This window comes from Mus caroli, unplaced genomic scaffold (genome assembly GCF_978045245.1).
Source record: "Mus caroli unplaced genomic scaffold, Mus_caroli_1 scaffold_4, whole genome shotgun sequence".
NCBI classification, from domain to species: domain Eukaryota; kingdom Metazoa; phylum Chordata; class Mammalia; order Rodentia; family Muridae; genus Mus; species Mus caroli.
Genome location: NW_028227259.1, coordinates 92,426,934 through 92,499,022, shown reverse-complemented (window position 1 = coordinate 92,499,022; position 72,089 = coordinate 92,426,934). Strand labels below are relative to the sequence as shown.

The 72,089-nt window shown below is 40.2% G+C and overlaps 2 protein-coding genes and 1 non-coding gene across 3 annotated transcripts; 1 reads left to right on the top strand and 2 right to left on the bottom strand.

Annotated features, from left to right (window-relative positions):
• Positions 1-547: 547 nt before the first annotated feature.
• Dck (deoxycytidine kinase) lies at positions 548-17,778 on the bottom strand. The gene is made up of 7 exons (XM_021162592.3): positions 17,414-17,778; positions 12,825-12,940; positions 10,056-10,249; positions 8,659-8,806; positions 5,739-5,854; positions 4,000-4,090; positions 548-1,546 (listed from the first exon to the last, which is right to left on the bottom strand). The coding sequence occupies exons 1-7, from the start codon at positions 17,502-17,504 to the stop codon at positions 1,520-1,522; spliced, it is 783 nt and encodes a 260-aa protein (XP_021018251.1). The 5' UTR covers positions 17,505-17,778; the 3' UTR covers positions 548-1,519.
• A 2,971-nt stretch (positions 17,779-20,749) lies between these two features.
• Positions 20,750-63,645, bottom strand: Mob1b (MOB kinase activator 1B). The gene is made up of 6 exons (XM_021162219.2): positions 63,399-63,645; positions 38,888-39,054; positions 37,175-37,268; positions 32,886-33,019; positions 29,458-29,621; positions 20,750-26,730 (listed from the first exon to the last, which is right to left on the bottom strand). The coding sequence occupies exons 1-6, from the start codon at positions 63,410-63,412 to the stop codon at positions 26,653-26,655; spliced, it is 651 nt and encodes a 216-aa protein (XP_021017878.1). The 5' UTR covers positions 63,413-63,645; the 3' UTR covers positions 20,750-26,652.
• LOC115031175 (small nucleolar RNA SNORA63) lies at positions 47,434-47,562 on the top strand. The gene has a single exon (XR_003836796.1). It is a non-coding gene; the product is annotated as a small nucleolar RNA SNORA63 (small nucleolar RNA).
• Positions 63,646-72,089: the final 8,444 nt, after the last annotated feature.

Below are 72,089 nucleotides of genomic sequence, written 5' to 3'. Positions count from 1 at the left end.
CTCTTGACTACAAAAAGGTTAAGAAATATTCTACAAAGCAAGCCAACTATGAAGCACAGTGTGACCACAGCTCTCTCAGCAGAAATGTGACTTAAATCCCAAGTCAGCAGACTGCCTACTAACTTCAGACAGAACAGGGAGAATGTCTGCCAGGTGGTGGAGGCGGGGCTGAGCGGGGCTGAACAGACTGCGAGGCTAAAACGCCCGCCTAGGCTTCTCAGTGTCTCATCTCAAGAGAGACCACTCATTATCAACACGGGGAAAAATGGAAAACCTTGGCATGTTCTATCCTCATTTTACATGAAAACTAAAAGAAATTTAGTTAGGAAACTAAAAGAAAAAAATGGGAAAATTTGTACTTGCACTTCAAGTGATTTCAAAAAATGTCAGAGTCAAGTGTGATGTTGCACACTTAATCCAAGCAGTGGGAGTGGGGAGGGAGGCAGAAGTGGGTGGATCTCTGTGAGTTCAAGGCCAGGCCAGGCCAGCCTGGCCTACATGGTGAGTTCCAGGACAGCTAGGGGTATGTAGAGAGACCCTGTCTTTAAAAAAAAAAACAAAAAAAAAACCATAAACACGCATTTTAGCTGCAGTAGTCTGAGAAAAGCAGTAGCTATCTTAATGAAGCTTTATACTCATGTAATAAACTTCTTAGCTACCTCTTAAAGATTTCTTCTGGTCCAAAATTTCACGTAAACAAAGAGTTCTTATCCCAGATGAAGAAACAGATTAAAGATTAAAAGACTTATGAAGTAATTATACCATTACCAAACTGGGAAGAGTTTGCCTCCTCCTCTACAAACACACCACAGACACAGTAGTAAACATTACTGTGGTGACGCCAACATGGTCTTATCCTCAACACTAAGTAGAGCAGGAGAGGCACTTGATCAGAACAAAATGTCAAGGGCTGGGGACAGTTCTGCAGAGCTTCCCCAGCTCGAGAGACCCTGGCTTCAATCTCTGACACTACCAAAGGGAGCAGGAAGAGAACAAAGCAGACACTTCAGCATCCCTATTCCAGGGACTCCCACCTCTCAGCCTGTCCTAAGTCTACCAACTCACAGAAGACACACATCCTCTACACGGAATGGTTAAGTGTCCCGTGACAAAACTGGTCAACCTCTGAAGCAAAGACACAATTAAAACATGTTAACCAGGATGACACTCAGGATGACAAGTGAGAAGGCTGGGCTGTTAGAACAGTTTACCCACTCACTGCACTGATGCTAAGAAAATCTACCTCCAGACTCCCTGCTGTGAGAGATTCACACCTGGTGTATTTAAAACTGTGGAAGGAAGACCGGGAGGGACACAAGTTTTACATACGATTAGAAATGTTAAATAAACTATATATATATATATATATATATACATAAAGAAAAGGGCTTTTCCTTAAAACAAAACTGGTTTAAAACTTTATCCTTGTAAAGACTTTTGTATGAATATCAAGCTATGGCAGTACACAAAACTGCAGGAATTATCCAGAAACGTTCTGTTGCCACTGTCTCCTGTGCAATCACAAAGTACTCAGAAATTCTTTGACCTGAAGGAAAAAAAAAAAAAAACAATTCATTCAATTAATTTGATATCTATTATTCATCTTCAATTAAGAGTACAGAAGAGCTAAATATCCCAACTATATAAATACTAAGTATTTCAGTAGTAGGCTGAATAACCTAAAATTGTTAATGTACATTTAAGTTTTAAAAGATTGCTACAATTCTAAAAGACCTGTAACACTAGTTTTATGGTCTATATGTATATGTACATATGTACATTTTAATAAATAATAAATCTATGATACATAGAGCTTTAATATTGATGCTTATGAGATATTAAACACCTTTGCAATTCAAACATTTAAATCTGCAGTATTAAGGCATAATTTATTTTATTTTGTATTTTATGTGAGAATATTTCATTTGCATGTATATGTACTACACACATGCCTGGTGCCAGGAGAACCCAGAAGAGGGTGTCTGATTCCCTGAAACAGGAGTTACAGCCAGCCGTAAGTCAGCACCCAGGTGCTGGGAATCCAAGTCTAAACTACTGAGGTATTTCTCTAGCCCCAAGGCCTAAATGTCTGGAATGTTAGTCCATAGACAAAGCTTACTGCATTCTGAGTAAACCTAGCCAGCAGATAAAGCCTAAATGCAGGACTCTCATTCTCCACTCGAGGCTATAAATTCTCCTTAGAAGGTAAAAGGTGGTGCCTTATAAAAATGCTCCCCTAGAGTCCAGGATTATTAACTTTAAAAAGAATAATATGAAATGATTCCAGGTCTAAGAAAGTAAAGTGTTTACTGAAAGCGAAGCAGTGTGGTGCTGGAGAGATGACTTGGCGTTTTAAGAGAACTTGCTGACTCTGCAGGCGACCCAGGTTTGATCCTCAGTACCCGTATGACAGACAGTTCACAACCACCTGTAACTCCTGTAACTCCAGGGCATCTGACATCTTCTCCTGGCATCCTGGAGCACTGCATACATGTGCTGTACTTATATACTTGCACACACACATTAAAAAGTAAATTAAACACCGGGCAGTGGTGGCGCACACCTTTGATCCCAGCACTCGGGAGGCAGAGGCAGGTGGATTTCTGAGTTCGAGGCCAGCCTGGTCTACACAGAGAGTTCCAAGACAGCCAGGGCTACACAGAGAAACCCTGTCTCAGAAAACCAGAAAAAAAAAAAAAAAGTAAATTAAATTTTAATAGGGACTAGAAGGATTGCTCAGTGGTTAACATCTGCTCTTCCAAAGGTCCTGGGTTCAATTCCCACACCCACATGGCAGCTCACAACCGTCTATAACTATGGTCCCATGAAACCCAATGTCCTCTTCTAATATTCAGACATACAGAAAGGCAATACATTAATTTACAGACGAGAAATAAATAAATCTTTTTGAAAAATTTAAACTAATGAAATTAAGAAAATGGTTTTACAGGTTCGGTTAAATTGATACTTGGTGTTTTCACAACTGCTATTAATTTTACTTTAATAGTACCATATGTTAATTCTACCTTATGTTTTAATATCATAAATAGTAAGTCAGTCACTTGAATTTTCCACATATGTATTATTTTATATGATGGGGAACCAATCATATATATAAAGGATTTTAGATATTGAGGCTGTCAAGTTTTTTGAGATACAGTCAAGATTTCGTTATAGCAAACCACCAGACAGTTCATGAGAGAAACAAGCAGACAAATAGCTACAACAAAAATAGCCTCTAAGTTTCTTTCAAAACTAAATATGTAGTTTTCTTTAAACACAAAATCAATAAATTAATTCATGTGGATAAGGATATTTATTATACAATTCGTATTACCACCTTCAAGTTCATCAGTAAGTCTCTCCTTTATATGTATAAATGACATTGTTCACAGATAATGATCAATTCTCATCTCTCTGAGGATTCAGTTAACCTTTGTTAATACAATGACTCCATAATTAGAATAAGGCAAATTCATCCTTAACATGGGCTCCAACAAAGACTTACAGTAGCACTGCCTAATCTCCAAACGAGATGAGTGAGACTGATAGTCTACAATTTGAAGTACCCTTCCACACTGAGTTCTTTGAAAAAGATAAACTAGTTTTCTAAGCAATTTATATGAAAACATCTACATGTTAGTGAGCTGTGAAGGAAAAATAGAGAAAGGAGAAAAGGATGGGAAAAGGCAGAATGCTACAGTTACTTCCGTCTTCCAGAAAAAAAGCTAAAGCTATTTTAGCTCAGGCCAGAGCCAGGACTCAAACTAAACAACCTAAAATTGAGAGAGAGAGAGAGAGAGAGAGAGAGAGAGAGAGAGAGAGAGAGAGAGAGATATCTTGGGGCTCAAACCCAGGGCCTGCACTCTGCCCACAAGCTACACCCCCAGTCCTCTCAATGTGATTCTATAGAAGCTTTCCTGAAAGGAGCTGTTTTCACAGAGCAATAGGATTGTCCTGGACAAGACAAGACACACACTTGTCTTCTTCTAAGCCCACCTTTTCAACCAGGCTTTCGTGTTTGTCTTTAAAGTCTTCATTAACATCCAGTGTGAGGACGGGCACCTCTTGCAGATAATCAAAGCTGGTTCTGTTTAGAAAGATGAAAAAGATCAGGGAAGCACTAGATCAAGAAAAAAGATGAAAAACTCCTACTATTCGAAACTCAGAATATTGTCAATCGTCTTATACTAACGTCATCCGTAGTGATGCAGCTGGCAGTCTCTTCTTTTTTTTTTTTTTTTTTTTTTTTAATTTATTATATGTAAGTACACTGTAGCTGTCCTCAGACACTCCAGAAGAGGGCACCAGATCTCTTTACGGATGGTTGTGAGCCACCATGTGGTTGCTGGGATTTGAACTCTGGACCTTCGGAAGAGCAGTCGGGTGCTCTTACCCACTGAGCCATCTCACCAGCCCGGCAGTCTCTTCTTTACGTGTAGCTTTACCATTGCACGTACAACAATCTTAGTTACAGAAGAGATAAAACTAGGCATTATGACACATCATTTCTCAAAGCAAAGAACTAAGAAAGAGGTTTTATGTTTCAAGGATGAGGAAGCTACCGGTATAGTTTAGTTGAAGAGCAGTTACCTAGCATGTCCAAAGCAGTGGGCTCCATTCCCAATACTACCAAAAAACAGAAGAAAACTAAACCCAGAAAAGCCATTCAGAGCCTCAGGGGCTATGTATGCAGTCACAGTTACACACTGCCTAGGAGCTGACTCGAGTAGAGTTCATGCCATTAGTCAGGCTGCTGTGTACGTGTTCTCAAGTATGACTGAAAACATGAGCTTACAATATATCCCAGTAGCTATATCCCAGTAGCTCCCCTTGGCCACGCAGGATGCCTTCCCAGATCTCCAGTAAGACTAAAATCATGGGTAACATGCACTTCACATACACTGGTTTGTTTTTTTTTTCTTACATATACATACATATACAAATTCAATGTTCTTTCTACCTTAATTAAAACTGCCTTTTCCTAGCCAGGCGGTGGTCCAGCCTGGTCTACAAAGTAAGTTCCAGGACAGCCAAGGCTTTATGGAGAAACCCTGACTCGAAAAACCAAACCAAACCAAACAAACATACAAAAAGAACCCTGCATTTTCCTTTCCTCGTGTTGAGCATTTTCCCGTTTCTGCTCAAAGCACATTGCAATGTCTCTCTGGCATAAGGTTGCTAGTATCCCTCCCTACTCTAACATTTCATTGCCATTGCTAAAGCAAGGGATGCTTGGCAATAAGCACTGTTGTTGTATTGTGACAGTTACTAATGACTACAGAGCAATGCCTACATACGCCAAGAAAAGTGGGACAGAAGGACCACATAAGGACATGGGCCTCAAGCTCTTGGCCTCCCAGAAAACAGACTACAGACTGGTACAATCAGCAGAGCAAACAATCTTAAAGTTATGAATTCTTTCTGAATTTCACACTTAATACTTTTAGATGAAGACTAATAATGTATTAACTAAAAGTATAATACTTAAAACAGTATATAACATCAGGCTATACCACCTTAAATTATTTCTCAATGTATCAACGTACACAGACATAGTCTTACTTTATCATTTAAAACCTAAGCACCATTAGAAGACAGTTACAAAGTCTTCAAATAGTGCCTTGGGAAAATGAGCAAATCCATCAATAAAAACACCTGTCCACGTTGCTACTCGTGTCTAGACTACACTCTGCTAGAGAATCACAGTGAGCAGCAACCAGCATGAGGGATCTTACTTCAGAGTCCGATGAAGGAGCCAGCTTTCATGTTTATAGTGAAGTTTCTCTAAATACTCAAGAGGAATGCCTTGTTCTTCATTTCTTCCCCGAAGGTATATTCTGTTTAAGCATTTCTAAAAGCAAGACATAAGAAAAAAGCCGAGTAACTAGTTGTGTCTGCTGCCGTTAAAAAATGTTATCTGGTATCTTTTCAATTAGCCAAAAACTGTATTTATTTCTTCTTAAAAAAAAAACTGAAATACTTAATTTTTCCCTATCAGTAGTTATTTTAGCCAGATGATAGTTCTAAAGTAAGCAGAAAAATAACTCAGTAAACACACACAAAATACACTGAACTAATTTAAGTATGATAAAAGAATGTGGGGGAGAGTTAATAGTTCATTAGATATTTACCTTATTTTTGTTTTAGAGAGTAACTTAAAGTATGTCAATCCATCCATCCTAATTGAGTGCTAGGCACGCGTGTTTATGTCTGTGTTTCTCTGTGCTCCATCCCTGTGAGAGTGGCTCATCACTGGGTGAAAGCTCTAAACTGCCATGGCCTAAAAGAACTCAGGGTGCTTTATACCTGTCCTTTATTGTATTACCAAGCAAGGTGGCACCAGCCACTATGGCTTTTCAGCACTTGAAACACGGCTATGTGATGAAATATTTGGTGACCGAGGAACAGAACTTTCAAACTTTACATTATAATTATAATAATCATAAAGTTAAATAGCCACATTAGACCATGGGATTCTAAATCCTTTTTCTCTAACAGTATACAAACAAATGAAATGTCATACACTTGGTGAGAGCTCACAGACACTCAGGTGTAAGATCCTCCATACTGTGCTCTGTAGTACATATAAGGCCCTGGGTTCAATCCCCAGCCATGAAGAAAGGAAGAAAAAAAATGGATCTCTAACAAATAACATTCCTGAGATACAGCTGCACATAAACTAGGCCACAGTCTGCTATGAATCCTTTTTTAATAATCTTTAATTAAAAGATATAAATGAGCCAGGTATGGTGTCACACACCTTTAATCCCAGTAGTCAGGAGGCAGAGACACACAGATCTCTATGACTTGGAGGCTAGCCTGGTCTACATAGTGAGTTCCAGGGCAGCCAGGACTACATAGGGGGAGCTTATCTCAAAAAAAAAAAAAAAAAGATATCATACATGATATCTTTTTTAATAATCTTTTTAATAATCTTTAATTAAAAGATATAAATGAGCCAGGTATGGTGTCACACACCTTTAATCCCAGTAGTCAGGAGGCAGAGACACACAGATCTCTATGACTTGGAGGCTAGCCTGGTCTACATAGTGAGTTCCAGGGCAGCCAGGACTACATAGGGGGAGCTTATCTCAAAAAAAAAAAAAAAAAAAAAAGATATCATACATGAGAGACTGGGAATACAGTTCAATCAGTTAAGTGTTAACCACACAAGCAGGAGGACCTAATGTTAGCACTCCAGAACACAAAACATCTGGGAGAAGGTATTTAAAAGCAGCCACATTCTCAGGGCTGGCTGGCCACCATTCTACTCAACCAGGGAGCTTCCAGTTCAGAGGCTTGTCTCAAAAAACAAGATGCTGAGACACAGAGAAACAGTCTTCTCCAGGGATAAAACCTATGATAGGCTGTCCAAACCCAAGCAGCCAGCCCTAACTACTGTCATAGAGACAACAGTGAAGATTCAACATGCTGTGGTTACAATGTGTGTGGTGTGTGTGTGTGTGTGTGTGTGTGTGTGTGTAACAATAATAAAGAATTTTCAAAGTGAGGACATGGTAGAAGTTAGAAGAGGGAAGTGGGAAAGGATGTACATAAAGAGTACTTAAATACAAAATTCTGACCTTTCTGGATTCATTATGTAATGTACACATAGGGGTTACTTCCAGGAGACCTCCCTCACTGAAAATGACAAGATCTCTAAGTCTCTTGTACTAAGTCACAAGTAACCATAAAATGTTTCTTAAAGTGAACCACAACAGTTGTGATATTCACAAAGCAAGTATTTATTTATTGTTTCTATTGTGTCTTCAGACCTACTGGCCCTAAGAATCCAACAACAGCTGAAACACTTATTCGAAGTCCTTATTTCGTTAAGCCTCTGTTTTACAAGTTGTTTCAGTGAGTTTCTTACTCTAGCTCTGATGGGATATGAGAATCTGAGTAAGTTAGGAATTAAGACAAAAAAATAAAATAGGACTGGTTGAAGAACAAAGAACAAACTTGCCACATCTAGATTTCTAGTTTGTGGAGAAATCTTGTAATGCTTTGAGCTTCCAGGTGAGGAGCTAGAGGGTTAGTTTATTTATTTACTTACTTATTTTACATCCAGCTCACTGCCCCACCCCACCCCACCCCACCCCCGTCATACCTTCCCACAATCCTCCTCTATACCACCCCTTCTAGGAGCAGGTGTACCCCCCACCCCCGCCCCCAGCACTTCAAGCCTCTTCGAGGCCAGGCACTCCCTCTCCCGCTGAGGCCAGACATGGCAGTCCAGCTAGAAGAATATATCCCACATACACAGGCACAGCTTTTGGGATAGCTCCCACTCCAGTTGTTTGGGACCCACATGAAGACCAAGCTACATATCTGCTACATATGTAGGGAAGGCCTAGGTCCATTTTATGTGTATGAGTGTTCGGCTGCATGTACATCTGGTCATCCCATGTATGTAGTAACCACAAGTGCAGAAGAGGTTGTCAAATTCCCTGGAACAGAAGTTGCAGGTAACTGTGAGCCACCATGTGGAATCTGAGAACTTGGGTCCTCTGTAAGAGCAGTCAGTTCTCTTAACCACTGAGATATCTCTCCATGTTAGAAGTTGGTTTTAAACTGTTATTACTACAACCCTCTTGTGATTCCTGATATTACTTAAAAATTTCAACAACACAGGCAAATGTTTATTGGTCTTACCTCCGGAGTAGCTCGAAGATAGATTATTCCATCCAATTCAAGGCTTTGGCCAAACTGGCTGTTCATCCAGTCGTGCCAGTCTTGATATATGGTCCACTCTGTTTCATTCATGCAGTCAGATTCGTACAAATTAGAAGCGAAAATGTACCTGAAAGAGAATCTTTGTCAGCATGTACATCCTTTCAAACACAGACACAGGAAACGGAAGAGAACAGGGGGATAAACGCGCTCCTCAATCCTGTGGCCCTGTGTGCCTTAGAAAGCACCCATGAAATGTCTTCCCAAGTACAAGAAGCGTGTTCTTTGCCAGTAGCTCTCAAAATGCTGGCTAAGGATCCCTGGAGGTCCCCGAGCTCCTTCCAGTTCTGAGATGCTAGCTTGCCTCACACACTACTATACTTCATCAAAACACATATACACATATACATAAATATACAAGCATGGATTGAATGCCCACTGTTATTAAGTCAGACATTAAAGAGCTTCAAAATATAAGGCAACGCTGATCTTCTCCCTATATATTTTTGTTTTAAAACTTTTTTTTAATCAAAGTTATAACTGTTAATAAAAATATTTGTATACTGATTCTCAATCATTTTGTTATTGTGGGTTTTTCAAGACAGAGGTTCTCTGTGTAGCCCTGGACTAACTACTCTCTGGACTATTCCAGGAACTCACTCTGTAGATCAGGCTGGCCTCAAACTAATAGAGATAAAGTGAGCCTCCCAAGTGCTGAGATTAAAGGTGTGCACCACCACCCCAGCTTGATTCTCAATCTTAAATTCTAATAGCAAACATACCAAATGACAAAATTTTTTAGACCATTCAACAATTAAAGGAAAGGGATCCTGAGACCAAAAAACTTTATAAGCCCCGATTCTAAAATAGTTTTGGAGGTGAAAAACTCCTAATGTAAGAAGGTTAATTCCAGCTAGAGAGGTGGCTCAGCACTGATCTAAGTTCAATTTCCAGCAACCACATGGTGGCTCACAACCATCTGTAATGAGATCTGGTGCCCTCTTCTGGAGTGTCTGAAGACAGCTACAGTGTACTCACATACATAAAATAAATAAATCCTAAAAAAAAAAAAAAGGTAATTCTGAAACACTTTTAGACATGTTTTATTTTATCTCCTTTTTCTAGTTAAGAGTCTAGGAGTATCCAGATATAATCATAACAGATGAGGATTTTAAAGGGTTGGAAGGAAATTAGATGACCATCTGACTCTCTAGTCCCTGCCCTAATGTCATTAGCAACTCAACGCTAAAGGTATTTTTAAATGTCATTTTCTATCTAAAACCTCCAGCTCAGCCTCTAATTTGATTACCAGGAAATGAGAAAAAAAAAAAACATCTAGTTACAAACTCCCAAGAGTCAAATATAAGCCATTTGCATACCTGTCACTATACACAGATCTTTCAAAAAATAATACAGGTTTCTCTGCATCTTTGAGCTTGCCATTGAGAGAGGCAAGCTGGGCTCGGATCCGGCTGAGACAGGCATATGATTGGAAGGTGAAAGACCACCGTTCAGGTTTCTCATACATCATTTGAAGAACATTCCCGCCGCTCTTCTGAGACGTTGTCAATTCCTATTTTAAATTTTAAATTAAAATTGAAAATTAAATTTAAATTTTAAATTAAAATTGTCAAAAGAAACAAACACCAATATAATTGCCAATAGTTACTTTATCTGTTTTGTTTTATGTTTTTTGAGACAAGGTCTCACTATGTTGCTCCAGCTGTTCTGGAACTCACAGACAGCCACCTACCCCTGCCTCCATGCTGGGATTAAAGGCATGTACCACTGTGCTCATCTGTTTTAACTTTTTAAGAGGTTCAAAGAGAAATGCGGGGAGGGGGAGTGCTGGAAAGACGGCTCTGTGGTTAAGAGCACTTGCTCTTCTTGCAGAGGACACAGGTCTGGTTCCCTGTATCCATGTAGTGACTAAAAAAATGTAATTAGAAGCCAGGTGGTGGAAGAGCGTGTCTTTAATCCCAGAGGCAGAGGCAGGTGGGTCTTGAGTTCAAGGCCAGCATGCACAGGACAGCCAAGGCTACACAGACCTGTTAAAGAAATTAAAGAAAACTTTAATTCCAATTCCAGAAAATCTAACACCCTCAATTTCACCAGAATTTAAGGAATGAGGAAGGAAATCACATGAGCTTTCTGGCTTACCACGTCTTCTTCTGACACTGGTGGAAGCCTACTGATAACACAGAACACTCCATCCACTAAATGGCAAGGAAAAAAAAAAAAAAAAACCAAACCACTAGAACAAAAGACGCTGAACATGAAAGAGAAAAGCACTGATGACCAAGTCCTTCCAATTCTATAACCTCCAAGAACCAAAATAAAAGCTATTTTTATCGGAGGACTGGCCGCTTAGGTCTCCAAACAATCCATTTCTCACAGCTGACAGTCGTCTAAAAGAGCTGAGACTTAGACACTGGGTAATTCACATTATAACTACAAAAATCAGATCAAGAATGACTTGGAGAAAGGCTCCATGAAAAATAAAACCCATTTCATTTTTGTGGTGCTAGGGCTTAAACCCAAGGCCTTGAGCAGGCTAGGGAGGTGACCTACTATTGGGCTACATCCCTGCCCTTAAAACCCCACTTTTTTTTGGAGTTTAGTAAACTCTGGGGGTATGGAGGGGAGATAATATCCAAAAATACAGAGAAGCCATGACCTACTTAATGCTTCATACAGCCATAAAACCCTGCTTCCCACACTTTCTGAACCCAAGACCACGGCCTTCAACACATACATAAAAATGTAAGAAAATGGGTTCTATATAGGGAAGTCTCTTTAAAATTCAGTATCTGAAATTCAAAGAAATTAGGATACAGTTGTGCTACACCCCCACCAGCCTAAAGTTAACTGTGCTTTGCAAATAAAAGTGTGAGAAATATTTTTAGTTATCAAAAACCTTATATCCAAAAAAGTCACATATATCCCGGTGTGGACTAGTTTTATGTCAACTTTACACAAGCTACAGTCAGTCAGTCATCTGAGAGGAGGGAACCTCAGTTTAGAAAAAAGCCTCCATTAGATCTGGCTGTAGGCAAGCCTAGAGGGCACTTTCTTAATTAGTGGTTGATGGGTGGGGCCATCCCTGGCGTGGGCTCTGCTATCAGCTCCTGTCCTGCCTTGAATTCCTTCTTGTCCTGATTTTCTCAGATGAACCAGGAAGTGAGGAGGAAGTGTAAGCAAAATAAGCCTGTTCCTCCCCAAGCTGCTACTGAGCATGGTGTTTCAAACTAGCAACAGTAACCCTAGTTAAGACACCCCACAAGGCTATGTACAGAGTCTCTTGCTACTGATTTTCCTTCCATCTAGGATTTACATTTTAAATATCCAATAATTCCCAGAAACACTCACATTAATAGCTGTACTTTTTTCAACTTCTGAATGAACTTCCTTTTTCTCTAATTTCAATTTCATTTCTCCAGAAATAAAAACTCCTAGCAATCATTATCACACACCCACACTTCCACTATGACAAAATGGAATTTAACTCGTTTTTATTCACTTATTTGCAATGCCATATTGAAAAGGGTTAGTAAAACGAAAACATGTTCAAAATGAGATTTTGTAGAGAACGATGGTATAGTACAAAGAAATGAGAGATAAATAGGTTTCCACGTGACTGAAAGGATTAATAAAATTCAGTTACTGGAGGCTTTGGGTTTTCTTATTTGTTTTCATCTAAAACGTAAAGATCAAGAACTTGAATTTGTAATTAGAATTTAAAATTATTTCAAGTTTTTAAACTTTTAAAACCTTTTAAACTCATATATAATACATAAATCTTATGATGCACAGCTCACTAAATCTTTGCACATACAACTAGACTTGAAAGTATTACTAGAAAGGTGGGGGAAGGGCTGTCCAAGAGACAATACACTGCTTCTCTAACCTATAGAATTTTAACTTTTTTTTTTTAATGTATAGATGTTTTCCCTGAATGGATGTCTGTACACATATGTGTCCTTGGTGGCCATGGAGACCAGATGAGGGCATCAGAATCCCTAGAACTGGAGTGGTAGCTGGTTAGGAGCTGCTCCAAGGGTCCTATAGAGCAGCCAGTGCTCTTACCCGCTGAGCCAGCTCCAGCCCCAAGGAGTTTTTGCTGTACTCCCCTAAAATGTCTTGCGTACCTCAAATTCATCCTGAGTATTCTGCACATTGCACCACCTGGCCACAGGCTCGGGAACCACTTCCCAATCCTCAGAGACTTGCTTTAGGATATTCACAAACGTTGACTTCCCAGCAGCTGTTGTAGAAGAGAAAGACAAGATTAAGAAAGGTTGTTAAAAAAACAAAATATAACCAACCATCATCAGTTTTTACAAGACTAATACTGAACAACACATGCGCAGAAACACTGAGGCCTTTCTCTTTCATCTTTTTAAAACTTAATGACAGTCTCTAGACAATTGTGCTGAACAGATTTGTTATTATTTTAATTTACCTAAGGCACAGAACAGAATTAAACGCCTGGTCAAATTTAACACAGTCCATCCAGGCTTCTGTATTTTCAAGACCATCCTTTCTACTAACAAGCTCTACTTTTAGTCTAATGAGCTCATTGGGAGTGACCATATTTCTGAATAGCACTTAGCAGGCTAAAGTAAAAGGATCCTGAATTCCAGGCCAGCCTGGACTACTTAGTGAGAGACACTATCTCTAAAAACAAAATACGGGTGTAACAACACATAACCATAACCCCAGAACTTGGAAGGCTTAGGCAGCAGGACTGCTATGAGATAAAGTTCAAACTGGCCTACATAGTGAGTGCTAAGCCAGCCTGCACTAACTATAGAGCAAGACCATGCCTCCCTACCCCTGCAAAATAACACCCAAATTTTTAAAAAGAAGGGAAAAGGAAGATAGAGACCCTAATACAACAACAACAAAAAGTACCAATAAGACAGGCATGGTGGTGCATGCCTTTGATCCCAGCACTTGGGAGGCAGAGGCAGGTAGACTCCCGGTCTACAGAGTGACTCCGAGGACAACCAGGGCTACAGAGTAACTCTGCCTCAAAAAGATAAAATAAAATCATAATAATAATTAATAAACCAATTAGAAATATCTACAAAAACCAATGTGAAGATGCACCCAATGCTTAAGAGCTGGTTAACTATTGTTACCGGACCCTAAATCAGTCCTATAGCTAACAGAAATTATTTTAAATCTTGCAAAGCACTTCCTAGGAGTAAAAGCTGTAGAAATCTGCCTCACTTTTATGGTTCTGTGCTCTCTACCAAGCCGTTAAAAAAGAAAAGGTTAGGTTTTCCTTTTCCCGATTGCTCACTTAACTCTGAGATGTCTAGGGAAGAACAGAACAAAAAGAACTTATGTGTAATCAGGACATGCTATACTCACTGTTTTCTACCAGAGAGTCTGGACTTTGTGTCTTAAGAGGGTGTAAACAGTCCTTCTAAATGAGCACCACGCCCTTTCTATCAGAAGTCACCAAATGTGGTTATACCAGGCATTACTGGCCACTATCATGTTCTTTCTTCCTCTACCTCTTACTAAATACACACACACAAACACACACATACACCCCACAACTATATAGCTTCAATATATTTGTCAAGTGTCCTCTTCTTTATAAAATGGACTTCTTATTAAGGTTGGCACAAAAAGAGCTAGCTACCTTTGACTTGAAAAGTATACTCGCTGGGTAGTGGTGGCGCATGCCTTTAATCCCAGCACTTGGGTGGCAGAGGCAGGCAGATTTCTGAGTTCGAGGCCAGCCTGGAACTACACAGAGAAACCCTGTCTCGAAAAACAAAAAAAGTATAGTCAAAGCTCCAGCATTATAGCAGACTCATGCCAGAGCAGAAAGAAGGGAGATCCATAGGGCGACAGGGCAGGTGAGGAGCACAACATGAAAGTGTATTAAGTACAAACCAGAGAAGAAACAAATGTAAGCATGAACTGGGTGGCTCCTGAGTTGGTGGAGAGAACCCTGGTGACTAAAACTCTGTGTGGGAGGGCTTCAGTTAAGAGAGAGTATTGCATCTAGATCAATGATTGGAATGAGCATCGCTCAGTGGACTAGGCAAAAAAAAGAGAACATGACACTCGGGGACACAAGAAACACTCAGGTATCTCAAACTAGTCAAGACAATAAAAGCCCTTGAGGCTAACACATCAAGCCCGCTTCCAACAGTGATGACACCCACAAAAGGCTCACACAGTCAGACTTTCAAACTAAAAATGTTAAATTTTACTTCAAGCTGAGCAGTCATAACACAGTCAGGTGCAGTCCCCGAATAGTCACTGCCAGCTCCTTTCTTAACTTTTTGGAGGGAGCTCAGAGCTGGAAAAAGAGCTAATAAACTAATATTCCATGAAGGTGAAAGACAACACTACCCATGAATAGTTTTACAAGGCGCAGTTAGAGAGGTGGTATACAAGGCTTTGATCCCAAGCACCCAAAAGCAGGTAGAAAAAACTCTGTGAGACTGAGGGCCAGCTTGGTCTACACACAGCAAGTTCCAGGCCAGTCAGGACTGCAGAGGGAAACCCTGTCTGAAACAAAACACAAGCCACAACTAGAAAGTCACGGTTAACTAGCAGAGTCCCTAACGTTAAACAAGCATCACCATTCTAAGTCATTCTGAACACACTAAAATGAGCCTCTGTAAATCTAACCCAGGAAATAGCTCTGTAACCCAGAACATGAGAAAACAGGTTACATAACTATGCAACTAAAAATGACCAAGCAAAGCCGGGCGTGGTGGCGCACGCCTTTAATCCCAGCACTTGGGAGGCAGAGGCAGGCGGATTTCAGAGTTCGAGGCCAGCCTGGTCTACAAAGTGAGTTCCAGGACAGCCAGGGCTATACAGAGAAACCCTGTCTCGAAAAAACCAAAAAAAAAAAAAAAAAAATGACCAAGCAAACTTCAAATTTTAGGAAGAACCTAAGAATTACGAACTAGTCTTCGCAGATTGCGTAATTTTTATAGTAACAGGTTATTTGGACCTGACAGATGAGGTAAGGTGATGTAAACAACTATACACAAGCAATACAGTGACAAGCCTTAATCTAAATGACACTTCCCCCAATTGACCTGCATGCCTAGTAATTGCCAAAGCTTCAGAATTTTTATTTATTTATTTATTTATTTATTTTGGTCAGTGAAAAGATCTAGATGCTTAAGGGAAACTTGTTAACTGTTAGTAAGCAATCTTTCCTAATGCACGGCTCTTTCCAGTTCAGTTGGGGTCAGTGAGGGATGTCAGGCATGGATGGCACTACTGAATCTGTATGTGGAAAGATAGCTCTGGATGCAGGGAAGCAGGGAAGCAGGGAAGCAGGGAAGGGAGCGGCCCACTAGATGTAGGTTGCCTACACGAGCTTGAGAGAAGGGAGATAATCCATTATGATCTGTCCATTGGAATTTACCCCGAAGATGACTTTAGTGAACACTTTCTCCCATCATTCATATGGTCATCTTCATCCACCAAGACGCCCTGAGGATTCTTACTAATAAACATGGCATCGCAAAGAACTTATAAGAAATGAGGATCTCGGCCACAGAAGTGTGGAGCAGGGAAAACTCGCCCTCTTTGTGTCTCAGCTCGACTCTCTTGAAGCTTACATCTGCTGACCTTCTTTCTCAAAGAGATAGTGCTTTGAAGGTGGCAAAACTGAAAACATCCGCTGCACACATGAATAGTCAGTACTCAACTTGCAGCCACAGACCTAACAGCTGGGCCAAAACAGGAAGCGTCCGTTGGTTTCCAGCGGTAGGAAATGTAAAAGAACGGGAAATTCAAGCTCACCCTGCAAAATGACATGCACAGTGTAGCTCCCCCAGTAAGGTTAAGGGCAGAAACTCTAGAGTCTTTAAGCGAAACCTCAGTGCTTCCCTGTACGTGGGAAAGGGAAAACATTGCCCACTATCAAACTCATTACCTGCTTTGCTCATATGTGTAGCATAGTGTTAGGTATTGCTACAAACGCCAACCCAAATGTCGACAAGAAAGATGTGGTATATACCATTCATTGTAATATTACGTTTTTTTTTTTTAAGTATTACACTGGGCCAGGCGTGGTGGTGTATTCTTTTAATTCCAGCACGCAGGAAGCAGAGGCAGGCGAGTCTCTAGAGAGTTCAAGGCCATTCTGGTCTACATTGTGAGTTCCAAGACAGGCAGGTCTCAAAAGTGAGACAGTCTCAAAAAAAAAAAAAAAAAAAAAAAACAGAACAAGAAATAAATAAAGTTCTGCAGAAATAAACAGCATGGGTGATCTAGTATACTAAGCAAGCCACAGAAAACCAGATACTCTGGTTTTGTTTAGGACATCATGGGAAAACAAAACTGGCAGGGATTAAAACAGAAGCATGTCAGGGCTTGTAAGGGGATGGGAAGGGAGAAAGAGCTGTCTACAAAGAAGCACAAAGGGAACTGGAGATGTAAATGATGAAAACGGTCTCAATTTTGCGGTAAAACCGCAAGTCAGTGAAGCCTACCTAAAGAGCACACCTAAAAGGGGGTTCGCTTACCTAAGTTACATCTCAAGAAAAACAGCACCCCCATCCGCGCCCCGAACCCTGCCTGGCGTTTGTAAGTCCCCAACAAAGAGTGCATTGGTCCAGAGCGCACCTCACAAAGCCCCCGCTGGCGCCGGGCCAGACGAGCCACCGCGCCGGCGCGGGCAAGGCGGCAGGGAGGGATCCCCGGGGCACCAGCATAGCACAGCACCGCACCGGGGATACCTTACCGATGTTCCCCTCGATGGAAATCTTCTTGATGCGGGTCCCCTCGGAGCTGGTCGAGGGAGAAGGGCAGAACCTCTTAGGTGGGGTGGCCATGCCTAGCTCCAGACGGCTCGGGTGCTGGACCTGCAGGGACACGACGGCACGGGCGGCTCCGGGTTGCAGCGTTAATCTCGCGCCGGCGGGACCAGCACTTTGACTTTGGCGCGCGGAGGCGCAGGCGATTGGGCGGACCTGTGGAGGATCCCGCCTGACGGCCCCGACTCCCACCCTACACGCCTCGCCCTCGCGGGATCTGCTTGTGTGTGGTTCCTCCAGGCGGGCCAGGCGTCCCGGGAGCGCAGGGCAGGGGGCGGGGCTTGTAAGGAGAACCCTGAGAGAGCCGGGCGATTGACCGTGCGCGACAGGCCGTGAGCCGGAGGGGGCGGGGCCTGCGGGAAGAGCAGTGGAGGGCGGAAAGGCGGGCCTTGCGCAATGAGCTCATTCGAGGGCAGGGGCGGAGCTTGTGCCTTAAGGGGGAGGGAGGGCGGGAAGGCGGGCCTTGCGCAATGAGCTCATTCGAGGGCAGGGGCGGAGCTTGAGCGAAGCGCCTAGGAAGAATAGGGTCAGGCTTTTCAGAATGAGCCCTTTGGGATCCTGTCAGGCTTCGTGATTTGAACTTTCCGGGAAGAAAAGTAAGAAGTAGTAATTTCAAACTATGAGCCTCAGTAGGTGTCTCTCACAGAAAACGTGTAGCTGTCCGTCACTGTCTTAAAAGTTATTTCGTTAACCAGCAATCTAGTACCATCCACCATACAGGATATAGTGCCTAGAATGACAGGAAGGGAGGGAGTGGTACTGGTTTAAAGTCTGGGTCCAGAAGTGAGACTGGACACAGGCATCATGCCACCCAAGGTCTCCGCTTTAATTTGCATGCTACACCGTGCTGTTTATAAAGTTACCTAACACTAGGTATGTTTCTCAGCAGCATGGCTATGACTTAACATTGCATGTCCATGGCCTAACGTGATTAATGTTTAAAGTCATATACACATGTTTATACATAGAGATGTACTCTGCATACACACACAGCATTCTGCTAGGTTGAGCTAGAGAGAGGTGCTATTTAATCAGGGTATAGACCTGGTAAAAAGATTACCCATCTGGAAGTCAGATTCAGATTATCTACAAAAACAAAGGAACTTATTTTTTTTAGCGTGTAACTATCATTTGACCTAAAATATGTCCTAAAAATGGACCTAGCAGCGGAGAAATGACGAGTTCTACAAAATAAGGAGCAGGTATTAAAGTGAGTTGTTGGACTGACTGGATTTAAGGCCCACTCCATGAGATGTAACATATCTGACACTGCTCTCAGGTGGCAATCCAAATACTGTCCTGCTAAAATATCTGAACAATAAAATGATACCTAATGATATCCTACTATATCCACAAGTCAGTATCTCTCATCGCCAGCATCAGAGATGCTTCTTTCTGCAGAACATGGGAACAAAACCAAACCCACAAAGGCATAAAGTACAGCGAGTGAGAGACCTTGGCATACTCTGCTTTAAATGGGATGTCTCCACCAAAGCCCTCTCCTCAGGGCTCTGAGAACCTTATGGAAAACGATGGGAAAAGTCTAGGAGTCAGAGGCGATGAAGGACACCAAGGACACAAGGCCTTCTAAACCCACCAGGACCAACACACACATGAATTCACAGTGAGGCAGCATGCATGTTCCCTGCATGAAGCTAAGCCAGTTGGGGTCCTAGAGCTGAAAAAGTGGACACATGGCTCTGATCCTAGCCCAGAAGTTTTTCCAATTGGAAACTGCTTGCAAATGAAAAAAATTAGTTTTCCCTAACATAGTCTCACTGGAATACAAACCACTCTTAAGGAGAGATGCCATGCCCAGCAGTATAGATGGCCAACACAAAACCAACTCAATGGCAGTTCTGGAGATCCCTGGCTCCAGAACTTAATGCTTTGGGTATTAGTTTTGTTATTATACATTTTCCCCCTTACTGGTCCTTCTCATTTATCTTACGACTTCCAGTGTCGTTTTTACGGAATTTCTCTGTGTGCTACTGTATGTCTCTGTCTGTCTGTGTTTCTTGTGCCTTTTCTTTGGTTTTCTCCTAGTAGTTTGTTGGCTTCAACCTACTCTGATTGTTTTTATCTTATTTCATTACTATTTGCAGATGCTGCTTGTATGCTGACGATAGTTAAGACTCTGGGATTTGGGTAGGGCGGAAAGGATCTGGAAGGAGTTGGGGAAGGGAATCCATAATCAGAATATATTATATGAAAAAATATGTATTTTCAATTAAGAGACTGGAGTGATGGCTCAGTGATTAAGAGCACTGACTGCCCTTGTAGAGGACCCAGGATCAATTGCCAGCTTCCATAGGACAGCTCACAATCACCTGTAACTCCAGTTCCAAGGGGACCAATGCCACTTCTAACCTGCATGCACACAGTGCATATATGTACACTCAGGCACATACATATACACCTAAAACTGTGTGAGCGAGTGTGCGCATGTGCGCACATGTAGGCCTCCAGCTTGACTCCTGGCTTCAGTGTCCTTTTTTTTTTTTTTTTAAATGTAAATACACTGTAGCTGTCTTCAGACACCCCAGGAGAGGGCATCAGATCTCATTACAGATGGTTGTGGCCACCATGTGGTTACTGGGATTTGAACTCAGGACCTTCCAAAGAGCAGTTAGTGTTCTTACCCGCTGAGCCATCTCTCCAGCCCCCTTCTGTATCTATTAACACAAGTGGATCTGCACACACATAAATGTCTTCCTAAGTGTGGCAGTGGTCCATTATGATCGACAATAGCCACTATTCAAAATATTTCAACCTTAAGATCTAAGCACAATTCCTGTAACATAAAAATCTCCAAATAATACTTTGATAATACTCTGGAATATACATTTCCTTTTATAACCTCAGATCTTAGGGTATATTATTCTAATATTACTAATATTATTTAATGATTTATAATAAAGATAAAATGGATCATTTCTTAGTTCAGTTGAAAGGTCTATAAATATTACATTATTTTGCTGTCATTTTTTTTCTCTCACTGCAATAGTACACACTAAAGAAAACATTAGTTTTAACTGCAAGCATATAAGAACCTTCAAGTCTGAGAGCCAATAACTTATACAATTTCTGAATTTTAGTATGTGTGATACATAGATGGTAACTACCAGTGTTGTAAGAATTACTGAAAGTGCTGCCTAACAAATTTTGAAATGATCAATATGTTCTAAATACCTTTACTTTTATTTGAAATGTTTTCATTGTAAAACTACCTACAGTAAAAATAAACTAATGCGAAGGCAGGATTCATGGCCAAACAAAAGTATTTATTAGGGTTTTTTCCTTATAAACATTTTCTTCTAAAGAAAAAAAACCTAAAATTTAAATACCTCCCATTCTGCCACATAAGACTGTATACATTATTTACATCTATCAAATAAAACATATTACAGATTTTCTGACATTCAGTATTTCCTTTAAAATAACAACAGTGAAATGAAACAACTTTGATCAATAACTGTAATTTGCATAATCTTGGCACAATTTACAATATGGCGCCTACGTTGCATTTCATATTTTAGATATTTTTGCCCATCTAACTATCTTACTAGAAAACCTGTCCCCCATGACTGCGGACTCTTGTCTCCGTGCATGTCTTGAGCAATTGCACAGTGAGAATGCTGCCCTGCTGTTCCCGTTACCTGGCACCTGCAGCATTTCTGATTTCTATCTTCAGAAATGATTTCTATTCTGACGTTAAGTATTCCTTATATGCTGTCTTCACAACATTATTTCTACCAATAATTTTAATAACCATTTAATAACTTAAATGTATAGAAAAAAATCAAATATAACAAAGGTATTTCCTAAAATATTAGTGATCTCACCACCCTGGTTATGCATATACAAAAATAACAAATACAGTTTAATAGCTGTAAAAAACTATTTTCCCTAAAATATAGTCATTTCTGCAGGACAATTTAAGGAGGAAAGTGTTCTCAAACGAAAATACACCAACCTATTTTACAACTTATACAACTATTTCAAAATCAAAACTAAAACTCAAATTTGTGCAAAAGTAGAAGAAATTACATAAAGGAATAATTATGAAGGAGAAATTAAGAAATTGTCACATTATGTCACTAATAACTGCAGCTCTTGTGACAAAGAAACTGTCAACCAAACAAACAAAAACCTGTATGAATCTCTAACAATGGTGAACTGTAAACTCAGCCTTGAGTGCCTGTGAGCAGGTACGTATGTGCACATGACACAGACATGAGTGGGAAAACACAAATCTTAAAGGCCAGTGATTTCGCTTCCTGCTTGTCTGAGATTTTATCGCAAAGCTTTCTACTATGCAGCACAATACGCAAAAGAGAAAGGAGGGAGTGAAGGGGGAGAGGAGGAGTTTGTACCACACATACAAGGTGGCCCAATATTTTAATTTGCATTTTTTCTTTTGTCAGAATACAAATAATCATACTATGAGTGATAGACAGAGAGCAGTCTTATACCTTCAAAATGAATTCTCATAGAATAACTACTTAGGAAAGCCTTAAAATTTCAAACCATTTGCATTCAGAATTCTTTGCATATTTGTTAACACTGAACTTTCCTATGGAATCTTGAAACAGATCATATGTCACCTCATATACAATCACACTGGTAACAGCAGCTCCTATGGACATCTTTACATTACCGCAAAACAGTCATGTGTAAGGTACATTAGGAATGATGCTTAAAGACTGAGCTGAGTTTATAACTGGTATGTTCTTTAATATATCTAGTAAGTTTCAAAATAAGATGTTTTGCTAATATGCAATCACAATCCAAATTACAAATAAACTTTTGGTCCAATGTATTTTCAAAAGACAATCAGAATTTAATGATATGTTTTGAATACTTACATAACTTTTTAATAGTTATTACTGATAGGTAGGCTAAAATTTGGCATAATAATAAAATTGTTTCCAATTTCCCTATACATCAATCTCCAGTTTTTCATGAAAGAAAAATTGAAAGAAAAACATGTTCAAAACAAAATATAAAACAATGGAGGTAAAGGCTCTGTTTCTTAAAACTGCTGTTCTAAGTACTGTATCCATTTTCCATACTATCCTCTCAAACAAAAAAAAACTATCCAAACACAATACAAAAGCTTTAGGGAGAGAAGGGAAAAGAGAGAAAATAGAAATCAAGTTCTAGAGAAAGACCTTGGTTTTAAAATTCTATATAAATACAAAGTAATGAAAAAGTTCTCACATGTAAATAATGGTTCCAACTTCCAACAGTAACATCCGGGACCTATATTTCTGTCATGCAGTCAGTATCTGTAGCCCTCGTCTCAGCAGATTTTGAGCGTAAAATATACCCTTGCTTTCCAAACTGGCTTGGTTAACAGCAAAGTTAGTGGGCGTGGTTTGGTAGTTAATGTAGTTTCTACTAAGCTTTAAAAAATTGTTTTTGTGCTATTAAAAATATGAAACTGATTCTTCTTACACAGTCGTAAGTCAATTCTCAAAGCACCTATGACATAGGACAAAGTTCCAGAAACATACTTTGTAACAGAGCTGAAATAAACAATGTTCCAAAGAGAACTGCTTTGAAGGTCAACTCTCATTTGGGTGTTAAGGTATATCATGATCATCTTAAAAGGCAGTGTGACAGACAACTTAGTATTTGCATCTTACATAATCTACCATTTTAGTGGTTATCAAATTCTCTCTCAGAGAGGATGTAGACAAAGCTATAAAAGAAATCTGTTGTTTTGCTTCTTTCCCCATAAGCAAGGAAAATACCCATTACATAAAATGGAAACTAGTGATGAAATATGCAAAATATAAATATCCATATTTCCATTTTCTGATAAGAGATTGTAGTGCTTCATCTATCCTGATAATCCAGGTAGTGTCTCTGAACTACATGTTAAAATATACTCTGCTAACTTTATGTTGACCATTGAGAGTTTACAATGACAAGCTGAACAGAGTTAAAAAGAGGCGACAATTTAAAAATCTTTCATTTTAAGGTAGACAGAGCTCCACAGCCACCACCACACACATGCTTTCTGTCTGGGGCAGTCTAATAGCATGGCTTCTGTGGCACATGGAAGAAAAGGTCAGCAAATGAACAAGGCCAGCTGTACGACCTACTGCTAACGACAAACACTTCACGCAGTTTCTCTTCACCACCACCACTCTGACAACGAAGTAATTCCTAAATCTTGCTTCATCATGTCCGAATTTAACCAAAGCAATGTGAATAACAACTATAATGATAACTTACTACATTCGATTGTATGGGATGAGCTTATGAAATAAGGAAAACCAGCTTGCACTTTTATAACTGTATAACAAATGGAGTAGCCAGGTATGGTGGGGCATATCATTAATCCCAGCATTTGGGGTAGAGGGGCAAGCAGATCTCTTACAGTTTGAGACCTGGTCTATAAGCCAGGGCTACATAGTGAGACCCAGTCTCAAAAAATAAGGAAAGAAATAAAAGGGGATAATTTTCTTATTTATTTATAAATTAACAGTTCTGAAAAGAACCTAAGAGACATTTATAAGCAAGCTCTCCTATAAAATCAAGTTTTGATCCTTACTTTATAAAACAGCATTTTGCATGCCTGTAATCCCAGCACTTGGGAGGCAGAGGCAAGCCGATCTTGTGAGTTCAAGGCCAGCCTCATCTACAGCATGAGTTCCAGAACAGCCAGAGCTACAAAAAGACCTTGTCTCAAAAAAAGGGGGCGGGGGTAGTGAGGGGGATTTTACTCTCAAACCAAATTTTTATTAAACCGACTGTCTCTTGTATGCTGGTGTTTCTTTAGTTATCGCCACCCAGCGCCATGGACAATTGCCAGGCCTTTCCCCAGGAGAATGCCTACTTTCTCACTACACAGACAGACAGACAGACAGACAGACACACACACACACACACACACACACACACACATCCCCTCATTTCCCAAAGCTCGAGTGCTGACTTGAAAACATAGCACCTGAGATTCTGGCAAAGTGAACAGAAACTGCTCTCCACACGTAGTGGTAAGTCCTACTGTCAAGCACTAGTTTCTAGGACTGGTTTCCATTCTGACAGTTAATATGTGTAAGGCTTAAAGGACCAGAAGCAACCTCTTACTTCTCTCTCTACATGCTGCTGCTATAAAAAACCCATTACAGGGGTGATAGAAAGTCATAGACTACGGAAGACTATTTTAGTTAGTGATTATGTGCTTCATTTCCTGTATAGAGAGGAAGCAAACATCGGGATTCTGAACCAACCCATAATGGTTGATATTCTCTATCTAGATACTAAAAAAAAAAAAAAGTATTTTAAAAAAATCAGCTAGCTGTCGGTTGATAAATAAGCATTACTAATAAATGCCAGGATTATCTACCTTTTCCAAGCTCTCTTGTTTCTTTTATTATTGGTACTTGGTAGTAATTGCCATTATAGAAATCAAATGGAGAAAAAGGCAGTTCCTAGTGATCATGACTGTAAGGGCATCCAACTGTATCACTGCCCACTTGTTCATTTCATTTTAGACTCTTTTTCACTAAGTGTTGTATACAACTTCACAGCAAGCATTTCTGGTTTACAAGTTTGAAAGTGTGTGTCTCTAACTAAAAAGAGAGAGAACATTGAGGGAAGAGGACTTATCCAAACTGATAAAATTAAAACTCAGAGCCTGAGAAGAGTATTTCTCAAGAACAAAACTGAAGGGGAGAGAACCTCAGTATTTACTCAAAAACCAAATTCCTGAAGAAGATAACAGGATGGCATCTCAACTAATATTTAAAAGTTATTAACTACTGAGCTAACATTTTCATTACTTGATATCACTACAAAGAAAAATGATTTCTCACAGTGGAAAAATAAGGAGTCAGGATGCTTCAAACGGCACCAATAATCAAGGTAGTGTATCATTTAAAATGACAGGCAAATACCAGCTCCATTCACTGAATGGAAATGCTAAAAAGTGATTAATTTCCCCAAATAGTTGTTAATTCCATATTTAATGTCTGTACCTAAAACTAATTACTTATGTTTAACTTCTCATGGAAGCTGATCTCTAAAAGGAAGTCTCCCAGACTGTAAGTAATGGGCACCAATCTATCCCAGGGTTTTAAAACAGGACTTTCTAGAATCTGACTCCCACACTAATCCTCTCTAATTTCCCAAACTAATGCCTGCCGTGACAGGTCTCATTTTTCCTTTCCTCTTTGAAGTACAAAGGGATTCTGCACTTACGGCTCATTTGGCAATTGCTAGGAAACCTCACAGTTCAACATCCTTTCTGAAGATGGCAATTCTATATATAACCTGAAGTTTTACACTTACAGTGCACTTACATGTAGAAAGAAGCTGAAATGCAGTATCTATTACATTTCAACATCCTTAAATTTCAATATCACAGATATTAAGAGATGGAAAAAGACCTGCTTGTAGAACTTTAAACAGCTGTTGAACAGATTATATTAGTCAATATCAAAAATAATTAAGAATTTTGTAGTTTTACATTTATGTTCTACATGCACACCTTTACAAATTATGTCAAAAATAATTAAGAAATAATTTGTTGTTTTATATTTATGTTCTACATGCACAACTTTACAAATTATGTTTTTTTTTTCAACATAGTAAAAGCTGGAGATCAACAATTTGAGTAAACTATGGCTTTTATAACAGATAACTTCATAACATGCACAAGTAAGTGCCCTAGATAGAAATTCTAATATTGTTTCAAGCTTTGTTCAGTCCTATATCTGTGCTTTGCACCTCAGAAGTGAGCCTATCAAGGCACTTAAAAACATATATATAAGTCTTTTTTAAGGACTTCAAAGTGGGCCACAGTTTACACAACAAAGTACCCAGTCCATCAGCACTTCAGTCAGTTCGCATGTTTCCAGCATACAATATCATAAAAATTCCTCAAGTAACCAAAACCAGATTGATAAAAATAAAATAGAAAAAAATACTGTATACCACTACGACAAAATTTGCCCTTTTCAAATGTAGAGACTGGTCTCGGCTTCCTCTAGCAACAGAATATGATTTTATATATTCAGAAGAGAAAAGGGAACCCAAGCAAGCCCCAAAACCTAAAACAGAAACAATCTAGATAAAGATGAACTATAACAAAGCCAACAACACTGTATACAGCTCCATCTGAAGAAGAGTTTGCACAGCTTGCATCCTTTTATCTGTCCTTTGAGGTGAGTTTTTCAATCAGCTCTTGCAGTGGTGCCAACTCTCGTCTGTCAATAAGGTTGAACTCCTAAAAGTAGCAAAACATTATTTGCATCCAATTCCAAAGCAAGTCACCATGAACAGTACTGGTTATTATCACTTTTTAAATCATTCATTGCCTTAAGAAACTCACTTAAGCTCCCCTGATGCTCTGTTTTTAACGTAGCTATAACATTAAATATCTATAATATTAAACGTTAAGTTCCCCTACCTCATGACCCTATTGTGGATACTAACTGTGGTAAACGATGCTGACCACTTCACAGAGTACCTCGAGTATTGTATAACTGGCTCCCACTGCCAATCAGTAAGTGAGAGCTGTTGCTTCCCGCTGAAAAGAACAGACTGAAATGTGTCAAATCAAATAGGGATCTGATATCACTGCAAAGAAAAAGATTTTGCCATGGAAAACTTAAGTCAGAATGCTTCAAACTATGCCAATAACCAAGGCACTATATCTTTTAAAACAACGTTTTAAATGATTTCTCTTGAACTACAATTTTAAAAAATGAATGAAGGTCACATATACTTCCAATCTTCTGTAAGATGGACCTTTCTCAACTCCCAGGGTAACCCATGAGCAGTACCCCTCATATGCCAAGCATGACAGTCAGAACTTTAGAGAAGCATTAGCCTTAATACCACAAGCCTATCTCTCAGATCGGCAGAGTCTGGGCCAAGAATATATGCAAATATATACCACATGACTACATTTTTGTATTGCACATTAAAGTACTGTTAAATAAAGCATGTCTTCCTGTCTTGACAAATGTCCAGAGTAAGTAGAAAGACAGATTCAAATTTAGAATTCCAAAAACTCCTCAGGATTCTATACTAGAAAGTTGATCCCATGAGGAGAGACAGCTCGGAGTTCCTGGCCCTCAGTTAATCATTGGCTTTTCCAACCCTGAGCTTCATCTACATACAAAGGGACCTCATGCAAATGAGTAAAAATAAGTTGACTGGTATGTATGAGAGAGGTACACATTCCTGTAATGAGCAGGTATCATCTGGGTACTACTTATGTCTGAAGTAATACCTAGCAGAGATGTGACCTAGTCTCCAAAGAATAAACACCAACCATGTTTATCTGTGGGTAAGGAATTCTAGGATCACATATATTCTAAGTACATAGGCTACAAAAAGGGACCTGAGCAAGTATGTTGTTGGCCCTGTAAAGCAAGACTATATGGGGCCAGAGCAAGATTCCTAAATCCCAAGTCCAAACAATAGCCTTCTTAATCAAAGGGGTGTTGCTAGTTCATTGTGGTGGGCAAAATTCTCTAGATTGACCTCCACTATTTGCTACCACATAGCAAAAAGTATACTTTATGGCTAAAGAGCAAAGTAAAACTAACATTTTTAAAGAAAGATTATTTACTCCTGACCCAATAAAACTTAAACTTTGGCAATCATTTTCTGCTAACTAAAATATGAATGCAAATCTTAAAATGAAGTGGGTTTTGTTGCTATGGGTCTCCAGAGGAGACTGTCACATAACTCCCCAAGAAGCTTTGGGAAGTTACAACCTCTCAAAATGTGTTTTTATGGATAATTTGAAAGAAGTGTGCCTTTAGTGTAAGGAATATGAATTAATGAAAGTGGACATTTTTCTTCAGTGGAAAGTAAAAAAACATTAATAGACTTATGCTCACATACAAAAACAAAGTAAAACTTGCTTTAATCTCTACAGAAACAGCAAACAAAAACTAGTTGGCTCATCTATCTCCAACTCTTTCACCTTTCCTTATTATTTCTCTAATTAGGGAATTAAATAAAAATATGCTAATATATAGTTCTTTCTTTCCTTGTTTGAGACAAGGTACTGAGGAGTAACCCAGGCTGGCTTTCAACTCCTGATTCTCCTGCTCAGCCCCCAGAGTACTGAGACTGCGTGTAGGGGCCACTATGCCTGGCTTCTCATTCTACATTTCTAAGGCCAGCTCTCTGAGGATTAAGCAATGAGAAAGTCAACCAAAAAGTCAGTTCAAACTCTAAGGGACCACTAAAACACACTGTGACCTTTCTTTCCTTACCCATGACAGATAGTTATTAGCTTCAAAATCACTTAGAATATGGTTTTAAAAAGAAATGGGGAGAAAGGATGTGATATTCAAAGCATATATCCAGAAAAGAGTCCCGTCATAAAGATCCAAGATTTTTTTCTTTTAAAGTAGAGGTTTGAAGGAATACTAAAACACTTGCGACCAAGTCCAGAACACGTCTGCCCAACTGACAAGTTCAAGTTGAGTTCAGATTCAGATCCCTTTTTAAAACTTTGATTGGGTTTTGTTACTTGTTTCTGTTGGTTTTAGTTATTGTCTATCCGTTTTGTGTTTGTTGAGACAGGATCTTCTGGCCCAGGATAGTCTGAAACTTAGTAAGTAGCGGTCTAGCCTTGCAGTTCTAATCCTTATGCTTTAGCCTCCCAAGTGTCAAGATTATAGGCAAGTACCATCATATCTGACTCACACTCAGGTTTCTTATTTAGTCCCTTATGGCCTGGAAATTGAAGCAGCCCAAGCAACACAGGCTTCTTAGAACCATTTTAGACTTGCCTAACATGAACTGGGAGACTAATGAAGTTAAAGAGCAAAAGGCCTGTCATTATCATCACGGAAAGTGTAAGACAAAACAGGATGCAGATTAGAGAGAGCAAAATCTGTCCTGACAGTGTTTATTCATTTATTCATCACAGAATTCTAAAGATAAACACGAAGCAAAAAAAAAAAAAAAGCTTAATGAGTTAACCTACCTGAACGAAAAAAATAAAGTGCTTGAAAGATGTATTGAGATGTGCTTCCTCCTGAAGCTGGATCACAGGGTCAAAGTGTTGGTGGTAAATATGAGCATAAACTCTAAAGAGTCGTTTGAGTATTGTTTTTGCCACTGACATGAAATTCTTCGGGAATGGAACACCTAGGAGAGAGACAACCACCCCTCTATTAATAAGAGAAGAGCATACAGCAGCATGACTTGTCTTCAAGTAGCAACAGGGCTGGAGGATGAACTCTGCACGAATCCCTACTCTACATGCACAGAATAGCTTTGCACAGTTCTTAGCACAAAATGAATGAAAGTAAACTCCAGAGTGCCTGTTAAATATGAAAGACTCTTCCTTATGGTGTATTGTACTTCTGACATCCTGTCACTTTACAAATAAACGCCTAAGAAGCCACAAAGCGAGAATTCCCACCAGGTCGCTAGATTTGTTACCATTAAGCTCTACGCAAACGTGTGCTGACATAAGTAATGTTCTAACCATCTCAGTTATGTTAAAAGTGCTTTTCAAGCCGGGCGGTGGTGGCGCATGCCTTTAATCCCAGCACTTGGGAGCCAGAGGCAGGCGGATTTCTGAGTTCGAGGCCAGCCTGGTCTACAAAGTGAGTTCCAGGACAGCCAGGGCTACACAGAGAAACCTTGTCTTGAAAAAAAACAAAAACAAAAACAAAAAAAGTGTTTTTCATATATCAGACACACACACACACACACACTTAACCTTAAGGAGATTCTGACCCAGGCATGGTGATTTACATCTGTAATCTCAGCACCTGGGAGACTAAGGCAGGTTGATAGTTCAAGACCAGCATGGGATACATAGCAAGACTCTGTCTCAAAAGAACAAAACTAAAATGAAATTTGCCCTTGGGGGGATATTATCCTAAGTATACACCAGACTCAAAAAGACTATTCTTTGATCCTACTTGTATTTTGCATGAAAAAAGAAGATAAACTCTATAGAAAATAAAACCATGGTTACTGGGTAAGGAGATAGGTATGAGATAATGTAGGTCAGAGATAAGACCTGAGACATCTGCAGAAAAGGTATAGAATAATCAAGTCTAAAGATCTAACATTGAATTAGCAATATACTATAGTGAACTTATTAGTTGGGTAATTATATAACAGAATAAAATGGGTTAACTATAACAGGATTCATATTAATTTATTATCATACTATATAACAGTGATATATACAATTTTTTAATTTTAATAAAAAACTGAGCCTGTTCGATGGTTTAGCAAGTAAAAACACCTGTTCAGTAAGCGCACTAAACTGTGTTTAATCCCCCAAAAGCATGTAAAGGTGAAGAGAAAAGGTTCCACAAGATTGAACTCTGACCCCCATGTGCACAGGCATGTACACACAACAGTCATAAGTAAATTCTTAAAAAGAAAGAAAGGAATACAAAATCCTATATTCTAAATGTTGAACTAGTCAAAACAACCAATCACAGGTATTACTTAGTGTCATTAATACTATTGCCCATTTAACACAACTAAAAATCACAAGCTATAAACACACCATAACCAAAGCACATTCTAAAATTTCCAAGTCATGATAAAACAAAAAAGCACTGAAGTCCACATAGTCTAGACTCCAGAGATTAACAAGACAGAATGCTCCATGAAAACCATTTGCACTGATCTTCTCTTTAGCTATAAAGGACATTACTAGGAAAACCTGAAAACCACAAACAGGACCTAAGATCCAAGAAGACCTACAATTTCAGAGATAAGTGCTCTACTGAAATCATACAATGTTAGCCAAAAGTTGTTTAACAATATTCTACAGGTAATTTTTTTTTTCAGAAAACATAACTGTACGTAGAGCAGCAAAAACACGTATGAACTGTCTAATGGTAGCAATTCAGACTTAACTGCCTTTAAAAGCAAATACACCAAACAAGTCACCCATATCTATGTCTGGCCAAACCCTCAAGTCTGTTTCTTTCCTCACATATCTTGATTTCAAAATCTTTGTGACACGTGGTGGCTCATTCCTGCAGTCACACTCAGGAGTCTCAGCCAGGACTGTCACTGGCTTGATACCTGCCTGAGCTACAGAGGAAGACCCTATCTCAAAACAAAAGAACAATACAAAATCATTAAGAATAACTTTATAAGCCTTAAATAAAATCACTTCTTTATCATAAGTATAAAAACAGATACGAGCCACAAAGTTTGGGAAAAAAGAAAATAAGCATGAATATGGCAGGTATCACTAGCTATCTTATTGTCCACTATTCTTTTTCTATAAGTTAGGCCAGATTTTATTACCTTCCTATATCATAAACTCACCGTTCATCACTTAAAATTATAAAGAGGTATCCTTAATATTTAGTGTAAAAAAGGACCCAAGAATACTCTTGAAATGCATAAAGTTAGAAATATTTTGATTGATGTGGTAGCCTGCTATGGTTCCCAGAACAGTAGTAAGCTTCCATCTGGAACTTTCTACTAAAAAGGAAAACTACTAGATGTTTATAATTCTTTAAAAAAAAAAAAAAAAAAGAGGGCAGGAGAGATGGATCAGTGGTTAAGAGCACCAACTGCTCTTCCGAAGGACCTGAGTTCAAATCTCAACAACCATCCATAACAAGATCTGATGCCCTCTTCTGGACTGTCTGAAGACAGCTACAATGTACTTACATATAATAAAGAAATAATTTTTTAAAATAAAATCCACAACTTGAAAGAAAGAAAGAGAAAGAAAGAGAAGAGGAGGAGGAGGAGGAGGAGGAGGAGGAGGAGGAGGAGGAGGAGGAGGAGAAGAAGAAGAAGAAGAAGAAGAAGAAGAAGAAGAAGAAGAAGAAGAAGAAGAAGAAGAAGAAGAAGAAGAAGAAGAAGAAAGGGAGGGAAGGAAAGGAAGGAAAGGAAGGAAGGAGTAATGATGGTGCACGCCTTTACTCTCAGCACTCAGAAGACAGAGGCAGTCAGATCTCGGAGTCTGTCAACCTGGTCTACAGAGCAGTTTCCAGGACAATCAGGGCTACACAGAAAAAATGTGTCAGGGGGATGGGGGCAAGAACTCAAACATACCCAAACACATACTCAAAAGACCATCTTTTATTAGAATTAATATCAGTAATGTTTTAACCTGAAATATCACAGAAATTTTAGCAAATAATAAATTAAGTCAAGAAGGAGATCACTTATTTTGTATTGTCTAGCCTTTCAGTTAAAACACTAGGTGCAAGGGTGAAAAAAAAAATCAATTTACACAAGACAGCTTACTTATGCCTAACTGGGCTAGCAAGCTCTTGTGCTTCTTAGAAATGGCCTCATCAATGCAGTCCCAAGAAACCACTCAAATGAGGAGGGCAGGAAGGGAAAGAACAACTGTAGAAACATCAAATTAAATACACCATGATTTATCTTAATCACATAAAATACTTTTACCAATTTTTGATGGAAATAATGTCTCATCATCCAGCTGGTCCTGAACCCAAGTCATCAAGTAATCAATATACTTTGGTGCAGAACACTTAATGGGCTTTTTTATGTTTGTTCCATCTGCCCAGTGATATTCATATCTGCAATAGAAAAATGACATCAGAAGAGAGGTATATATCTACAATAGAAAAATGACATCAGAAGAGAGGTATGCATATATGTATTCTGAATGCATACAACTAACATGTTTTAAATAATCTGTTCTTCCAGTTAAGTACAAATTTCCAATTAACAGTAAGTAGCTTGTTTTACATTTACCACAATCCAACCTAAGGAGATCATATCAAACTCATCTTCTACTTAAGAGTTTTCCTTACCTGTCTGGTTTTCTATCTTTTCCTTTCTTTCTCTTTTTCTTTCCCTATCTCACTATGTAGACCAGGCTGGCTTGAAACTCTGAGATTCACCAGTCTCTGCCTCCCAAACACTGGGGTTACAGCACAGGCCACCATGAGCAGCCCCTGAATTTTCTTAAAGAGCTTTCTCTAATACAGGGTAGAATAATATATTGCTGAAGTGGGAAAACTAACTTCTGTCCTATGATGCCTATCTTTGAACTTGAAGCTTTTCATCCTTACATAAAATGCAGCACAATTCTTTTTCCTTTGGGGGCTTTAAATTTGGGGTCAAGTATAAAAAAATGACAGAAAACTCACAGCAAAACTAATGTAAATAAGAATGGTGCAGTAGGTTAGTACGTTTGACTAAGGAACCCTTAATATACCCTTAAAAGAAACTGGCAATTCAAAAATGTTTATGTTTTGATATTAAAATTACCTTTTGATTTAATAAACATTTAATATGTAACCATCACATGAGAAATGCAAGGTTAAGAACAAGAAATACTAAAATGAAGTGTGCTTCCCCTACTCTGAAAAACAAGGTTAGCAGAAGAGATGCTCATAAATGTATAAGTAAAAATATATATGAACTGCCTGTCTAAAATGAACAATTTATCCTTGAAAGATCTACCTATAATCGTCACGATCATGTTTATTAACTTGTCACTGATTCTCAGGTGTTCACTCACGTCCACATATAACAAAGATAAAACACATTACTTCAGGCCAAACCATCGAATCATTTTCTTTAACAATTCTCATTCTCTCATTCTGCCTGCCTATATGTCTCATCCCCCACCCCACCCCATCCCATCCCCTCCCCTCTCTCACACATGCACCCTGACTTTAAGATAATAAAACTCTTCTTGTAAACTGTACAATATACATTTGTATCAACAAAATCCTAATGAACTAAGTTCATAGCTGAAACTCCAAAATATAGAAATGTATAAAATGAACTGTTATTTAGATTTTTAGCTTCCATCATTTCTTCTGATGCTTCACTTTTGTAATCAACTGTTTTCTAACCTTTGATGGTCACAACGAGTGACCATCAAATACAGTACAAAGTTTCAAAAGGGAGATGCTGCCAAACACCTACTCGTACCCTGCTATGGTCAGTCACTTTAGCAGTCAAGAATTTTCTCTTACTATAAAATTTAAATACTTGGTGCAATTTAAGCCTATTTCTTCATCTTTGATACTCTTCAGAGCAGAGACTTAACAATTATTGAGAGTAGGACTTAAGTATTATTGTTGTTCACTTAAGAAACCTGAGCTTAGGGCTAGAGAGATGACTCAACTAACAGTTAAGTATGCTTGCTGCTCTTACAGAGGACCTGGGTTCGGTTCCCAGTACCCAAATGGCAATGTGAAGCTACCAGTAACTCCAGCTCTAGATCTGATAGCCTCTAGCTTCTGGCCTCTGAAGGCTCTTATATGCACATGGTACGCACATATACATATAATGAATAAATAAAAGAACCTTTAAGAAACAAGAAGGGAGGCTGAAGAGATGGTTCAGTAGTTAAAAGCACTGGCTGTTCTTCCAGAGGACTCGGGTTCAATTGTCAGCATACACATGGCAGCTCACAACTGTCTATGACTCCAGTTCCAGAGGAACCAACACCCCCACAGACATACATGAAGGCAAAGCACCAACGCTCATTTAAAAATAAACTTTTAAAAAGAAAACAAAAGGCATCTATATTTTCTCTCTACATTAAGAAACTTGAAAGTTTTTCTTTCTTTACAATCATGTTTGTTAACTTGTTACTGATTTTCAGGTGTTCATTCACTTCCACATATAACAACCAATTGCAAACACAGTAAATCTGAAATTCATATTTACTGTCCTGAAGATTTAAAAGTCACCTCAACATGCAGTATCCTAAGACTTTTTGAAAACTGAAACAACTATATGTTGCTTACACCTCTTAACACTTAAACCTACTATTGTTATTTTTTTCTTTGTTTATAATTAAGATCATGTTAGGGTTTGAGTTTGAGCCACACCACAGGCTCACATGCAGGCTTGAGTGTAGAACCTTTACAAACAGTGCTGGTATGCTACTGGGGACTGACTGGCCTTGAAGGTTACAGTGGAGCTGTTTCTCCTTCTAAATAGGTCTCACTCGAAACTCTCACTGCTCCATGCCAACCCATCCGCCATGCCTTCCCCACCATGACAGACTGAATTGCCCTGAACAAAGAGCTGAGAATAGTTGGCACAGCATAATCCGAACACAAGGGGCATACTCAGGAGGATTCTAGTCTAATGCCTACCTGGGCCACAGAGAGAAGAAGCAGTCTTCAAACAATTGTTTGTTTGTTTTTTAAAGAAAAAGACAGAGAGGGGAGCAAGTAACAGAAATGTGATAAAACTAAGACATTATCGTGTCTGAAACAGAACATTTAGACAAAGGGATATCTAATTAATTTAAAAACAAGTTAGATAAAAAAAAAAAAAGACAATTCAATTAAAGAACTACAGAGGGTCAGAAGTGGTGGTAACATATCTTTAATCCCAGCACTTGGGAGGCAGAGGCAGGCAAATCTCTGTGAGTTGCACGCCGACCTGGTCTACGAGGGGAGATCCAGGACTGATCAGTTTACAGAAACACTGTCTCAAAAAGCAACAACACAAGTTCCATAAAGAACAGTTCTCCAAAATAAAAAGTGCCTTGAGAGGAGAAACTCACCAGATACAATTCTAACAGAAGAGCTCTAAAGGAAGTGGGGAAATGGAATGTGGGAAAACTCCTCTCTATGAGCAAGAAAGCAGGGCTGACCAAACACAGCTCTCTGCTCTTCTAGTGAGAACGGCCAGTGTGTGGCTTACCTCCTTCTAAGAGAGTAACGTGCCTTTCCTGAGCTCCCACATCTCTGCTGCAAGTTCTTTGACCAGCTAACTAAACTCCTTATGCTCACGAGATAGATGAGTCATTATTTTTCTGGTGAATGTTAGAACATGAAGTAAAATAAGTATTTACATATCACTAAACAGATAGCAGCAGCCTTTATTAGTAGCAATAGTAAAAAGCCAACTTCAAAAGGGAATTGGCCCAACCAATATTTATTGACTGCTGAGAAGATTGTAGTGCTATCTTTACACCAAGACAGATTTAAAAGAATAAAGAATTGTAGTGCATACCTGAAGTCCCAGACCTGATCCTTCGCACACACGCACACACACAGTGTCAACACAACACAATGAAAAACGCAGTGATCATAAGAAGTGAAAGCACTAGGTCAGCTGTCTGCAGCATTCCAAACTCTTCCAGAGGACCCGAGATATGCTCCAACTTCAAGCAGCTCCAGGAGATCAGATGTCTCTGGCCACGGTGGGCACTTGCACTCAACACGCACACACCTGCACACACCTACACATACCCAACCAACACACAAATTGACAATCTTTTTAAAGAACACATTTATACTGAAGACTCCTAAGCAGCTCCAAAGGGAAAGAAATGTTTAGCAGGGGCCTGTAACAAAGGTAAGACATTTTAAAATATTAACATAAGATAAAAAGAAGAAACAAAAGAGAAAGAAAATGTCCAAGAAAGGTATTTGAGGCAGAAGAAACAGAGTGACTGGCAAGGAGCTTCCAGAAAGCTGGTTCAGGTGGATGGAGAAAAATAGACAGTAAGGAAGGAGAGGAAAGGCAGAAAGGGAAGGAAGGAAGGGAGGGAGGGAGGGAGGGAGGGAGGGAGGGAGGGAAGGAGGGAGGGAGGAAAGAAGGCAGGCACAGTGGTAGTGAGTGAGCTGATCAGTGACAGGGAAGCCACTAAGCAACTGCCAGAGCCTAGAGAGTGCATACCTAGACACCTTCTTCTCAGCTAAGAGCCCGATAACAGTGATAAGAGGAACTGGCCATTAGCCGAGTCTTACTTTGGTCCAGCTGACATCACCGGACAGCTCTCCTCTGTACAGAAGTCTGTGATGGTTCCATAAAGCATATTGATTTGATTGAAAAAATCCACAGCTGCAAAGCAAATGTCTGTCATAAGTAAATTTAAATAGTAAAAAAATAATTTTGGCTCTATTTAAGCAGAATCCCAGGTATTTTTCCTACAAAATCAGGTGTGATCAGGAAAGCTCACACCAAAGTCTCAATTGATTAGGAGCTTGTATTAGAGAGCAAGAAGACATAAAAAATGGGTGTGTGTATATATAAATATACATATATGTATATGCATATATATATAAAATATATTATACAAAGAATTATATAAGTAAGAAAAAACAACACACACAGGAAATGTAACAATTTAAAATGCCCCCATCACAAGTTTCAAGATAATCATAAAATTCTACGGAAAAAACACTGGTAATAATGAAACCACAAATTTAAATGATAATGGGTTGCCATTCCAAAGCCTCCGCCACCACCACCACCACCTCAGCTAAAAACTTACTTCAAAATACAAAAAAAACAAGAATAACTAACACATTGTAAATATCTGTGTGTGCAATGTGGAGGCCAGAAGAGGACAGTGCTATTCTAGACAACAGACACTCAGGCCCAGCAACTGAGCCTGAAAGTAATTATCTGCTTCTGTACTTAAGACAATGTCTTATGTTCGCAATACAGAGTTCTACACAGCCATTCTTAAGATTTCTTAATCAGTATATCCATGCTAGCCAAATACTGCAGTATTTGCATACAAAAACTCAGTGGGCAAGAGTACTTTCCACCAAGCCTGACAACCTAAATTAGATCTCTAGGACCCACATGGTAGAGGGAAAAAAACTGTCCTCTGACCTCCACATATTTGCTGTGGCATGTGTACCCATGCACATAGATGTGTGCATGCATATACACAAGTAAGTATAAAATTTAAATAGCTATATAAATTAATAAATGAGCTCTCAAAGGTACAAAACCACAAACAAGTGCCAAAAGGAAAAAGATCAAGGATCAGCAGACAGGAGGGGACAGGAGGGGACAGCAAGGAACAGGAGGGGACAGGAGGGGACAGGAAGGACAGGAAGGGCAAAGCAGAGCAATGCATATTAGCACACCCATTTAATCCCAGCAACTGGGAGGCAGATGAATCTTGCTAAATTGAAGACCATCAAAATCAACATAGTGATTCTAAACCAGCCAGGGCTACACAGTGAGACCCTGTAATAATGTACACATATACTAGAAATTTATTCTCATCATCTTTGAGACATCACAAAAATCACCTTATAGTTAAGATGGCTCTCACCAATAAAATGAAAAAACAAAAATTTTATTTCTAAGTAACAAAAGTATCTTGGTCCAAAACTATAATCACATTATAATAATCACATAATTCAAAAAGTGACAGTATAGTTCTATTGACATTTCATAAAATTTCATATTCAGAAATTTAGTTATATAAAAACCAAAGCTGAATTGCATCGTCACTATATTGTAATATCAGGCTATTGTGACATCACTACATTGTGATATCAGGCTGTTTCATCATCACTATACTGTGAGATCAGACTATTTTGACATCACTACATTGTGATATCAAGCTAAATAGATCTTGAATAGACAACACCTCAACATTCACCTAAGAAGGTCACTGATCCAATTCAGAGTCTGCCAGAAACACAAGGGTGACTTACTGTTAACTGCAACCCACTCGTTCAGATCCTCTCCCTCAGGAAGCATGACAGCCATCCGCAGGTTGCCACTGCCCAGTGTGGCTTCTGCATGCTTTAAGAGTTCATACTGGTGAGACCCCTCTGGTATGTTCTTCTTTGGTTTAAAAGTTTTAGAAGAGCGACTACCACTGTGAGTAAAAAAAAGAGGGGAAGGAAATACTTGATTATTTAAACACATACTATCAATGGAATCTATACTTATTTACTGAATAAGTCATCTTAAATATCTAAATATTAATAGGAATTCACTTTCAATACCCAAACCTAAACTATACTAGCTACATTAATCCTAGCAGTAAAGTCGTTACTGTAATTACTATGTTATCTACCTAAAATATAGACAAACTTCCTCTACATTCTCTAATTTAACTCAGGAGGGAAAAAAAAAAACAACCTTTAAGTTGTAACTAATCCAGCTCTCCACAATAAACCAACCACTCTGGAACTATAATCAACGAAAACAAACCAGACTGTATCTATGAAAACAAAAAATTATAATATTAGTAATTTTACCTTTTTTCAACCCTGTTTTTCATTTTAATACACAGAAGTGTATTAGCTTATAAGATGCAGATACACTTTTATATCAATAAAATACAAAAATACAAGAGCAAGGGGAAAAGTAGCTCAATGTTTTTCTACCCCAACTATGGGAAGCATTTGCACTCAATCTTAACACAGAAGGAATTCTGGGTAAATATAATAGTTAGTATGACTGATGTGATCAAATTTTAGAATGGAGATAGAGAGAGAGAGAGAGATATGTGTATGTGTAGTATATGTAACATACACATAAGACAGTCAGTCCCCATGAGTCCACATTTGTAGACTCAATCAAACAAAAACTGAAAATACTTGGAGAAAAAAATCTTTTCAAAACATACACAGTGTTTTTGCTGTCACTCTCTAAACAGTGTAATAACACTTAGACTATGGGAGTCAACGAGATATACGCTTAAAAGTCATGAGGGTAAATATATATGTGATAATCCTAACACACTTTATAATTTTTGCAGGATTCTGGCCCAATAAAACTTGTGGATACAGAGGAACAGGCAAGAAAGTGCAAATGTACACATGCATGGCGCTCGCGCGCGCGCGCGCATATGTGTGTGTGTGTGTGTGTGTGTGTGTGTGTGTGTGTGTGTGTGTGTGTGTATGTGTGTGTGTGTGTGTTGACCTAACTAAAAATAGGTTTAGAAACAGTTTTGAGGGCTGGTGAGATGGCTCAGTAGGTAAGAGCACCCAACTGCTCTTCTGAAGGTCCGAAGTTCAAATCCCAGCAACCACATGGTGGCTCACAACCACCCATAATGAGATCTGATGCCCTCTTCTGGTGCGTCTGAAGACAGCTACAGTGTACTTACATTAAATAAATAAATAAATAAATAAATAAATAAATAAATAAATAAATAAATCTTTAAAAAAAAAAAAAAAGAAACAGTTTTGAAAGATTAAAAGCTGAGTGTAGTGGTACACAGCTTTAGCTCTCAGGAAGCAGAGGCAGGTAGATCTCTGAGAGTTCAAGGTTAGGCTGGTATACATAGTGAGTTCCAGAATAGCCAAGATTGCAGAGAGAAATCTTGTCTCAAAAGAAAACAAACAAACAAACAAACAAAAAACATTCAGCCACTTTAAGACAGGAAGATGAAAACAGAAGCCTTAAGAGAGCACACTGCGGGGCTGGAGAGATGGCTCAGCGGTTAAGAGCACTGACTGCTCGTCCTGAGTTCAAATCCCAGAAACCACATGGTGGCTCACAACCATCTGTAATGAGATCTGGCGCCCTCTTCTGGAGTGTCTGAAGACAGTTACAGTGTACTTACATGTAATAAATAAATAAATCTTTAAAAAAAAAAAAAAAGAGAGAGAGAGAGCACACTGCGGTGTGGCATTATAGGTTCCATGGCTTTTCAATCCTCAACCCTTTCTTTGACATTTAAACTCCACATCCCTTCCCTTTCCCCAAGGTACGGCTGTGCTTTTGACCCTACCAGTACCTGACAACCACCAAGGATCCTGAAGTTTGCTAAAAGTCTACCAATCAGCCCAAATACCAACTCAAGGGGTGGTATTATTCTACTGACACTCTCATTTAAATGTTGTCTCTTCTTGTGTGTTTAGCTAAAATTAAATTGATATTTCTCAACTCTGAACACATCTTCCCATCTTCCTCCTATGTCTTTACTTAACAGCTAAGGGATGGCTTTTACAACATTAGTAAGTAGATACTCACTCCTCCTCTGGGAACCACTCAATGACCTCCCAATGCTCTCAGAATAACTCCAAAGGTAAAATGCTGGAGACGGTCAAGCTGCACAACACACTGAAGCATTCACATTTTTCTTCACTTAAATATATTAAACACCAAATTCTCTAACCGGACAATGGTGGTGCACACCTTTATCCTAGCACTTGGGAGGCAGAAGCAGGTGGATCTCTGAGTTCAAAGCCAGGCTGGTCTACAAAGTGAGTTCCAGGACAGCCAGGGCTACACACAGGGAAACCCTGTCTTGAATAACAACAACAACAAAAAAAACACCTCTCCACTCCTCCACTGCTGGTGGAATTGCAAGCTGATACAACCACTCTGGAAATCAGTCTGGCGGTTCCTCAGAAAACTGGACATAGTACTACCAGAGGACCCAGCTATGCCACTCCTGGGCATATTATATGCCCAGAAGATGCTCCAATATGTAATAAGAACACATGCTCCACTATGTTCATAGCATCCTTATTTATAATAGCCAGACATTGGAAAGAACCCAGATGTCTCTCAATAGAGGAAAGGACACAGAAAATGTGGTACATTTATACAAATTACTGCTCAGCTATTAAAAACAATGAATTCATGAAATTCTTAGGCAAATGGATGAAACTAGAAAATATCATCCTGAGTGAGGTAACCCAATCACCAAAGAACACACATGATATACACTAACCGATAAGTGGGTGTTAGCCCAGAAGCTCAGAATACCCAAGATAAAGACCAAATGAAGCTCAAGAAGAAGGAAGACCACAGTATGGTCCTTCTTAGAAGGGGGAACAAGACACCCATGGGAGGAGATACAGAGACAAAGTGTGGAGCAGAAACTGAAGGAAAGACCATCAGAGACTGTCCCACCTGGGGATCCATCCCATATACAGTCACCAAACCCAGACACTATTGTGGATGCCAGCAAGTGCTTGCTGACAGGAGCCTGATATAGCTATCTCCTGAGAGGCTCTACCAGTGCCTGACAAATACTGAAGTGGATGCTCACAGCCAACCATTGGATTGAGCATGGAGTCCCCAATGGAGAAGCTAGAAAAAGGACCGAAGGAGGTGAAGGAGTTTTGCAACCCATAGGAAGAACAACAATATGAACCAACCAGTAACCCCAGAGCTCCCAGGGACTAAACCACCAACCAAAGAGTACACATGGAGGGACCCATGGCTCCAGTTGCATATGTAGCAGAGGATGGCCTTGTTGGACATCAATGGGAGTAGAGGCCCTTAGTCCTGAGAAGGCTCAGTGACCCCATGTAGGGAAATGCCAGGACAGGGAAACAGGAGTGGGTGGGTTGGTGAGCAGGGGAAGCGGGGTGGGAGTATGAGATAGGGGGTTTTCCGAGGGGAAACCAGGAAAGGAGTAGCATTTGAAATGTAAAATAAAGAAAATAAACTCTCCAAATCCAAGCAGCTCTAAAAGTCAATTCTTTTATCATTTATTCCTTTTTGCCTCTCATTGTTTTTCTCAGGGCTTCCAACAAAGCTGAGGCAAGTGTTGGACCACTGAGCTACACCCCTGGGCCTTCTCATCAAAATTCATCGTGAAAAATATACTTCACCACTACATTTTACAAAAGATTCTCCCTAATCTATATGTTGATCAATTATAAAAATAGCTCTCTCAGACTCCTATCGTTTTTTTTTTTTTTTTTAATTTAGAAATAAGACATTGGTAAGTCTGTCTGTATCTGTATCTGTCTCTGTCTCTCTCTGTCTCTCTCTCTCTGTTTTTGTTGTTTTTGTTGTTGCTTTTCAAGACAGGATTTCTCTTTGTAGCCCTGACTCTCCTGGGACTCACTCCAGGCTGGCCTTGAACTCAGAGACCTACCTGCCTATGCCTCCTGAGTACAGAGATTAAAGGTGTGTGCCATTGCCCAGGTAACACTCTCTCCTGTTTCCAATTTCCGTGTAATTCACACTTCCAAAGTCCAGGCAGGTCCTGTGTGTTAAGGGAAGGGATTCCTTCTCAAGCTTCAATGAACAGACCACGAACAACTTCATCAGCTATCTACTAATCTAGGGTTTCCCATTATCTGCTTCTGCTAGCAATGCTGCAATAGCATTCGATGTGTATGTGAAACATTCTTATGACAGCTATGCCACAGAACACGTGTAAATTTTGAATTATAAAATAAAAAAGTGCTTTTCCCCACAAACAAGTTATACTCTTCAAAAATCTAATATCCTAAGAGAATAGCTAGTCTTTGACTCAAAATCCCTCTTTTTAGTTCCCAACACAGCACCATACCTACCGAGAATTTAGACCCTTATCATCACAAGTACTAATAAGGGGTATTATATTAATAGTTCACAGTATTTCCCTGAGGCTATTACTTTCTAAATAAACATACAGAACATTCAGGATTGTTTTTCCTGAAACAACTTGTAGAGCAAGGCAGTGCAGTTTCTCTAAAAAATTTCATCTGAGAGATGCACACTTACGCCTTGTTATTTGCTGTTTTTAAGTTTCAACACCATTTTCTTTATCTTAAAATCATAAAAAATGTATTAGGTCTCAAAGGGGGAACCAATGTTGTTCCCCACAAGATACTTTTGCTATCATAACCTTTCACTTTAACATTTGCTGCTGAACAATTAACAAAGTATTTTCTAAATTGGACTGGGAAATCTTAAGGCTGAAGATAGGAGAGTTAAGGGGAAGATACTTACAGGGAAATCAAACCAGGAGCAACCAGGTACACACAGGGAATAAGATGCCTGTGTATTTTGACACTGAAGAATGTTCCAGTTTCTTGAAAATCAGAAGCCAATTAACCATTATAAATTTATATTAACAGTCTCACTTCTTGAAAATGAAATGATTTACTCTGACCTCACTTTTAAAGGAAAAACCAGATCTAAATAGTAGTCTATTGTCTTGAACTTTCTTAGCATTACTGTCTTAGCTCCCTTAGGTATACAGTAGCAATAACAAGGTCTGCCTTCCTCCTGAACCCTGAGGGAGGTACTCTCCTAGTAGTTTTCTCTGCTCTTGTTCTAAGTACAAAATTGGCATTCCTATAAACCCCCTCCTGCTGGTCTAAGTCTAACACCAGAGATTTATTTTAAAAAATTAAAATAAAACTCCATGAATAACTTGGTAAATAGTTCTACTTAGCTTCAGGCTGAGAACTCCTAGACAGAATAGTAATGGTGAAGACTAATAGTAATTAAAACCTCCTCACAAGCTTTGGCTTAAGAGACAAGAGAATATCCCTGAAGTTCATCTCAATGTGCTTCAAATTCAGTAAGAACCTGCCTCAAAGAATAATATGTGATTACTATTCTCAAAGTCTAGTCTCCACATGCATATATATGCACCTACCAACGCGTGCACTCACAGAGGATCTACAGTAACAGAGCTTGATACAGAGGTCACTATGAAGAATGATTCTGCTGTGTTCCAAATTAGAAATGTGAACTACAGAGAGAAGCTCTGTGGGACTTTTCATCAGATTACATAGGAAACAAACACTCTCTACGCAACTGAACTCCTCCTCTGCTGGCCTTTTACTGAGAATAAAGCAAGCAACAACAGGAACAGATCATCAAGCTACAACTCAGAGCAGAGTGTGGGAGATTACCACCTGCCTATCAGGTAAGGGTACCCTAGCAATGACGCAAGTATCCATTGGTACACATACACACACACACACACACAGAGGTATCTATGTTCAGTCTCTTACTGCTACCACTGGAAAGCTCCTATAAAAGACTGTAGTCATGAAAAAGAACACAAAACATCAAAATTACTGTGTTGGTTTGAATAGGTTTGGCTGCTAAAGAATCATCGTGTTTGAATGCGTGGCCATAGGGGGTGGCACTATTAGCCTTGTTAGAGGAAGTATGACACTGTGTAGGTGGGCTTTGAGGACTCCTATACTCAGGCTCTGCCCAATGCAGAAGATAGTCTCCTACTGACTGCCTTAGGATCAAGACTAGAATTCTTGGCTCCTCTAGCACCATGTCTGCCTGCATGCTGCCAAGCTTCCCACTATGATGATAATGGACTAAACCTCTCAAACTGTAAGCCAGCACCAATGAAATGTTTGCCTTCCTAAGAGTGGCATTGGTCATGGTATCGCTTCACAGCAATAAAACTCCAGCTAAGACAACCCCTAAATCACCAAATATTCCAAGAAAACCAATACCATGAAAGAATTAAACTCAACAATGTAGTAACTAAAGAAACTGCGCAACATGACTGAGGAAGACACTCAAAGTCAAACAAACTCTGGTTTCCACACCAGGTACACCCCCAATATGTACATGTGCATTAAATATACCCAATGTCTTTAGGAATAACAGGATATTATCACCTTCATGAAAATGGCATTTAAAAAAAAAAAAAAGATTTAAATTAAATATAAACATTATGCCTAGCTTTGTAACAAAATACCAAACTGTTTTCTAGCTTGGCTATGTCAGAGTACAGAGGATGAAATGCTTCTTTAACATGCAGCCAAATCAATAAGTATTGTCAGTAGTCGGAGGTAGGGGAAGGAGAAATATACTTTTTAATAAAATCGATAATGATTATGATTGACCAGCCTTGGGAAAATACCAATACACCAAATTATGTTTGAAATACGTGATTTATGAATTATGGGACCATATCTAAATACAGATACTTTTAAAGGCTCAAGGCTAACATACTCTTGACAAATGAGGAAATAAAATTCAATGAAGGAAGAATGGTCTTTTCAGGAAATGGTGTTAAGAGAATCTATATGCCAAAACATAACTCTAGACAAACTTAGCACCTTATACAAAAATAATTTGAGTTGGGTTACAGATTTCATGTACAAAAGGACTCCATAAGACTTATAGGAGAAAAATATCTGCAATCCTGAATCTATTGGGTGATAAGGTTCTAGATGCAAAGCCATCACAAAAAAAACTAACAGGTTTAATTATGAAAACTGTTCAGTGTAAGACAGCATTAAGAAAACAGAAGTGGGGCTAGAGAGATGGCTCAGTGGTTAGGAGCTCTCACTGCTCTTCCAAAGGTCCTAAGTTCAATTCCCAGCAACCACATGGTGGTTTACAACCATCTGCAATGGGATCCGATGCCCTCTTCTGGTGTGTCTGAAGACAGCTACTGTGTACTCATATACATAAAATGAATAAACAATTCTTTTTTTAAAAAAAGAAAAAGGAAGCTACATGCTCAAAAACAAACATTTACCAACTACATACAGTATAGTAGAAGATGCGAGACCAGGATGTACAAGATGTAAAATCAACAAGACATGCTAAGTGCATGGACCCTTGTAACCCCAGCACTCAGAAAGAAGCAGGAGGATCTCTGAGTTTGAAACTAGCCTGGTCTATATAGGGAGTTCCAGGACAGCCATAGCTATATACAGTGAGACCTTAACTCAAAAAAACAATGAGCTGGGCGTGGCGCACGCCTTTAATCCTAGCACTCGGGAGGCAGAGGCAGGTGGATTTCAGAGTTCGAGGCCAGCCTGGTCTACAAAGTGAGCTCCAGGACAGCCAGAGCTACATAGAGAAACCCAGTCTCGAAAACAAAACAAACAAAAAAAAACAAAACAAAAACAAAAAAAAAACAAAACAAACAAACAAAAAAAAAAACCAAAAAAACAAAAAAAGAGGCTGGGCCTGGTGGTATGCGCCTTTAATCTCAGCACTCAGGAGGCTGAGGTAGGGATATCTATTTTTAGCTTATACAACTAGAACTAACACAGGAGACAAGTAACATAGCACTTAACATACATGTATATATAGCATACATATATAGTAATGTCTCATTTTCAACTAATGTCAGTAGTACAACTGCACAGAACTACAGAATTGGATTGACTCTAACACTAACAGTTTACATGTCAAGGAAAGGACTGGAGAGATGGCTCAGAGGTTAAGGTACTGGCTGTTCTTCCAGAAAGACCTAGATTTGATTCTCAACATCTACGTGGTGGTTCACATTCATCTGTAACTCAGTTCCTGGGGTTTGGCTGCCCTCTTCTGGCCAACTCTGGCACCAGGCATATAAAGTGGTATACTGATACATACTCATACACATAAAATTAAATTAAAATTTTAAAAATAAATTTAAAAAGACTAGAAAGAATATTGAAATGACATCTAATGAACTGTGAAAGGGCATAAGCCAGGGTAAAGAGTTAGATCCTGAACAAAAAGCATGAGCATGTTAAGGAAGCAGCAGCCAGCCAGGATAATAGGAAGAACACTGACAAAGACAGGCAGCTTCAAGCAGGATTTAACTACAATATAGCTGCTCAGTGCTGTGTTGTCGTTCCCCCTGCTCAGAGTAATTGTTTCTTAACTATACCTGTCTGCCATCTGCCTGTAGCAGCCAGGGACGCTTGGTCTCAAACATGATTGAAATTAAATGTATGCTTGAATAGAGATTCTTGATTTGAGTTGTTGCATTTGCAGCATGGTGACATGGACCAGAAGGAAAGAGATGTCATCATGAGGGAATTCCGATCAGGGTCAAGCCGTGTTCTGATCACTACTGACTTGTTGGCTCGTGGGATTGACGTGCAACAAGTGTCCTTGGTTATAAACTACGATCTACCTACCAATCGTGAAAACTATATTCACAGGAGTCGATAGCGGCAGTTGATGACGAGATGGCACTCAGAAACGGCGTTGACGTAATTTAGGACGTGGAATCATAAGCGAAACAGCACACTGTTTGAATAAAGAGCGAAATTGGCAGAGGGGGTCGATTTGGGAGGAAAGGTGTGGCTATAAACTTTGTTACTGAAGAAGACAAGAGGATTCTTCGTGACATTGAGACTTTCTACAATACTACAGTGGAGGAAATGCCCATGAATGTGGCTGACCTAATTTAATTCCTGGGATGAGATAGTTTTGAATGCAGTGCTCGCTGTTGCTGAATAGGCGATCACAACGTGCATTGTGCTTCTTTGAGAATATTTGAATCTTGTCTCAATGCTCATAACGGATCACAAATACAGATTCTGATAGCAAAGCGACTTTAGTCCTGAGCTCTTGTGAGGAAAGGCATTGGCTTTATCCTCTTTAGAGTTAGACTGTTGGGGGTGGGTATAAAGATGGGGTCTGTAAAATCTTTTTTTCTTAGAAATTCATTTACTAGTTATGTAGAAATGGTTGTATTAGATGTTCTCTATCATTTAATAATATACTTGTGGACTAAAAGATATAAGTGCTGTATAAAATCAGCCAATTATGTTAAACTAGCATATCTGCCTTTATTGTGTTTGTCATTAGCCTGACTAGAAAGGCCTTTAAAGTGATTTCTTTTTTTAGAGAAAATTTGAATGCATTTTGTTGGTATTGTATTTATTCAATAAAGTATTTAATTAGTGCTAAGTGTGAACTGGACCCTGTTGCTAAGCCTCAGCAAGCAATCATCCTAGGTAGGGTTAACCCCCAGTAAAATTGCCATATTGCACATGTCTTAATGAAGTTTGAATGTTAAATAAAATTGTATATTCACTTTAAAAAAAAAAAAAGACAGGCAGCTTCAGACAAATGAAATGGTAGCAATAATGTAAAGCAGGAGACATGGTGGAAAGGCATGCTGACCTGGTGAGCTAGTGAGCTAGCAAGGTAAACAAGGACCATCTCTAAAGATGTTCTTGAGCCCATTTCAGTCTCTTAAGTGAAAAAAATTAAAAAACAAAAAACAAAAAAAAAAAAAACAAAAAAAAAAACTACAAAAAAACAGGTAGACACCAAATTCTAGCCTCTTCCTTTTCCTATTAAATAAAAATGGTTGCTAACCAGGCATGGCCTTTAATTCCAGCACCCAAGAGGCAAAAGCAGGCAGATCTCTGTGAGTTTGAAGCTAATCAGGTCTATGTGATGAGTTCAAGGACAGCCAGAGCTACATAGTGAGATTCTGTCTCAAAAAACAAATAAACAAACAAAAAGGATGCTATCAACACTAGAAACTAGCAAGCTAAGTCTCTGATACCCAATCAGAGATCTTGCTGCTTTGAACATGTGAGAGTTCTAAAGGTATTTTGTAACTGCTGTACACTGGCTACAACTATTTCACACATATATTCAAATAAGTTTACATAAAGCGTGTATAAAATTAAGAAACTTTAACCACTATTAGTGGGTTTGAAACTAATGAGTTAAAAACAACTATTAAGGAGTATATCCATTCTACAATTTTAATATTCTTAAGGGCAGAAATCACATCTTATTTACTTCTAAAGCCTCCCACCTTTTCTCCCTCTATCAGCTACCAATACTTTGGTTTACATACCAGAAAGGTCCAAAAGGTCCAATAAATGGTTCATGCATTGCATAATGAGATAATTTATAAAACAACCAAACAGAATTTTGACTATGGAAACAGTTCATGTACAAGGCTTAGACATTTCACAACAAGCAGAATGACCTTGTTTATAAAGACTGATTTATGTCTGTATACACTCAATCATCCAAGTCTCCCATTAACCCAGTAGAGTAATTATTTTTCCCTGTCCTTCACACAAGTCTAAAAGAAACAAAGATTAAGAATATAGGTGGCATACATTCCTACTGCTACAGATATCTTGCTGTTTCTAAGACCTTTCACTGGACACTGCTAGAACATAGATACCCATGCAAATGCATGCCCATTTTAAAAATCTGTATCTGTCTGTCTGTATTAAGTGAGTCTGTACCACTCAAGCCTGGAACAGAGGTTTCATTCTAGCCTTCCCCCATTTTCACTTTCTTGTCAGTACAAAACTTGACTGCCAAATTGTACTCATTTATTTGCTACATAGGTTTTTGACCCATCTTGGTTAACTTCCTTGTGACCTGGGCTCCAACAGCAATAATCAAAAACATAACCTTCATGTTCTCTAGAGAATTTCTTTGCCACAGCATTAGATTTAACTCCTGAAATAGTTGTTTAAAGATTCCTGTGGCAACCGTCTTTACTCAGAAGACTAATTCCATTCCCACTGTCCCTTCTTCACCAAAAACTCAATTTGCTGTGTTATTCTAGACTCTTAGGAAGCACTTTTGAGTCAGTGAAGAGCAAATTACACGGTTTGAACCTTATTTTGAGGACGGCTGCTATGCTCTGACTTACTGTTCATGATTACTGAAGGGGATTTATTAGCCAAAACTGTGAGTGGTTTTGTTGTTCTTCTCTGTGCTTTTAAGACTGGATCTTGCTGGGTAGTGGTGATGCACACCTTTAATTCCAGTGGTCCAGAGACAGAGGCAGGTGGATCTCTTTATCCCTGTGAGTTCCAAGCCTGCATGATCTACTGAGCAAGTCCCAGGACAGCCAGGGCTACACAAAGAAACCCTGTCTCAAAATGTCCCCATATATACCAAAAACAAAACAAACAAACAAGCCCACTTTATCTCTGTTGTCCAGCCTGGTCACCAATTCCCGGCTCAGGTCATCTCTTTCCTCAGCCTCCTCAGAAGCTGTGTTTAGAGGTGCATGCCTGGCTGATATTTCTCACCTAAAGTGAAATACCAATACAGCAGAAAATGTGTCTTTCTACACTTTTACCCCTACCATTTCTACTTACTTATTCTTCTTTTATACTGCTACTTCTCTTCCAAAAAGCTCAAGGTAGATTGCCAGCAACTACCAGGCAGCTCACAACCACCAGTAACTCTGGTGCCGAGGAATCTGATGTCCTTTTCTGACTTGTATGACACTGCTTTGTACAAGGTGCACGTACATACTTATAACCAAAAAACTGACCCACAAATACATAAATCTTTAAAAAGAAAAAAGTTAAGTAAAGTTACTGGATGAGGTGGCATACATCTATAACTGTAGCACTATGGAGGCTAAGGCAGAATCATTACGTGTTTGAAGCAAGCAAAACACTGTATAATAATGATGATGATGATAATAAATCAACAACAAAAGCTAGCAATAAGGCTATTTATCTATGAGATTATCCAAATAATGCCAGATATTGCTTTCCTTCAAATTCTTAGTTTCCTTCAAATTTAGTTTATAATCTCAGAAAAACCAGAATAACACTAATATATAGTATAATAAAAGTACAGAAATTATCTATCATTTATTGGAAATGCTGAGAATTGTTATAAAAAAACAGCCTCTAACAGTCATCAAAATGCTATAATATTCATATCATTGTTGCACATGACTATAATTTATAGAGTGAAATTTTTTTTTTTTTTTTTTTTTTTTTTTGGTTTTTCGAGACAGGGTTTCTCTGTGTAGTCGTGGCTGTCCTGGAACTCACTCTGTAGCCCAGGCTGGCCTCGAACTCAGAAATCCGCCTGCCTCTGCCTCCCGAGGGCTGGGATCAAAGGCGTGCGCCACCACGCCCGGCTTGAAATTTTTATAAACCCAGAATCTCTAGTTCTCCCAATATTTCCTGAGAATTGTTACTAAACACAAACTTCAAAGGAAAGAAAAACAGATTACTTAGATGCACGGATACCATACATATGGAGTCTCATACTGCTTTCATTCTTAAGATATCTACCATAGGCACCCACAAATGTTATACACAGGGATAAGGGCCAATACCCTGGGGCAGCTGTACAACAGCTGGTGCCCAGGCCACAAGAAAGTAACCAAGACAAGTCAAAACAAACAAACAAAAAGCCCACTAGGTAGTAAATAAGTAAATGAGGACAACTGGAAGACAGGTTTTAAGAAAGTGAAGAAGGGGGGTGGGGGGCAACTAGAATGAACCCTATGTTACAGGCCTGAGTGCTACAACCTCATATAATACATACAGATGTTTTTAATGGACATGCATTTGTATGGGTATCTATGTTCTAGCAGTGTCCAAGGAAATGACTTAGGAACAGCAAGACATCTATAGCAGCAGGTGTATAGGACACAGAAACCAACACTAGGGCTGTCACCGACCAAAACTGGGACAATCTGAGCACCAAAGCCAGTAGTTTCAGATCCCAAGTAACTGAAGAACACTAGGAATCCACTTCCCTAGATTGTCCTGTTTGGGTACATGGTCTATGCACGCTTATGCACAAGTGTGAATACCACAGGACTTCAGTTGTCCTCTTACATCACTTTCAGCATCATCCTCTAGGCTGGCTAGTTAGAGAACCCCAGCCATTTTCATACTTTTTGTGTGTATACACACACACACACACACACACACACAAAACCAGTGCTAGGTTTTACAGGGAAGACTGCTGGGGATTTGGACTCAGGTCCTCACTGTTACTCACCAGACCACCCCAGGGTAAGGAGAATCTCTTGTGAACTATACCGAAGCATCACCTGTCAATTAAAAATGCCTATGGCCAATGAGCTGAGGCGAGAAATAGGAGGTGGGAGATCCAAGAGGGAAAGGGGGGTGGGAGGTCTGGAAAAGAGTCAGGCAAGAGGGAAATTCATCCTGAACTCTGGAGGAGACGGTCACATAAACCTGAAGAGAGGTAATTAACCATGTAGAAAACATAAAATATTTTAAGCAGGTTATATAAGTTATGAGCTAGTCAGGGAACAAGCCAAAGCTTATGGCCTAAGCATGAAAGAATGAATGAACGCGCCCTCACACACATACACACACATGCACAGATGTGTGTACACACACACACACACACACACACACACAAACAAACATGATTTGCTGATCTCTCTCCATGGGAACAGCTCTGAGATTGACTGAGACATTTAAATGTCTTCAGTCAGAACTTCAGCTATTCATAGCCAATAAATCTTGGTGGCTACAGAATCCTCAAGACTTATCATGTCATCCTTTCAAATTGCAAAGATAGAAATATATATTACAGTTTGGTTATACAATCCAAACTAACTTATAAAGAAAGACGGATGCCTTACTTTCTCAAACAAGTGCTGAAAATCTCCTTTTGCTAAATTGTGTACACTATACATTCCTTACATATGTCAATACAGAAATGTGAACTACCTGTAAAAAGTTTATACGTTCAGAGAAAAATAACCAAAAAAGCAGCCATAAAAAGATTCACCTTGGGCTGGTGAGATGGCTCAGTGGCTAAGAGCACCCGACTGCTCTTTCGAAGGTCCAGAGTTCAAATCCCAGCAACCACATGGTGGCTCACAACCATCCGTAACGAGATCTGGCGCCCTCTTCTGGAGTGTCTGAAGACAGCCACAGTGTACTTACATATAATAAATAAATAAATAAATCTTTAAAAAAAAAAAAGATTCACCTTGAGGACGCTAGAAGGATGCTGAGATACTGAGACATATTTATCCCAGCATCCTGCTACATCCAATCTCAGACTACCTCATTAGCTGCTTCACCAAACAGCTAGGTAGATCGTCCAGCATCACATATTGTTCCAGCAAGGACCTCAATTAAGCCCTGAACTTTCTCAGCATGCAGAAACTGGAAAACTAATGTTACAGCTAACTTTCTTTAGACTGACCAATATCCCAAATTTGGAGGGAGGGGCTCAAAAAGAAAATGACACCCCCAGGCAGCAGAAAGAAATTTCAAGAGAGTGACGACCCCATTCCCAAAGGCAGAGGTGGATGGTTTTGGATCATTCAATGATGGATGTTTGTTGTTGTTTAAGGGGCTGGTTACAAGTTGTTATGGTCTTGGACAGGGAAGAAACACAACAAGGGAGATCTCTAGCCTTCCTTCTCTCCTATCTAGTGATAGGAAGGAAAGGGGAAATTATAGGAATAAAGGGTAGATCATTGAATCTACTCTGAAAACTATAGAGCTACTACTAGCCAGAAATCTTACATTGGTATAGATCTTTGTATACTGATATGAAATTAAGGTTACACTTGTTTACATTAGTATGGACTTTGTATACTGATACAGATTTAGAATTATATTTTGTTATACCATACTATGTATACATATTTCAACTATTGTTTAATGTATTGTACCTATGCAATATTAAGTTCTAGTCCTTTTGAAATCTATTACAACTATTCAGGATAAGAAATGCAAATTAGTAATCAGACAATCAAACTCATTGTCAAGTTAGATACAAGTCTAGGTAATTACAATAAGATGTTTTCAAAGTTGAACAGATAATAGCTAGAAACAAACAATTCATATATCCTATGGATAGACAGATGGTCTTCCAAAACCTCAGATATCCACAGAAAATGGCATTTAAGGATGTTTTAGTAAACAAAAGGCTTTTTTGACAAAGAGATAGGTCTGCTCCTGGCAGCATCCCCCATTTTTCTTCAAAGATGATGAGCATCAAAGAAACTCCATATGGAGTTTGCTTCAATTGTGATAAGTTGGCCACTGAGCAAGAAACTGCCCTTGCTTCAATGGCTGACAATATGCTGTCCAACTGGATAGACAAATGGAATGCAGGGAAGTCAACTGCCAAGCTTTGCCAGGACAAGGTAGGCAAAAGTCCTGCTTCACAGAAAAAGGTCTGTCAGACAGTCTGAGCCAGAAACTGAAGATGGTACTCCAGCAACTCAGAATTGTTCAGTTATGTCCAGGCCACCAGCTATCTCTATCATTTCTCTAGTTTTAAAAGCTGCTTGCCTGCACTTCCTGCACACTCAGGTGATAATTACTCTTCAGGTCTCTGATGGGGTTGAAGACTAGATGGTTACAGTCTCACAATTAAGCTTAAACTCTTTATGATTTGAGAAAATGTTTTAAGGTCTAAGACAATATTCTTAGGTTTTTAAATACAAGTTTTGATAGGAAATGATTGAAGTACAGAACACTAAACTCAACAAGATAGGATAGGCAGTAGAGTACTTTCTTCAAAGTTGCCAAATACAAATGGACTGGACATTATGAATCTAATTCTTACCTGATGGTTTTCATAATCATTCTTATGGTATATAATTTATTATGTAAGACAAGGAACCTTTTATTGCACTAAAAAGGAAAAATGTAGAGAGACTCTCTTGTTTTCTGTGTGGAAGAATTACCTGTCCAAAAAAAAAAGGCTATGGCCAATGAGCTGAGTCAGGGTTAGAAAGTGGGACATCCAGAGAAGAGAGAAAGGATTCTGGAAGAGTCAGGTGAGAGGGAAATTCATTCCAAACTTTGGAGGAGACAGCTGCATTAACCTGAGAGGTAACTAGCTGTATGGAAGACGTAACATGGAATAAATGGGTTAACTAAGTTACAAACAACCTAGTCAGGAACAAGCCGAAGCTTATAGCTTATATATGAATCATTTATTCATATATCATATGAATGAATATGATGAATGAATATGAATATGAATATCATATATCATGAATCATTTATTCATATATGATTAAGGCCCAGAGTCGTTATTTCTGTGAACAAAGAGGCTAAGTGGAAAACTTCAAGGTTACACCCCAGCCTTTTTATTATCTTAGACTAAGTAAATTAGGAACAATTCTGTTGTAACCAAAAAAGCAGCAGCAGACTGTGTGGCTCCTCTCATGGCTGAAGGGCAAAGGGACAAGCAAGGCTGCTCAGGCCTCTCATAACAGCACTACTCATCCATCTCCCACAGGTCCTACCTTCTAATATGCACACAACTATACACTGGTGATTGTACAACTTTAGAGGAACAAAATATCCATATCTTAATACAAACTAAGCTTCCTTACAATAAAATCTTATATAAATGTGCACATGATGAGAGAATTAGAACTCTTGCAATCATTATAAAAATAATTAAGATAAAAAGCTAGGACACTAAAGGGAGGGAGTAAAAATTGGAATGAGGACAGAACCAGTTACATAGAATCAGAATACTTACACAAAATGCTAATTACAAGGAGGAAAAGGTAAAATAACAGCAAAAGATCCTGGCAGACAACTTAAACATCAAAACTAAAACACCAGTAATAACCAGGTGGTGGCACACACCTTTAATCACAGCATTTGGGAGACAGAGGCAGGCAGATTTCAGTGTATGAGGCTAGCCTGGTCTACAGAGCAAGTTCCAGGACATCAAGGGCTACAAAGAGTAACCCTGGGGGTGGAGGTGGGGGTGGGGTAGGTAGACACCACACACCAGTAATAGACAAATACACAGATTTCAACAAATGTGATCAGATGCCATAAGAAAAACAGAGCACCACTTCAGTGACACTTCTGCCCCATACACATAACCCATGTGCAAAAGGAAACATCAGAGAAACTGAAAGTGAGGGACAGTCTATAAAAATGACCTCGGTACCCCGAGGATAAAGGTCATAAAAGAAGACTGAAGAAATATTTTGGTTAAAATCTATGAGGCTGGCAACTGAACTTCTTGATCAAGCACTGGGTTTCATTTCAACACTACAGGGGACTGAAAGAGCTGTGTATGTGTCTTATCTGTGTGTGTGTCTGTCTGTCTGTCTCTTTGTATTTGTGTGTATTTGTCTGTCTGAGTGGGTCTATCTATGTGTGTGGGTCTGTGTGTGTCTGTGTGTTACTCTGAGATGTTAAAGTTACTGATAGGATCTCTAGGTACGGAACATCTGTAAAAATCTTTGAATAGTCGTTTTAAAGATAGAAAACTTTTTAAAAAATTTTTAAAAACTGGTTTTGGTTTTGGTTTTTAAGGCAAGGTTTCTCTGTGTAGCCCTGGCTATCCTAGAATTCACTCTGTAAACCAGGATAGCCTCAAACTCAGTGATTCACCTGCCTCTGCCTCCCCAGTGCTGAGATTAAAGGCTTGCACCACCATGCCTGGCTAAAATAAAATGTTAAACAACTCAGCAAAAGAAAAGATTTTATAGCTACAATTGGTAATTATCGTTATAAGGTTTAATTATTGTTATAATAATTATAAGAGTTCTAATTAATTTTTCCATGATTATTTTACAGCCTACTATCAAATTGGAGATATTATAAAAAGTCTTACATTCATTAGTGCTATAGTTTGAACATGGGCAGTATTCCCTGAAAGGTTGGTTAATTTGCTAAAGGGGCTGTTTTGGGGATGATGTTCTTGCATGGTGATGGAACCCTTAGCAGACATAGCCTCATAATGAGTCCCTGTCAAACTCTAGTCATCAGGCTTGCATGCACACCCTTTGACCAGCTGAGCCATTTCACTGGCCCAAAAGTCTATATGCACCATCACAAAGGAACTGACACGTCTATGTATGAAAAGAACTAATTTATCGGTGATAAATTATCAATTTGTAAAATGTGACAGAAAATACTTGCAAAGTTATACCCAAAAATACAAACTATAGTTATCTGTGAAGCTCTAGTTGTAAATGGTATTCTCTGACTTTTTGAGGCAAGGTCTCACACGTGTCACAGGCTCAAACTGGCAGTCTTCCTGCATCCTGGAGATTACAGGCATGTACCAGCATGACTACCAGGAATTTTTTTTCTTTCTTTTCTTGTTTTGTAATATCTCCAGTAAACTAATTTAATACTATTGTAAGAATGAGTTATATTGAGTTTTAAAGTTTCTCCTTTATCATCCTGATGTGTTAGTGACAAAGCCTTAGAAAAGAACTCCACAAGTACAAACATAGTACCTGCTAACAGAGACTATATCTGGAAACAGCTCTGACTTGAAAACCACCTTTTAAAAACACATGTTATATGAACTAAGGATTTAGGTCACTGATAGAACATATTCCTGGCTAGAAGGAGCCCTAGCCAGCATGACGGGTGGAGGAAGCTAGATATAAAACATAAACATGACATTGAATCAATTACAGACAAGACAGTATAGAATCATATCCCTAGATCCAGACTCCAGGGCTCAAATTAGCTGTACCATTTACTGACTACATGATGTTTTTGTGCCAATTTCCCTATCTAAAAAGTTGGATTCCTGCTAGTCATTTAACTAAGTTCTTTAAAGTACTGAGTGCCCAGGCTGGTGTCCCAGAGAACCCAGGTTCAGTTCACAGTACCCATCTGTAACTCCAGTTTCAGGGGATCCAATGCCCTCTTCTGACCTCCAACAGGCACTGCATGTGCATGGGTCACATACATAAACTAGAAATAAGTGAACTTTTAAAGTACCTACTTCTTGGCTCATAGTAAACATTCACAAAGTTGCTATTTTGCTATTAAATTAACATATTATAGAGTAAAATAGTAATGCACTAAAATCAGCTAACTCATTTGTTTAAAAATGAAAAATAGAGATGGTGGGTTAGACATAGAAAAGAGAACAAGAAGAGAGAAAAGCACATAAATATGAACTCAGACAAAATGCTGGATTTCAGCTGGGTGGAGGTAGCACACACCTTTAATCCAAGGCAGATCTCTGAGGTCCAGGTCAGCCTGGTCTACAGAGGGAGTTCCAAAACAGCCAGGGCTACACAGAGAAACCCTGTCTTAGGAAGGAAGGAAGGAAGGAAGGAAGGAAGGAAGGAAGGAAGGAAGGAAGGAAGGAAGGAAGGAAGGAAGGAAGAAAGGAAGAAAGAAAGAAAGGAAGAAAGAAAGGAAGAAAGGAAGGAAGAAAGAAAGGAAGAAAGGAAGGAAGAAAGAAAGAAAGAAAGAAAGAAAGAAAGAAAGAAAGAAAGAAAGAAAGAAAGAAAGAAAAGAAAGAAAGAGAGAGAGAGAGAGAAAGAGGGGGGGAGGGGGAGAGGGAAGGAGAGAGAGAGAGAGAGAAAGAAAAACAAACAAATGGCTTGGGCCTCCTTCTTACACTGTTATTGTTACATAGAAAGATGGAAGGTATCCAGCAGAGTAACTAATACATAGTTCCTTCCTTTCTCCCTTCCACTCCCAAACCACTGTTGTTTGTCCTATAGAGAAATAGATGGCGGGGCGTGGTGGCGCATGCCTTTAATCCCAGCACTCGGGAGGCAGAGGCAGGCGGATTTCTGAGTTCGAGGCCAGCCTGGTCTACAAAGTGAGTGCCAGGACAGCCAGGGCTACACAGAGAAACCCTGTCTCGAAAAACCAAAAAAAAAAAAAAAGAGAAATAGATGGCCGGGCGTGGTGTACGCCTTTGATCCCAGCACTTGGGAGGCAGAGGCAGGCGGGATTTCTGAGTTCGAGGCCAGCCTGGTCTACAGAGTGAGTTCCAGGACAGCCAGGGCTACACAGAGAAACCTGTCTAGAAAACCTCCCCCCACCCCCCACCAAAAAAAGAGAGAGAAAGAAATAGATGACTTATACTTATTTACATCCCTAAACCATCTTTAGATATGTTGTTAACTACATTGTTTTAACTCTATCAAAAAGCTTTATATTAGGAACAAACACTTTCATTTTTTCATTATTTTTCAAAAGAATTTTAAAATGCTTGAAACAAAGAGAACACAACATACTTTTTATTGACTAATTAAAAAGGATTCATTTTCATTCTAATTTCTCTGCATTTTTTTTTAAAGATTTATTTATTTATTATATGTAAGTACACTGTAGCTGTCTTCAAACACACCAGAAGAGGGAGTCAGATCTCGTTACGGATGGTTATGAGCCACCATGTGGTTGCTGGGATTTGAACTCCGGACCTTCGGAAGAGCAGTCGGGTGCTCTTACCCACTGAGCCATCTCACCAGCCCATTTCTCTGCATTTTACATAAATAATAAAAATAAAAATAAAAAACTACCATCAACAACAAAAATCTAAAAGAGAACTGTTTTCCAAAGCCTGAACCAGCAATCCTCAGCTGGTAGCTATGATTTTTTTGTCCCACCAGTAGAACTGTGAACATTGAAGAGCCCATCTGCTAGGAAGTACTATCTCCCCTTTCTTTGAGAACTCTTACCTTTCACTAAATAGTACCCAATATTTTTCATAAACCTCCTTGAAACCTACCTAGAACAAACTTGCTTCCTAGGCTTCGGGACCTCCTGAGTGCACTATGGCCATTAGAGATGACTGATACTGTCTCTGGGGTACCCATACTCTCCACATAGGCATGTAAGAAATTGGGTCTACAAAGTTAATTTAGGTTTTTATCCAGTTTCTATATTCAGCATCTGGAGTTCAATTTAATCTGCAGACATGCAGAGGCCAATGTATAACACAACCACAGTTTAGCCTAGCATTTCACATAATGCAAGGAAAATTTAACCTGAGCATCTGTATTTACGAGTTATACAAAAGTATAACACTGGAGGATTGTCTGTGTGTGCCCACCAGGACTGCCCTTACCTGCCTCCAGTCCCTAGCCAACTGCCTTACTTTGTCCCACAGCATATCTGTTCTTCCACACTAATTTACTAACATTTAATCCTTGTGGTCACTGAGTAGAACATAAACCCCACTAGCCAGGAAGCTTGGCTATCTTACCATGAATGATACTTGGTGTCTGTGCTCGTGCTGGGGCCCAGTAAGGCTGGGTCTGTAATCACTAGAGCTTTCCTTCTCAGACATGACTCATCGTGTTCTAACCCTATCTCTCACTAGCCTATTTCCTCTGCTTTATCTGCTTATAGTAACCTTCCCAAAAAGGTTCCAAGGACCAGTGGATCTCTATACTTAACTCTTTAAATTTTTCTCTTTCTCTGCTTCCCCTGCATAATAAACTATCAAATAAAAATTGCCAGACTAGGGCTGGCAAAATAGCTCAGTGGTTAAGAGCACTGGCTGTTCTTCCAGAGGTCCTGAGTTCAATTCCCACCAACCACATGGTGGCTCATAACCATCTGTAATGAGATCTGGTGCCCTCTTCTGGTGTGTCTGAAGATAGCTACAGCATACTCATAAATAGATCTTTTTAAAAAAAAATTGCCAGATTAAATTTTGTTTCTTTTTTAGACAGAGTCTCAGTATTAGCCATGAACCTTGAACTCACAGAGATCCACCTGAATCTGCCTCTTAAATGCTGGGATTAAAATTGTGTGCCACCATGCCTGACTTCCTCCAGATTAACATTTTTGATTGTTAAAACTGATAGGCAAAACCTGTTGAGGTTTTGTTAAGGGCAATCCCTACCTGAGAAAGCTTTCTATTTGTGACCTTGCTAGAAAAATTGTTTCTCAAATAATACAAACTCTCAAGATGATCACATTAGTTATAGCAATATATAACTAACATTCATCAGTTAAAAAATGAACTAATCTACCACATGCCTCACCTAATACTGAGTCACATAAAAACAGGACTCTATTACATGTGTATTAAGGGAGCAGCACTAGCCCCTTTCCAATTACCAAGTCAGCCAAATATGGCCCTCCTATACTTCAACCATGTTAGCTTATGAGTTCCAAAAGACACAAGCCTGTCAGCTGCATCCATCCACACTGCTATTTTACAGCTTTTATATTCTTGAGAACAGAATGAAAGCAATGTCAAATTACATTCAGCATGGGAGTAGCTTGGGTATGCTGATTAAAGGTGAACTGTGAGACAGCTTACTGTAGAAGCCACTGGGTTTCTCTCCTCTAGTACTGACAAACTCAGCCCTAGAATAAATTTACTATTGAGTTCAAGGTATTAGGCAGGCTGACACAAGCCAGACCCTGTGCCTAGGAGAAAACGTGTCCAGGGCGAGCCTTTCATCGTGTTCAGCTTTGCCCCAACACCCTAAAAAGAAATGGTACCCTAGCTATGAGCATGTGGAAATAGGGGTGCTACCAATGTAATGACTGAAACTATGGGGGTGGGGAAAGAGAATCTGAACAGAAATGAATGGCTAAATTCTGTTTGCTCCACAACAATAAAAGAGCATTTATGAGGTAGATTACAACCCTGAAGGGTTTGTTTTTATTTTGGTTTTAAATTAGAATTCTAAGCACCTGGGTGACTCTGAGAAAGCTTTCAAAAGAGTTACTCTTCAGTGTAACCTCAAGGACCTGAAGTTCCAAACCTTTTCTGTCTTATTTTTGTGCTCTGATCCCCACCTTCACCTCAAACTGGTCTGAAATACACGGTGAGTAAAATAACACCCAGCACTAAATGTAACACTGAAGTTGGTCTTAGCAGACGACTGGAGGACTACAGCCCAGTGGACCTAAATCAACCCTGAGCACAATACCCACATTCTATCTGGACAGTGAATGAAAAAATACAACCTCTACAAATCAAGAAAGCACTGCAAGAAGCAGGGTGCTAGAGTCCCCAGGCCCTCAAGCAACCCTGTTTTGAAATCCCCTCTAGGGAACTTGGCTCTCTCCCTTTCTCAACCCTAAGACCTAACAAAGACGTAAAAGGGGTCGAGTAGTCAGATAAGAACAATCCATCTTCCAGGCTTGGGACTCAGAAAACAGCACCGGGCAGCTGGCACTGAGCCGGGAGACCTGGCAAGTGTTGGATGACAGTCAGAAGAGTGGGATGGGAGGTAAGCGTGGAAGTACACACATGCACACACGAGTGGGAGGTGAGCTTGCAAACACACATATCTCTCTCAAGAGAAAGAGACAAAAAGACAAGAGACAGAGGTGGAGACAGGCAGGCAGGCAGGCAGGCAGACGAAGATCGAGCCAGGTAGAGAAATGCAAACATAGACAGACACTGGGGTCCATGACCCAGGTAGCACACTGGGGCCTGAGAACGGCTCGAGCGCACCAGGAGGATGAGAAAGCAGTCAGCACCCCCAACCCCACCCCGACAGCACCAAGTGGACAGGGAGGCAGGGCACCCCAACAGAACATGAGGGTAGGGAGCAGTGTTCCCCCCACCCCAGCCCTCTGACAGCACCAGGAGGATGGAAAGGCAGGGTCCGACAGCACCAGGAGGACAAGGAGGCACGGCCCTGAGAGCAAGCACCAGGAGGAAGGGGAGACGGGAAAGGGCAGCTCCAGGACAGGGAAGCAGAGCCGGGCAGCACCGAGGACTAGAAAGCAGGGACCCGCAACACAAGGAGGACAGGGAGGCAGGGCTCCGGGACAGCACCCGGAGGACGGGGAGGAAGGGCCGGGCAGCACACGGAGGACGGGGAAGCAGAGCCGGGCAACACCCGGAGGACGCAGAGGCAGGGCCAGGCAATAGCAGGAGGACGGGGAGGAAGGGCCGGGCAGCACCAAGAGGACCGGGAGGCAGGGCCGGGCAGCACTCGGAGGACGCAGAGGCGGGGTTCGGCAATATCAGGAGGACGGAGAGGCAGAGCCGGGCAGCACCAGGAGGACAGGGACGCAGGGCCCGGCAGCACCAGGAGGACAGGGACGCAGGGCCGGGCAGCACCAGGAGGACAGGGAGGCACGGCCGGGCAGCACCAGGAGGACTAGAAGGCAGGGACCGGCAACACCAGGAGGATGGAGAGGCAGGGCTCCCCGACAGCACCAGGAAGATGGGGAGGCAAGGGCCGGGCAGCACCCGGAGGACGAGGAGGCAGGGCCGGGCAGCACCCCGAAGTCGGGGCCTCCGGAGCCCGGGGCCCAGGGGGCGGCGGAACAAAGCCGGCGCTACTGGGCTACTTACAACAAGAAGCTCATGTCGGCCGCGGCGTGGGCTGCGGGCTCGGCTGAGCGAAGCCTGGGGCGGCGAGCTTGAATCAGAAAAAAGGCGGCGGAGGAGGAAGGACGCGCGCCGGCGGCGTTGCGGCCGCGACTTCTCGGGCTTCGCTACTTGCCGCGGCGGGCTAAGGGGCGGAAGTGGAAGGCCGGGACTCCGCAGACTCGGTGGACTGGAAGCTGAACAGCCGAGGAAGCACCGCCCGCCGCGTCCTCCTCGCAGCCCCGCGCTCCCGCGCCGAAGTCTCGCGAGAGCGAGCTCTGGCGCCCCGCCCACATTAGGATTACCTTCGGGTCACCTCGGCCTCCGGCACAGTCCAGCTGAGAGCTTGCCCGAGCACGTGGCCCGGGGGCGTGGCCCGGCACGCACGGTTCGGAGCTCAGCCGGGAAGTGGACCTCGGTTCCAGGACGCCTGGGTCTCGTGGAGAGGGAGGGAGTCGCCATCAGAGAGGACAGCGGAAGGCCTTGGACTCGCTTTCTGTGCTCTGATTTAGGCAAGCACCCCACGAACTGAGAGCCACATCCCCAGTCCCTCTGCGCCGCCCTCACTTTGAAAAAAAAAAAAAAAAAAAAAAAGCGGGGCTGTCTAGGGAAACGGAGGGAGCCCAGGAGAGCTGAGGACCAGATTCCCTGAGGCAGGGACACTGGTTATCCGTGGCCATACGGATTAACTAGTTGTGGAGTCCCTTCGAAGAACTGATGCCCAAAACGCTGGGAATTATTCAGCCAGGCGCTCGGAGGAACTTTAGTTCTCACATGCTTAGGAGGCTGAGGGCAAAGCTTTATGTTTAAAGACTGGTGGCTCCCGAGATAATTCAGCCAGTAAAGGAACTTGCCACCAAGCCTGATCGCCTGGAACCCACGCGGTAAAGAGAACCAGTTCCCACAAGTTGTCCTCTCATTTCCACACAAATTAAATAAATAAATAGTGCGTGGTGGTGCTTGCCTGAATCGCTACACCTCAGAGATGGAGGCAGAAGGATCACAAGTTTGGAGTAAGCCAAGACAGCACAGGAAGTTTTTTTGTTTGTTTGTTTGTTTTTAACATAGGAGACAGTGGTATTCTTTACTCGCACCTGATGCTGAATCGAGGAATTTAAATGGAACAGTGTGCAGATAGTAGCCCAACTTGAGCTTAGCGTTCCAAAAGACAGAGGATTCCTGAAGGTGATGCAAATAGTCAATTTATCCGATTTCATTTATACACCAGTAGTCAGCCGCGTTGGCTAAATGGTTTTAAAAACCTAAATGCAAGAAACCCGAACCTTCTGTTATCTCAGGAACAGCAAATAATAATGTGAAAAGACAGCCTCAAAAGCCTTTAAGCCCAGAACTGGGAAGGCAGAGGTAGGCAGATCTGTGTGAGTTTAAGGCCAGCCTGATTTACATATGGAATTCCAGGCCAACCAGAAATAACATAGTTAGCTGCTGTCTAAATAAATAAAACAGACAGCAAAAGGATATACTATGATAAAAAAAACAGTAAGTTGGTGATGTAAAAGCCTTATATTCAAATCTTGATATAATACTACTTACTATACCATATATAATTTCATAAAGGTCTTCCAAAAGTGAGATTTACCTTACCAGGTTAGAAACTATTTGAGGAAGAATAGTTGAAGGAGCAAGTCAGAGCCCCAGTCTCACCCACTCTTAACTGTAGTTCTGGCAGCCAGACCTGGCTGTGTGCTTAGAAAAGAAGGCTACAGAGACTATATTTCCAGACACTGACTCAGAAAAACAGTACAGTAAAGCTTTTGATATTTTAAAATCTTTTGATTGGTTTGTGTTTTTTATTTGGGGGGGGGTTGTTTGGTTGGGTTTTGTTTTGTTTTTTGTTTTTTTGAGGCAAGGTTTCTGTATTTAGCCTTGACTGTCCTAGACCTTGTTCTATAGACCAGGCCAGGCTTGTACTCAGAGATCTGCCTGCCTCTGCCTCTGCCCCACTGTCCCTCTGCCCCTCTGCCCCTCTGCCCCTCTGCCCCTCTGCCCCTCTGCCCCTCTGCCCCTCTGCCCCTCTGCCCCTCTGCCTCTGCATGCTGGGATTGAAGGCATGTACCACCAACACCTGACTATTACATAATCTTTAAGAAACTTGTTGGTTCTAAAGTTCTGTCCTGACAGAGTCTTCCTTCTAAAGCCCGGCACACGTTTTTAGCTGCTTCCTGATTTGCTTAGGTGGCCCTGCCTTTGGTTTGATATAAAGTCTATGCTTCTTATACTGAAGCAGAAGAAAAGACTGGCAGGGGAAAGGACGCCTCTGCAAGTCTTACTGCTGAGTACTGATCTATCTCATTGCTGGAAATGCCTCCTTGACTTGGCACCCTAAAACTGAGAGAAATGTCATGTTAATAATACAGATTATGATTCTGCAAGGTTAGACTTTAAATCCACCAATGACTGCCTTCAGTATACTAGAAGGAATTTTAGAATCAGAAAATTGCATTCAAGTAGATGTTTTTAATAGTGATAATTTCTTCTTTAACAGTACATATTGTATTCTACTTTCTAAAATTTCTTTTTCAGTTCTGGAGTGTGAATATACCAAAGTTTTTAATTATGTGTGAGTATGTGTGTGTATGGGTGCTCCTATGTGGAGGGTCACAGGACTGATTTTTAGGAGTCGTCCTCAATTGCTATCCACATTTATTTGGTGAGGCAGAGACTCTTAAGTTGGCCCCAGAGCTCACCAATCTAACCAGCTTCCTATGTGGATCCCAACCAGGTCTTCTGAGCCACAGGAATTATAGGTGGGTGGCCGTGCCCACCTGGCATTTACCTGTGTTGCTTGCTACATTAGTGGAATTTAACCACTAAGCCATCTCCCAGACATAAAGTTTTGATTTTATTTATGTGTATAAGTGTGTGCCTACATCTCTGTGTGTGCACCATGTTTTTTAGTAGATATTTTCTTCATTTACATTTCAAATGTTATCCCAAAAGTCCCCTATACCCTCCCGCTGCCCTGCTCCCCTACCCACCCACTCCCGCTTCCTGGCCCTGGCATTCCCCTGTACTGGGGCATATAATCTTCACAAGACAAAGGCCCTCTCCTCCCATTGATGGCCTACTAGGCCATCCTCTGCTACATATATGTGCAGGTCCCCTCAGACGTCAGAAGTGGGGGACATTCAGTCCTTGGAATTAGAGTTATAGTTGGTTGTCAGCTGCCTGTTAAAGGAGCTGGGAGCCAAACGTGAATCCTATGCAGGAGAAGCAGTGTCCTTAACTGCTAGACTGTCTCTCTAATCCCCAAAGTTTAGGTTTTATATAGAGTTATTCTGTTATAGAGGTTATAGAGCCTGGGCAGAGTGGGCAGGAGAAAATGGCATCAGAAGTGGGTAGACATTTAGGCAGAAAGAAGACCGGCTTTCAGTCCTCAACATGTAATCCAAGAGTACTAAGAAGTAAACACACATGATACAAATAATAATACAAAATTAATCGGAATAATTGTTAAATATTGAACATTTACAAAAAGCCATAGGTTAATAAGTCACCACACAGCTCACAATCAACTTTTGGCCCTGATGAGCATGTCATATGGAAATCACTGTCCCTTGTAGAGAATGGACTGTAGGTACCCAGCATCCCCAAAGCTGCAGACTTCTGAAATCATCCAGGTGGCGCTCAGAAATTAAGAGCGTATTTACAATGGTATTGTTCATAGAAATAAGGAAAGAAAGGATATAAAATCAAGTGTTCTTACCCTGTCTCGAAAAAAACCAAAAAAAAAAAAAAGAAAAGAAACAAGTGTTCTTGAAATTGGTGGTAGGGGTAAGTGGAAAAAAGGAGTCAAAGGTGGCTGGGTTTTCCCCTTTTCGATTAGTGGGAAGTGCTGCCATTTGTGATAGAGACGATGTGAGTCAAATCAGGAAATACAACCAAAGGCTCCATTTTGGTTGGGCATGTCTACTTTGAGATGTCTGTTAAGCACCAGGTCAAGTTTTGACATTCCTGTGATGCCTAGGAGAAATCTGAACCCAAAACATGAATATAGGAGTCTCCAGTAATTGAATGGCTTTTAAAGGCTCAGAAGGAGCTTTAAAGAGGAAATTATGCCAGGTAAAAATAGACCAAGCAAGTCTTAAACATCTGTGTTTCTTCTTTCTTTAATTCTCTTCCCAAAATAGAAAGAGTCTCATCAATCCTCTAGATCTGATTTACCAACTCATAAAACGTGCAGGTGAGAAATGGATGTTGACTCTTTTTTTTTTTTAATTAAAATTTATACCACAGGCAATCAGCAAAATTCAGAATACGGGGAAGCCATGCCAGACCCTATTCCTTCAACAAAAGAAAAGAAAGGCACTGAAGGAGAAACCAGTGGTCAGCTTTCTGTTGCTGTGACAAAATACTTGATAAGCAGCCCGGTGAGGCTGAATTATGTTTATACCCATAGTCCTTGCCCAGAGAGCAGTTAAAGACTCATAACTGCTGGCTATGAGTTAAAGTACTGACAAAGAGTGACTGGGAAGTGTTCAGGCCGTGTGAGACATCTATAACAACCTACCACCACACATGTGTAAAGATTAATTCTGGTTTTGTCTTCCCAGCCTCTGCTCCCAGAAGGACCACTCTGAGATTAATTATTTTTAAATGTGTTGGCCATAAGCTTGTGCTCATCCCTGACTAGCTCATAACTTACTTAACTCATTCAAACTATTCTGTGTCTCCCATTTGAAGAGTTACCTCTCCTTTGGTCCCAGCCCGCTTCTTTCTTCCAGTCTCTTTAGCATCTTCCTCAGCACCTCAGGTGAGTCTCTCTCTAGTCTGTGCTGAGTTCTCCTACTAGCTGGTTTATGTCCATCTCCTCCTTATGCTCTTGAATCTCTCTTTTATACTCTCACTAGTTCCCAGAATGCTCTCCCTTCCTGCTAGTGTCTCACCTCCTCTTCCTTTCCTCAGCTCATCAACCATCAGCTTTTTTATTGACAGGTGATGCTTAAGAGATTCTCTCTACACACATGGGAACAGGGAAGGGAGAGGACATAAGAGCTGAAGGTCAGGAAGGAGTGTTGTGAAACAGTCTTCCAGACATACCACAGCCTCTGCACTTGCAGCCATAATTGCCCGAAGGAGATCAAGCCTGGTCAATCAACATTCCAGACCGCAGCACTAATTGTACTCAGTGGGTACAAAATGAAGAAGACAGAAAAGTGGGAAGGAGATAGGTGGGAAGGGAGGGCCCAGAGGAATTAGGAGTGAATTGGGGTTAGACATGATCATGATACATTGTATACAGATTTGAATTGTCAATGAGTAATAAAAGATATTTTCATAAAGTTGCTAGAAGTAATAATGCGTTTTGAGCCAGGAATCATTTTTCACCCCCCACTAGCCAGCTTTCTTTCTGCATCTATTTAAAGATAGTCTTTCAACTATAAAACTAAAGGCAGACATTACTAATGTCAGAGGGGAGAAATGCTTCCTTCCCAAATTCTTAAAAATCCTTCAGAAGCTGTTCTCTTTTGATTCAGAGATGTGATCTGCTTCTGGAAGAATGGACATCTAAACGGAAAATCTAGCAAAAGGTATCTGGTGGCAAAGCCTTAGTAGCCTGATAAGATGCATTGTGTCCTATAGGAATGTTTTGATTGCATAATATTCAGATAGATGTGGTAATTGTTACATCTAATTAGTTCATTACATAAGATTGGTTTTGCAGCTACCACTTATCAAATATTTCTGTGAGCCAATCACTTTAGGTTTTCACACATTCTATTTCTTTTTTTTTTTTTAAATTTGGTTCATGATGTTTCATGAGGCTGATATTGTGTGCGGTTTTTCCCCTTTTATAGACAAGGGAAGAGTCTCCCTTGCTCAACTAGATCACAGCCAGTAAGTACAATCTGAGCTTTGGAAACTCTATTTCCCCACTTTCTCCTGTTCCCAGATAGACCCAACGAAAATGAATATATTCTAAGTAGATTCGGCATGTTTCACAATTCTACTTCTTATAGCCAGCAATGCAACCTGACTTAGCTTCGTCAAAGATAAACTGCAGTTACAAATGCTTCTGGAAACGAAGGAGTTTGACCCAGAAAAGGATGGAGAGTCGGGAGATGCTCAAGAACGACTACTGTGCAAACATGGAGAGCTGAGTTGGGTGCCCAGCACCCACATATAAACCCAAGCGTAGTTGGGTATCATAGTGCATCTCTCTTATACCAGAACTCAGGAGGAAGAGGCAGAGAGATCTCTGTGAGTCTCAAGCCAACCTTTGCCACATGATGAGACCCTGTCTCAAAACAACAACAAGCAAACAAATAACAAAAAAGCAAACACGGGCACACTGGCCATAATCTGTATCCACAACACTGGGGCAGAGGAGGAGACAGGAGGATTCCAGAGGTTGGCTGGCTCTCTAGACAATCCAGCTAAAATGGCCAGCTCCCAAATCAATGAGAGACCCATCACAAAAAGTGAGGGAAGTGGGCTAGGAAAACACTCAGTGTTGACATAGGTCCTCCATATGTGCACACATAGGCAAGTACAGCTACACACATACACGCACATTCAACACACACAATGAGTCACAAAAGGTTGGTGTCTCTTGATATATTTATTTTTTAAAAAGATAATAAGCAGAATAAAAACTTATTTTAAATAAGTCTTTGCTGAAGATGGAAGAAAATAAACCTCTTGGTCACCAACCTAATAAAATATTTCTATTTGAAGTTGTTCTTTCTTTGCAGATGGGGTCTGTGCATAGAATGGCTAGAGCTTAGGGAATAAGACACAAATATGTTTGCCCACTTAACAAGCATTTATTGTCTATCAGGGGCTTCTATGGAAAATAAGTAAATAAGCACAATAAAGTATATTGTGAGAGAAATGTAACTTTTATTTGCCTGATGTAATTGTCATCTCTGAGGCTTACTGTCTCCATCTGTTAACCTAGGCCTAGTCCTGGAAGCTTCTAGCCACAGTCTTATCTAGACCTAGAATGTTTTCTGCCTCTGAGACTCGCTGCTGACTAAGCTCATCTTTCTGAGCTCTGGCTGGCTGGTTCAACTCAGTTGTTCCAGATCAAACTCCTGTCCAAACTGACTGATTCAATATGGCTTCTCTTTCTCTCCTTCTCCTGAATTTCTATGCTTGGCCTTGCACTAACTCTAGCAATCTGTTCTAATCTTCAGGCTCCTTCTAATTCTCTGACTCATTCTGTGTTCACCTGTAGCTAGATTGTTCTCTGTCCAACCTGTCTGCGTATAACTGTCCTGGTAAAAAAATGCCTTTTTCCTCTCTGCACTGCACCTTGAGTAGCTTCCCTGTCATCTCTCTTCTCATGAGAGCTGGGCAGATCCTATTCTGTCAGATCTTTCTCCGATTCATCACTTTGTCTGCCACTCAATTTAGACATCATTTCAAACATGGGTGCTTTCTTCTACAAACTAATTTTACCTTTATTATTTGGGATTAAATGTGTACTAAGGGTGTGTCCATATTCCAGCCAGAGGGATTGAAGAGTGTGCTAAGGGCTAAGCCACTCCACAACTAGAAACAGCTTTTTCCAGTAAATAATACAATCTTGGGGTTCACTGGATGATTAAAAGTCCTGCAACAGAGAAAGATTTGTGTTTATATATGACTGTGTACTAAAGGGATATGTCTTGCCAGGTGTGGTGGAACACACCTTTAATCCCAGCACTCAGGAGGCAGGAGCAGGTGGATCTCTATATATACCAGGCCAGCCAAGGCAACATAGTGAGATCTTTTCTCCAATAAACAAAGGATGTCTCTTGTTTTGGTGATCAGAGTATTAGATCCTGTGTATTCAGAAATAACTAGCATGGAGGATGGAGCTGGAGATGTAACCCTGTGGTAGAGGGTTTGCCTGGTATGGTAGGCCCTGGAGTTAATCTATAACATTCTCTAAGATTGGATACTGTGAATTTACTTCCCACATTTAAATAACTGCCGCCTTTATTGGAGCGCATGGTGGGTTAGGGTTAGCCTTCAATCCCAGCACTTTAAAGGCAGAGGCAGGCAGGCCTCTTAGTTCAAGACCAACCTGGTCTACATATCAAGTTTCAGGACATCAAGTGCTAAACAGAGAAACCCTATCTAGAAAAAAACAAAAAGAAAAACAATTACAGTTTGCATTTATAAACAGCATAAAAAAATAAATAAATAAGTTATAAATAAAATGATTTACATATTCAAAATTAAAAATTAAAAAAAGTGAAGTTCTTCATATTATAGTGTTTTGAAGCACAACAGGGAAATTGATTCCACTCCCCACCCCACAAGAGTCAGCCTCCCAGGACTTTTTAGGAAATGCTATTTTTAGTATAAGTTTGAGGATCTCAGTCCATAGGACGTTATAAGAGCTTTCCTGGGAGCTGGAATTGTACTCAGTGGTAAGTCCAAGCCCTAGATCAATCCCCAACACCTGAAAAAAAAAAGTTAGCAAGCTCTCAGGGAGGATGACATCACCTGCTGACCTGAGCCTGATCCCCGGAAGCCCAGGGATTGAGGCTCCTGAAGGTGTTTTCTGACTTGCACTGTGGCCCATGCACTGTGGCACACATACCCTCCCCCTACACACACACACACACACACACACACACACACACACACACACACACACACGCACGCACGCACGCACGCGCGCGCACACATGCATATGCATATGCATATGCACACGCGTGC

Bases quoted from the DNA above. Each gene is read 5' to 3' on its own strand.
- Mob1b (XM_021162219.2), bottom strand. The intron at 33,020-37,174 runs GTAAGACTCGGC...TTTCTATTGCAG, and splicing joins GTGATGTCAGCTGGACCAAA to ATATGAATATCACTGGGCAG. The intron at 29,622-32,885 runs GTAAAAGTATTT...TCTCTCTCCTAG, and splicing joins ATTATTTCCATCAAAAATTG to GTGTTCCATTCCCGAAGAAT.
- Dck (XM_021162592.3), bottom strand. From the start codon at position 17,504: ATGGCCACCCCACCTAAGAGGTTCTGCCCTTCTCCCTCGACCAGCTCC. The intron at 5,855-8,658 runs GTAAGACCAATA...TCTTGCTTTTAG, and splicing joins ATCTTCGAGCTACTCCGGAG to AAATGCTTAAACAGAATATA. The intron at 4,091-5,738 runs GTAAGATCCCTC...CTTTCTAAACAG, and splicing joins CTCCTTCATCGGACTCTGAA to AACCAGCTTTGATTATCTGC.